General features: G+C 40.6%; 4 protein-coding genes and 1 pseudogene across 8 annotated transcripts; all 5 read left to right on the forward strand.

Moving 5' to 3' along the window:
* Positions 1-3,012: 3,012 nt before the first annotated feature.
* Positions 3,013-46,528, forward strand: LOC139368434 (homeobox protein Hox-C3a-like). Of its 5 annotated transcripts, none has more exons than XM_071107324.1 (5): positions 3,013-3,300; positions 19,700-19,748; positions 42,241-42,386; positions 42,608-42,929; positions 44,488-46,528. In XM_071107324.1, exons 3-5 carry the CDS (start codon positions 42,279-42,281, stop codon positions 45,207-45,209), a joined length of 1,152 nt encoding a protein of 383 aa, XP_070963425.1. In that variant the 5' UTR covers positions 3,013-3,300; positions 19,700-19,748; positions 42,241-42,278; the 3' UTR covers positions 45,210-46,528. The 5 variants fall into 5 exon arrangements, with proteins under 5 accessions (XP_070963425.1, XP_070963423.1, XP_070963424.1 ...); XM_071107323.1 differs by lacking the exon at positions 3,013-3,300 and adding an exon at positions 16,686-16,806; XM_071107325.1 differs by lacking the exon at positions 3,013-3,300 and adding an exon at positions 16,687-16,806 and having other exon boundaries at positions 42,565-42,929.
* LOC139367601 (homeobox protein Hox-C6a-like) lies at positions 9,483-11,558 on the forward strand. Its single transcript, XM_071105862.1, has 2 exons — positions 9,483-10,029; positions 10,526-11,558. The coding sequence occupies exons 1-2, from the start codon at positions 9,621-9,623 to the stop codon at positions 10,831-10,833; spliced, it is 717 nt and encodes a 238-aa protein (XP_070961963.1). The 5' UTR covers positions 9,483-9,620; the 3' UTR covers positions 10,834-11,558.
* On the forward strand, positions 12,634-15,575 carry LOC139368438 (homeobox protein Hox-C5a-like). The gene is made up of 2 exons (XM_071107329.1): positions 12,634-13,280; positions 14,273-15,575. Exons 1-2 carry the CDS (start codon positions 12,785-12,787, stop codon positions 14,488-14,490), a joined length of 714 nt encoding a protein of 237 aa, XP_070963430.1. The 5' UTR covers positions 12,634-12,784; the 3' UTR covers positions 14,491-15,575.
* LOC139367602 (homeobox protein Hox-C4-like) lies at positions 24,395-26,223 on the forward strand. Its single transcript, XM_071105863.1, has 2 exons — positions 24,395-24,836; positions 25,393-26,223. Exons 1-2 carry the CDS (start codon positions 24,395-24,397, stop codon positions 25,758-25,760), a joined length of 810 nt encoding a protein of 269 aa, XP_070961964.1. The 3' UTR covers positions 25,761-26,223.
* A 6,689-nt stretch (positions 46,529-53,217) lies between the features above and the next one.
* Positions 53,218-57,415, forward strand: LOC139367309 (homeobox protein Hox-C1a-like; annotated as a pseudogene).
* The last annotated feature ends 2,855 nt before the right edge of the window (positions 57,416-60,270 follow it).

Genomic DNA, 60,270 nt, shown 5'->3' on the forward strand with positions numbered 1-60,270 from the left:
GGGTGAATGGAAAATGAATGACAGTCATCCAAAATGCTGTAATATAAATAAGGCCTTGCTCATAAAAAAATCATCCTTCCTAACCTTTAACGGCACGAGCTGTCACTGACACACACACACACACACACACACACACACACACACACACACACACACACACACACACACACACACACACACACACACACACACACAGGGGTTAGTTTGGAGTTTGAGGTTTTGGCCCTTTGCTTTTGTCACTTCCGTATTCCCTATTCTGCACATCCTATTGGCACACAGCTCTGCCTATGACTGTTCCACTGCAGCTTTGGTACTGTCTGCGAGGAATAGGAACCGCCCCTCTCACCAAAGTGTGTTTAAGGCTTACTTTTCACAACAGAAGTACTATTATAAGAGGTATTTGGGCATATCCTGTGAACGAGAAACCTGCCTATCTTGAACTATATGTTACATGTGGTATTTAGTTAGTCACTGTGAAGTCAGCTTTTATTGTGACTGGAACGCTTGGTATTGGAGCAGAATACAGCCCATGAAGTCGGCATTTCCCATTGATGTAAACAAACCCCTTACACACTACACCACAGTAAATATGCAATGTGAGTCATTGGATCTATAAAATGATACAAGGTATAACTTGTTTGACATGGTTTAGAGACAATGAATTGCTTAATCCAATTAGCCATACATTCAAAATATTAGGCTCAGATTTTTCGTTAGGAGTCAAGAAACAGGCCACATTTCTCAAAATCTATGACAGGATTTTGTCAATTTGAACTGGGGAAGTAAACCACAACCTCGATGATAGCTATTGAATCACATAAGATTACATTTTGTTTACCTTAGTTAATCGCATGTATGTATATGCGTCAGCTCAATAAATATTGGGTCTGAAACAGAAAAGAAACAACTGCCCAAAACTCAAATTTTGTTCTAAAAGTTATTCAGTCATTCATTTTGAAACGTTCTAAACGGATACTTTACGATGTATTTGCTGTGTTGAGATGTTTCTGTAAATCGAAATCAACTGAAGAAGGAGGATTATATTTTAAAGTGGGCCTTTAGAGTAGACTACTCTTTTTAAAGAGGATCTTTACAAAGCTGTTGCATTTCTTTCTAGGATCAAATAAAATTCTCGAATGAAACAGCTATTGATTAAACTTACCCACATTTGAATTTTGAATCTATTCTCTCAAATCAGTGTCAAATCTTCTGGATTGTCCATTCCAAAAATATCACGAAAATTATAGGCCTATTGGTGTCTGCATTTTTCGTATCCTACTGCCAAAATATCTAGTCCTTAAGTGAAGTTATTTTAAAACAATTTTTGCCTCCTTGTAGCTTATTAAAAATACAGAAAGTTTCCGTACAATTAACAATTATCTGAAAGCGTTGACTGACCGTGCGGCTTTTGTGTATACTTTTAACAGAGGGTTGACATTCTCGTTTAGGTTTAGTGTACCTGCTGTAAACTTTATTGGTGGTATAAACGGAGCTAGCCGTTTCCGGAAACAGTGTTTCTCTTTTTATAGTGTGCAATGTCGACTCGTCCTGCTACACGGGTACACCCAGCCCAAACTGCTACACCCAGTATGCATGTACAAGATGCAACTTGCCTCAGTGTATGTATATAATTTATTTATATCTTAATCATAGCTGTGGAATTCAAAATATGATATATATTTATCATATATCATAGAGAGACTAAATGATTGCCTACTTTGTCTATGCTCAAAGACAGGATTCGACCGATTTGGGCATGAACTAGGCTATTACAACAGAAACATGGAAAATGTCGTAGGGCTAAAACATAGAATCAAATATTCAAACGGAATAGGCTAGTAGACCTACAAAACAAACATGTTTTTCTCCGATATCAAGGCGTATTATTTTGAATAGCGCTAGTAATTTAATTGAAGTGTCACAACATCTGGGCTTGATCTTCCCTCGTCGCTCATCTTAATTCTAACCTTTTTTAAATGACAGTATCCTAATAAAAGAGGTTTGGCGACACTGCTTTTGCTGAAATATATCTAGCCCTGTCGGATTTGCAGTTGTGCGATTTATTGCAACGTTCTGTCTAACTTTTTCTGTCTAACTTTTTAAATTCATCTTTAAAGCTTTCCACGCATATATTATGTGTGTTGTTGGTGGATGAAAGGCTTAAATCAAACTCTTGGTGAGGGAAATCTGTAACATTTAGACTGTTTTCAGTATTCCTGAGAATATAAAAAAAACGATAGGCTATTGTTTTCACACTACATAGGTCGTTGTCAAATAGCGTGGTTCCTTTCGAGGTATGAGGCCTATTGTTTCTCAACGTTGCTGACAATAACTGAAGGTGAACTGTTTCTATAACCACATATTTTCTCTACGTTTTTTTTTCAACCATATTATAATAGAAATGTCTGCATGACATGAATTATAGTGTCGTCACAGTGTCGTTTCTGTAAATATGAAGTATTGTAGGCCTGCTCATATCTTTGAAAACATAGAGGAATCGAAAGAATTGAACCTGAGCATACACATTCATTCTAGTAGGCCTATGTTCTTATTATATTGAAGATGATGATGATTGAGGGGAAAATGGACTCAAATGATCTCTATTCACCCAATGGGTGTGTGTGTGTGTGTGTGTGTGTGTGTGTGTGTGTGTGTGTGTGTGTGTGTGTGTGTGTGTGTGTGTGTGTGTGTGTGTGTGTGTGTGTGTGTTATTCATGGCCAACAGTCATATTGGTGGATCAATTGAGATATTGATAGATAAAGTAACATATGGGGGAAGGCTGTCATATCATTGCTTTCGTTTTGTTCTTTATAAAAACCTATATTTAGGCCTAGAGAATTGTATCCTCAAGAAGGAGAGAGACAAATTCTAGGGTGTGCAACACATTCCTAGTTGTTTAGGGGAGAAATTTACAGCTGAGTAATAAAAGTTTACGACTCAATCCATTCAGGGATTGGTTGCAGCGAGCCACGTGGCACACCCGCTCTGTGAACATGAACTTTATGCCTTTGTCTATTCCTCGGACCTCACGTAATATCAGCAGCTCTCTCAGCAGGGGCATAGAAATTACTTCGCCAATAGCGTATTTTCCTAGAGTATAGATTATACAATAGTTTAGCTTTTTGATATGGAACGCGTTTCGTCTAGGCTCCATCCCCTTCCCGACGTGCTCCTGCATGCTTCGCGGTCAGAAATGGCTTCACCACAGTCACCGTCTCTACCAGCCCCTGTCTAGAGCAACCCAACAGTTGCAGAAAGAGAGATAGAGAAAGATAAAGCAGCGGACTGTAAATTACGCGGTGTTTACCTAATTGTTAAATTCAGCTTTTTGCTCTTCCATCAATTGGCAGATTTGGGGACGTTTGCTACGCCCGGTGTAGCGGTGTAGAGGTCTATTCGTCAGCATACCTTTCCGATGGGCCAGCGAGTTTGCGTCACCGTCACTATAGACAACCGGGAGAACTCAGACGCGGGTAAGAAAGCGGTTCCTTCCGTGATCCTTCCTCACTGGCTTGACTGTTAATGAACTAAACCGTATCTATGAGAAGGGGGATTTGAGACGTTATGCCATACATGTTATATGGGGTCAGATATCCTAAGTGAGGGCAAATACATTGAATATGAATGCTATTGATCAAATCAAAGTTTATTTGTCTCGTGCGCCGAACACAACAGGTGTAGGTAGACCTTACAGTGAAAAGTTTGATTTTGTGTAGTTTGGGTGTTCGTGACCTGACCTGTAGGCTATTGTAACCTCCGTTATTTCTATAGGCCTATAGTAGGCTACCTCCAAACTTTGACAGTGCGCTGTTCAGAAAATCACTGACACACCATCGAGAATTAGATTGAATCATCAATTGTTCTAAGGTTGGGGGCGTGTTGATTTGTGCTAAACATGCTTCTACACCTGCATTGCTTGCTGTTTGGGGTTTTAGGCTGGGTTTCTGTACAGCACTTTGAGATATCAGCTGATGTACGAAGGGCTATATAAATAAATTTGATTTGATTTGATTTGATTTAATCTTTGTTTTCCATTCTTCCAGATTATTTATATATTACATTGAACCGTGTTTTGGGCCCTCCCCATTGGTCTAAATTACCTTTCTTCTATGATCTCTTCTAATTGCTGACTGCATATGTAATTATCTATAGGCAACATTAGTTGCAAAAAAAGATGGGTGAGAGTATATATATCTAATCAATGTGAAAAGTCAATGTTAGATCTTGTAGTATTATACTATGTTACACGCACGCACACACACACACAAACAAACACAATACTGTTGTTCACTGATACTAACAGTGCCCCCTTGTGCCCACCTCTTCCACAGCGGAGTTGAGAGGTTGTGTGGGGAGAGTGATGGGGTTTGGTGACCGTTGGTCGGTGGTTGGTAGTTATGCAGGCTATATGCCACATTAGTGCGGATACAGTTTAATACATAAATGACATATGCGGATAGAAAGATGTCTGAACATGTCATCGGGCTCCCGAGTGGCGCAGCATTCTAAGGCACTGCCAGAGGAGTCACTATAGACCCTGGTTCGATTCCAGGCTGTATCACAACCGGCCGTGATTGGGAGTCCCATAGGGCGGCGCACAATTGGCCCAGCGTCGTCCGGGTTAGGATACACCCTGGGGTAGGCCGTAATTGTGAACAAGAATGTGTTCTTAACTGACTTCAGTAGTTAAATAAAAATAGTCAGGTACGAAGCTTGGAACCTCGTCTGAAATATTTCAACTGTCACGTGTGGCATGGGAACCATGTTGAATGGATGTCTGTATTGTGAGATGGCTTAAACCTGTTATTTTCTCATACAATAATGAAAACAGCTGTACACAACAAATGTAAAAAAAATGAATTATATTTATTGGAGGAACACCAGCAACAGCAAACATGGTAAAAATCATAATACTAATATAACTAACTATAAATCATAATCACAATAATCATCATGATCATATTTCACAACAACAATAATTTGCACACATAGGGCAAGATCTTTAATTCAGAAATCCATGCTTAACTAGCCTAGAACTTGCGCGTCGATCGGATTGCTAAGGTTTATTTACGAGCTTTGTTACGCTTTATATACGATATTTTACGCATGAACGTCATCATTGTTGGATTCGCCAATAGTGTATACTGTGGTGAATGGGACGTAGGCCCTTTCCTGTACATGTTTTGTTAAATATGGCAGACACTTGTACATTCATTTACACAAAATGAACATTGAATGCATGTTTAGTGATGGCAAAGCTGTGAAAGTGTGTGTCTGTCTGTGGGGGGGGGGGGGGGGGGGGGTACATATTGTGTATTTAACTACATTTTTCACTATAAGTTAGGCTATAGCCTAAAGTAAAAACATTAGCTGGCAAAAATGCATATTTGATTTTTCCAAATCACTTCAGATATTGTGTGAGGCTAATTGAAATGAGACGAAGTAGATAGGCCTGTCGCAGGTGCGTTTGAGTCGTACTATCACCTTAATGAGATTTTGCTGCAGGTCATTGTGCGGGAACCTTTTTCCAATGGTTTCTTTTTGCACTTTGTCGCGTGGGGTACACCTTTTGCAGCTCTTCAGGTTATCCTTGAATGAGAGAGAAAGAGATCAGTAAAATGAAACACAGAAGTCATGTGCTGCCAATATGCGAAACATGTTTCCCCAATCCATCGTAACTAACGTTGCACTTCAAAACCTTCGTACAATAACGAGTGACCCAACTCAATCGTAAAAATCCTACAAATTTAGAATTTTCCAGATGTAAGTTTGCAGATACATAGGCCTCCACAAACACGCAAATTAAGAAGGAAATAAATGATGATTTTATGCTTTATTGATACACATGAAAATAATGGGCATACCAAATGCCTGCAGTGTATTTTTTCCTGGGGTTTTGAAACTTGCAATAGGACCAAGCGCTGTTCATTCAAACTTTTTAATGACTAATAAACATTGCTATTGAATCATAAATCAATTTTACAAGAAGATATTTGCTTATTAACATGATTTACGATGTGTTGTTTTTTTGTTGGTCTCCTTAAAACAGCCTAGTCTCTGATTAGCGTAGTGCGTAACAGGAATGCAGCATAGCGCCTAGACCTAATTTGTAAATTGGCCGGAAAAGGTGAACATCATATTATAAAAGTTTGTTCAGAGCCAGCAATACGTATGAATTCCTCATGGTCAAGTAAGAGAAAGCTGATAACAGAAAACATTGCTTCCCGGCCCACATGATCGACACATGTTCATCTCTGCTTCAAATTGTTAAACGTGGCAAACTGAACAGTGTAGGCTAATGTAGCCTAGATATTATGTGTTAGCCTATGTTGTTACAGCTTCAGATGTACACTAATTATAATTCAACCCAGTGCAGTGATAGGCTACCATTATTAGGCCTAATTTGATTGTTCTGGAATTTCTACAACTCCTGATAATAATAATAATAATAATATATCGTGTTTGGTCAAAAATAGTATTATTGGTAGTAGTAGTAGCAGTAGTAGTAGTAGTCGTAGTAGTAGTATTATAGTTAGCTACACGCATAGGGGTAGTCATAAAGTGCAACAGTGCAGATGTTCTTCTTCAAAGAAATAAAAGAATTACGGGCCAAACGGCCTCTTTCCTCTCTGCTTCAAAAGCTGAGATGAGTCCACGTCATTTGTCTTGAGGGCTGCCAAAACACTTAATGCCTACAGCTCTTTCTCCCAGCTCACATCACTATACCGCATACCAACAGCTCTTGTGAATTATGCAATGGAACTACCACAAACTCCATGATATGAAAGTACAAATAATCATAGTGGCTTTATAAACAACCATGTCGAATAAGGGATAAAACTAAGATGTTGTAGCCTACAGAGAGGTATAAAACGTGAAATACCAAAGAGAGCACATAGCGTACAGTCAAATAGTCACTGTGGTTCGCTCTCAGTCATCCCATCCGTCACAGTTGACAACACGTTGAAGTACGTGATGGTGATACGTTATGAATATTGCTGATTTCAGAAGCGCGCTCGGCTATATGGTTCTCATCAAGTGCTAGAAACCCATACTTATTTTTGGCTTAGTTGAGTGTCGGAGGAGAATCGTAATTCTATTCGCAGAATGGGGATACAATTTCTGTAGGCTGGTGAAATGCAATGTTGTGAGCATAAGGAAAGCATCTTCACTACATAGAACATTTCAAGTGAAGGATATAGGCACGGGCCTATATACCTAGTTTCTGAGAGTTATGACGCACTTTCTACTGACTTAAATGTTGTCAAATGGTTAACACCATAACACACATGTAATAATGTTTACAATGAGGCCTACAGATTTTTGGAGGGTTTTCCTATTTGGTTTTCCTATTTGCGTCATTTTTGTCAGTCTGCGGATGTAAACATATGGCGGTTAATCCAGTGGGAAGCCTTTATTGCACAACAGACCTCGTCTTTCTTTCCGTTCTAGCTTTTATTGCCTGTTTTAGAACCGACAACAGAAGCAAAGCAAAATAGACCTACTATGTGCAAGTTAAAGATTAGTTTTATTGTAGACTGCATAGGCCTACGCGTAGACATCCCCTTGTCAAATACATACGTATGTCCTACATTTGTGGTTTCAATAATGTGAATTATGTCATTGTTTTCAATACTAGACGTCGTTACTATAGATTATTGAGAAAGAAAAAATCAGATCTTTAGCTAATATCGTTCTCTAACCAACGTGTTGTTATCGAATAGCTTGACGGTTGTTTGAACAATCAAATGAATCAATCTGAATGGATTTACATGCAGCTGTGTGTTAAAGCTGAAGATAGTGGTAAAAGGGTTTGCAGTAGGCTATTGTTGACTGAGTTTTTCCACGCATGGAGAACAAAATAATTCAATGTGGAATATTCATTTTTGGAATAACAGTTTTGTCGGGTTTGTACCTCAAATTGAGTAGCCTACCTTATAGAAAGGAGCCCACTTTTTTTATCCAGGTTGCCATTCATTGATAAATTACTCTTGTCAGTCATTTTAGACAATAGGATTCCTTATCGTTTCCACAGCTGACTCACGCACGAGCATATGTCCCAGGCCCCCATAACACACAATTATAGATCTATAGCTAAAGCACTGGGCTATTTCAAAATATCCACCTCTGTGTACGATGTACAGCATACCGTCGACACTAAAATTCCATTACTACCATTAATCGATGTAATCATTTTGTGAAGCCAACTCACATAACTTATATTTAACACAATTTGGCACTAAACAAATACCTAACTCTACATTTCTAAGATGTGATTGTATCCGTAAAGATATCGCCTACCATCTCAATAACAGTGCTTTGTGGATACATATCCTCTGACGTAGCCTGATCAATTCTCTACTCACGGTTGATTGCTGGGTTTTCAGGAAAAGTGTTCTGAACGGTTACCACTTAGGCTAGTAACTTCAAATACAATTAAACACTATTCTCTTTTTTTTTACATTGTTATTCTTCTTGCGTTTACAATCCAACGCATTCGTTTCAGAGGCTCAGGATGTATCGTTATGTAGGCTATACACAGAGTTATTTGTTGGTGAGCTGAGAAACTTCACTTGGTTTTATTGCCCTTCACAGAAGAGACCCTAAACGCATTCTTATCACCACCGCCCTTCCCCCTAGCAATCGGAATTACCCGTTAAGAGCCGAGGCACGATAATTACCTTCAAGTCATGTAATGCTAATTCATACACGATGTAAAACATGGAAAGAATGTGAAAAATTCTTGCCCAGCAAAAACACAAGAACCAACAGAGCACGCGAGCTTTATGAGAGCGCTACCACTACATAAACATCTGATTTGGATACAACCTACACTGAATATGTACACAGCGGCGAGGACAAACGATACATTATCTTACATATTACATTGTACTCTTTATTGGCTTTCACAATTTTCAAATATGTGCGTGCGAACTACATTGTCCTTGTGTGTAAGTGTGTTACACACACACACGTGCACTCACACGCACACACACACACGCCATGCCACATAAGCAGGTAAAACATATGTAGAGGTATCAATTTATTTATCCCATTTATAAACTTACATTAAAAAAAACTAAAATGCCAATTCAGTGACGGGATTATTCTGTTTCTGGACAGCAGTTTGATATTGCAGACATATACACGTCGCTTATATATTTATATTGTCTTGTTTTCTTGCTCAGTGTGGAATGTCCAACTAACTTAATGCATGCGTTGCTATGCCCCACTAACTTAATGCATTCGTTTTCTGGTTGCATTTTTAGAGCTATAGCTGGTTAGCTAAAAGCTACAGTTTCCTTGCTCTCAATTGGTGGAGAATGGTCAGCTGACATTGTCATATTGCCTCTCTCTGGAGCTAAGCGATCAGCTATAACACTCGGGTTTGTGAGTCTTACCGGAGATTGGAAATTAATAATATTGAAACCTCAAGCAACCGTCTATTTATACAAGCAGCGAAAGGGTGAAAGGAAGGTTTTGCAAAGGTGTGTGAGCAGCCAGCAACATATCCAGAATAAGGGAAAGGGAAAGGGGGAGCTACTGAGAGGGGAAAGTGGAGAAAAAAAGACTGATTAAGAAGTGCGGAGAGTTGAAGAAGAAGGGTTGCAGGCAAGGTATGAATTCGTATTTCGCAAACCCGTCACTCTCCTGCCATTTATCCGGTGGTCAAGATGTTTTGCCAAGCGTGCCACTAAATTCCACCACTTATGACACAGTGAGACATTTTTCGTCGTATGGGGCTGCTGTGACCCAGAATCGGATATACGCAAATCCTTTCTATTCTCCCCAAGACAATGTTGTTTTTGGGCCGAGCCGAGCATCCTATGAGTATCATGGATCTAATGTGTTTCTTCAAGACAAGGATGGAGGTCTTGCCAGTTGCAGACAAACAACAAGCATGGGACTGAATGCACAAAACCACATTGCTCAGGAGTACAGTTTGGATCAAGCCAGAGGTGGATCGCAGGAGCAGAAAGCTAACGTCCAGATTTACCCGTGGATGCAGCGAATGAACTCTCACAGCGGTGAGTTTTACTACAACAAATAAATTAAGTAAATGAGCCAGTTTCACGATATATCTTAGCAACAGAGCATCTTCGTTTTTATGGCCCTATAAAACATCATTGTATCGTCTCGCCCTGTAGAAGGCCTATTTTCTGAGTGTGCGTAACTATTCCAACAGTTTCCCAAAATAACGATGATATATTTAACTATTATACATTTAGTTTAAACAATTTGCATAGGCTACGTATATTTTACAAACAGATATTGGACATGCAGATTAAGTCTCATGCATGGTTTGGAGAATCGTGTTTATTTTACTGCATGCCATATGCGTTTCTACCCTGACCAGAGATAGGCTATTTTCTACATGAATTGCTCCCATCACATTGTCAGTACCTTTGTCATGATGTCTAATCTAGATTATGGTAATTGCATCAATTTATGTCAGAACAATTCACAGAATGGCTTGACATGGAAATGTAATCCAGTACATTATGATTTATTTTCTCTGCACAGGAGTTGGGTATGGGTCAGACAGACGCAGAGGACGCCAGATATACTCCCGTTACCAAACACTGGAACTAGAGAAGGAGTTCCATTTCAACCGCTATCTAACCAGACGTAGACGTATCGAAATAGCAAACGCCCTTTGTTTGACAGAACGTCAGATCAAAATTTGGTTCCAGAATCGTCGCATGAAATGGAAGAAAGAGAGCAGCCTGACGTCGACGGTGACGGGAAGTGAATCGACAGGGGCCACGGCGGAGAAGGAACGAGACGGCGTGGAAGAGGAGAAAGAGGAGGAAAAGAAAGAGAAAGAATGAAAGACATTTTAAAACGAAATCATGAAACTCCACTAAACTACCTAGCCATTCAAAGACCACAAACTCCCCTGCATGATATTATTCTGCTATTTGTCCCTCTCTCTCACAAACTCGTAGCCTTCGCGCGCGTAAAAACATGCAATATTCTGCCTTTCGGATCATTTTAGGCTGGAAAAAGCATATAGTTAACTGATAGCTGTTTACTTCTGGTGGCATAATGTCCTTTGTCATAGTCATGCTATTTGTGTTGTGAAATGTGAAACATTCATCATTTCCCTCCAGAATTGCCCCATTTACACTGTAAAATATATCGTTCGGATTACTTCAGTCAATTCACATAGGTCAGTGTTGGGGATGGTTTACAAACACAATAGGGCATAAGCATTCCAAATGTGAAGGAAATGCTCAGGCATACTTATTTCGTTTGTGTTAATGTACTTGAATCTTTACATTCCCATGAATCCCATCGCAATATGACTCCTGCAAAATATCCTGAAAGCTCTCACGGGGTGAACTACACTACCTAAATTGTAGATATGCCTGTATATATTCTATGTATTCCCATATATACTCTGTGAGGGCTTTGTGTGCATTATGCTGCTTAAACGGATGTTCTCTTAACGTTGCACTTACCACTTTTTGGCATAATAACCGTTTATGGTTACCCAAGACTACCTAATAAAAAGGGAGAAATGATACAAGAGGAATCAATCACGTTGTTTAAGGTTGTGAATTTATGTTTTGTGTATCATTGAATAAAATGTTTTCAAAACAGTTCCGTCCGTGTGGTATGTAAATCCACAATAGACTAAGTGGACACCTGAGTGACTTTACGTCATATCAATATAATCCAGAGAAGACATACGGTCTTTTGCACAAGTTGTGTGTTTGATTGGTCATTCGTCAAGGTATCTCATGTATGAATAACCTGTTACTTGACATATTACGGTTTAAGAAAGCACCCGTATTGTTTTTAGTCATATAGCCTATCCAATTTCCAAATGAAGTTGCAACTGAAACCAATTTGGCATACCAAAATAACCGTGACCATAAGCCAGGAAAATATGATATTGTGCTATAAAAGCTGATAGCTGGTAAAACATTTAGGCTATCGGCTTTGGTGACTGTTTATTCTGCGCAATACATTTTCATATAGACACTTTGGGCACGTGGGCCTATATGGACTCCTGGGATGACTATAAAACTACATTTAAACCAAATTAAGACAAACCTAAATATAATAATGTCTCCTCGAATAGCAAACAGTTAATTTATTGTTATTATTATTATTACTATTACTATTATAGCCTACTATAGAGCATGTTACGTTTTTATTGCTTAACAATCACGTCATTGCTCGATCAGTGTTGCTCTTCATAGTGCCTCTATGGGGCACCCCGCACCCACCCTCAACAGAGGCTGGTATGCTATATGATGCAGCAAGGCATGGGCATTATGGAGGGGGCATAGATGAGATGACCGCCCTGGCCTGCCCTATATCAGACACCAGATGACGCTCTTGTCTTAGAGTCTCGCCCTTTTCCTCACAAAGACCCCACAAGGTCCCCAACAGCCCACAGCGCAAAGTTTACCGGACACGTTCCTCCTATTCATCAATATACCCCCGGGGTATCAAGCCAATGTATGACTGGCCAACATCAGCACGTGATCCTATTCAGATGCCCCATATTTGGGCAGTGCGCGTCGAATCAAGAAAAAAATACCATTCCCCCACCTATAAATCGTGCTTATTTTTTTTTTTAGGAAAGATACCCCTTGAACTTCCAAAGAGCTTCATAGGAAAAGCAATAACCAATAAAAACAACAATACAAGAGCCAAATATCTAGCCCAGGCTACTCCCAGATAAAATATTTAGGCTATAGGCTATTGCAGTTTTTACTTCATGTATCTCTTCTGCACCGTTTTTGTGTGTTTGTTTTTTCGTATAAGATGAGTTCCTATGTAGCAAATTCAATTTTTAAGCAGCAAACGCACGAGGCATCCTCCTGTAGCGCCATGAATAGTTTAGGCAGTTATGGCTCTCTCTCTGACTTCGATCAAGCTAATTATGCCTATAACGGAGGTCTTCGTGATTTCAACGGAACATTCACCTCCTCTGATGCCACTGTAAACTCTCTAAAACGAGAAGAGATGAACTCTAGCCTGCGAGGCAAAACGGACACTCAATCTCCAACACGACCACAGTCATACTCAGCCTTGAGCTCCCGGAACTCCGTGCAGAACTGCCTCAGTGACGGTATACTGAGCAAAGGGAATGAAATGCAAATGGAGGTGGTCGAAAACCCTAGAACTACGACCGAAGAAAGCGCGATCAAAGTCGAAACTATGCAACCTGTAAAACATCAAATCCATTCGAAGAAGCACCAAGACAATCAACAGCAACCGCAGATTTTTCCCTGGATGACAAAACTACACATGATCCACGGTAAACTTATTTGTAAAATGTATATAGCCTACTACTTCCCTCACTCACTCTCTCGCCTGCTATCCTGCTTTTGTCCATTCACAGTTTTTCCTCTTGAGTTTTATTGGCCAAACGCAGGAAATAATAAAACTGGCGGTCATAAATTTTGACAAAGGCATCTATTGCTCGTAAACCTGTTCTGTTACTGTGAAGAGATGATCTGCGGTTAGATTGATTGCTGCATAATTGGATAAGAGAAACAAACAATTGAAGAAAACGATGAACGAGTATTAATGTGAGTTCTGTTGGGCTGAAAGTACTTTTCGTTTCCAAACAGGTTATTTTAGTCTAAAATGAGAGTATAGGCTAGTTGAACTCTCGGGGGGAAACCAGTGTCCTGACCTCCGTGTGAACTTTTCACCCTGGAAAGCTCCAGATATAACTGCGGAAAGGCATTCATATTGCCATGTCCAACATCCACTAGCTGTCCATTGGGATTTAGCCACTAAATATTAGCACTGCATTTAGTGTGGTGTTAAAGACTTAAAGTATAGTTCTGCAAGTGTTCTTGTAACAATGATCTGTTTTTCCCTCAACTAGGGCAACAATTTATTTTGCCAAGAGGTATTTGAAATGAACAAGTGCCAGAATATAAAAGTTTTTGCTTTCAATGAAAAATAATTAGAATAAAATTGGTTGTCATCCCATAGATGTTATCCCTTGATTTCAATTCCATTATTTAGTAAAAAAAACAAACAACGAATTTAACCTGAATTTAAATCGTTTCACTTTTGGGGATTTAGTCACAAGGCCATTTTACCATTTGTTCATTATTTGAATGGTTTTGCATTCTGTAACTCACAGGAGTCTTCATTCTCAGGTCATCCAAACCGTTTGACCTCGAGCCATATTATTTTTTTTAAGTATAAGATGTATATCATGTTCGACAGCTCTGGATTTTTTACTTCAAATGTAGGCTAACACCTATTTGTTTTTCTCTAATGCCACTTCAGAATCATCTGACGGTAAACGCTCTCGAACCAGTTACACCCGCTACCAGACTCTGGAGTTGGAGAAAGAGTTCCATTTCAACCGTTACCTCGCCCGTCGCAGGCGTATTGAGATCGCCAATACCCTCTGTCTGAACGAGAGGCAAATTAAAATTTGGTTCCAGAATCGACGTATGAAGTGGAAGAAGGATTCGAAACTGAAATCAAAGGATTCAATATAAACATGGAGTTTATGACTGATCTGGAGACGAACAGCTAAAAGAAGTAGGGCCTAAGCCTACCCTAAATAGAGAGAGAGAGACCATGATTTGAAACGTGAAGGCCGTGTTCAGAATCAGACCCTATTATGTGTTATGGACTATTACATTATTTGCATATTTCGTGTTTGGCACTTTATATGTGGACTTGTATTCTTTGCTTAATGGTTGTACAACATTTAAGATTAAACATATATATATAATAATAAAGTAATGTGTTGTCTTAATGTAAAGATTGTGTCAGGACCTTTGGAAGAATTAGGGAGAGCTGTGGACTATAAGGCCACTCCCTCTTTCATGTTACATTCAAAAATGGAATAGACACCAAAAAACATTCTATAGCCTTAGCATTGAGATAATACTTATGATCATGTAAATGACTGATAAGCCTACTGAGGGGTACCAATGAGAACGAGGAGACTTTATCACGAAAATATTTGATTTTTCTAAATGTTTTAAAATTCATATTTGGCCAGAGTCTTACACACGAGTAAGAAAAACAGACGTTATAAACAGACGGTTGACTTTTTCAATAGCAAATAGATTGTCTACACGCATAGACCAGCAGGGTCAGGGATCTGCTTGTATTATGTCCAACCAAATATTTAAGAGTTTCGTGATGGTATTTGAGGACATCACCCATACCAATAGGCCTGAGATGTCCATGTCCATACCCTTCAACTGAAGAACCATCGACATGCGTTTCTCCAATTTCAGATTCTTACTGATTTTGTATCTTATTGTTCACTGTAATCAATGTCCAGAGTTGTCAACAGACATGGAAATGTGTTGTACATGTCGTCTCTTTATAGTCCCTATGTAATATCAAGACTTTGGATGATTCTTTAGAACTATAGAAGTACAAATATACCCTAACACTAACATTTTCCAAAACTGAGATATCAACAGTGTAGGCTACACTTTGGATTATCTAAATAGCTACAAGACCTATTGTATAATTCATGGTATGTTAAAGCTTGTGATTCAATCAAAACGCTTACAGGTGTTGAGAGACCTTTTGAATAAACTTCCCAAACCATATACCAGCACATTCGTGTCGCTTTTTTTTTTATCATTACATGTGTAGGCACACTTGGTATTGAAAAACAGATTCGAGTCCCCGCACCGTCTATTTCAATAATTTACAGTATCCCTGTCAGACAAACGCATGCACATAAAAGTTTAAGGTCCCAATAAAACGTTATTACTAGGTTTCCACCTTTCCACCACAGATAGGGAAATGGTCCCTGTTTTAACAGGATATAGAGGCACATAGCCAGCTGCTACTAAATTATCATGGGTTGAAATGCAGACTAACTTTCTTCTCTATAGAGGCTGACGACCTACATATGTTGATGTTTCTAGGGCATTCTGGATCAAATGTAAAAGCTATGGTTATGAAATGTAGGATCTTAATTTGAGCCTAGTTTGCTACCGCATGAAAATAGTCCTGCAGCAACAGGAAATGTGAATTATTATGTGGACTATAATGAATGGACATTTTTGTTCAAAGTGGAAAAATAATAAACGGTTGACTTAATGTCTTTATCTCTTGTGCTTTGAGTAGATATTCATTTAATCACGTGGGTCAAGATTGTAAACTATATTGGAGCTGCAGGCTGTGTATATAGACAAAACCATAAATTGAAACAAAACTATGCATTGACCTGAATTTGACCCACTGCTGGCCTAGTGACACGTGGAACTATAATTTTAACAATAGCTTAATTAAATGGCTTAACCAAAACAATCAGGTTAACAGGGACAACAATTGTTCAGATGCCATGTCCTGTCGCAAATATCGTCTCAAATGAAAAAAATATAATTTTCACTCACCTCGCAGACAGGTAGCCTTTTTACTACTAGGTCTATAAATGCAACAGAGCATGGGCTGCTTTCTCAATGGCACTGTCGGGCCTAACCGTGCTACGTTAGCCTATGTAGGGCTATCAAATACCCCTTTATGGTATCTCTTTCTTTTAGTATTTTAAAGTTTGGAAGGTTATTTATGCCAATTGCCTCTAGCGGGGCCTGTGAATGGTGCATACGGAGCACGTGGTGCCATTAAAGTGGGTTTTATGGCCTGGAAGAGCTGACAAACCCTCGATATATACACATCATATATAATCTTAACTGTCCGGAATCGCAGCTGCTGGCTCCTCTTATCCGAGGAAGAAAGGGCTGTGTGGCAGTTAGTGTGGATTACCTTGGCCCGGACTAGTCTGCCTGTAATGGTGGTGCTGTGCTCTCTCAGTCACAAATGGATCCTTAAACGCTCCAGTAAGTTTACAATATTTGTACTTTCCAGCATGTTGTGTCAAACTATAGCGTTTCGTTTGTATTTGGTGCTGTGGTTGGGTTTGCTTGATGTTTCCCGACGCAACGGGATTTGTTTTAAAATGGTTGTGATATTCATCCCTTGTAATTTGTACACTCAATCGTTATTTTATATATCTGACTCTGTTTGCTGTTTGTTGGTCCTTAGAGGCTAAATGTATTCCAATATATTACAAACGTGTGTCATCCATGCATGTTCCCCTTACCACTGGCAAAATGAAGCTATGGGAGTAGAGTTTGAAAGAGAGATCTGTTCCAGCTTCACTTGAGTGTGTTCTACTTATGCTACTCTTATTCATTAGGCATGCACCTTTATACAGAACGGAGTATATACTTCTTTAGATAAAGGCCAACTCCACTTTGCTGCACAATGGTCAGATGCTTTATGCTATAATATGTTACATAGTTGTCAGACTCTGTAGGTGTGTGTGTGTGTGTGTGTGTGCGTGTGTGCGCGCGTGCGTGCGTGCGTGCGTGTGTGTGTGTGTGTTGATGTCAAAAGCCTATACATAGGCAACAGCTGCTATCCAAACCATTGCAGTCAGGTTCCAGAGCTTGGTCATGTGCATAAATAACTCGTTGCTACTTGAATAAATATAACAACCCGCCTTGCAGGTTTGGCTTGGTTGGGATAGGGAAGGAGGTACTGCTGAAGCAATCATACTGATGACTCAGAGACTGAAGAGTGTGTCATCATCGTCCCTGCTCAATGCTTCATCTGTCTTTAATATCTTTGCAGGGCAGCCCAGTTGATGCCTGTGACGTTAGAAGTTCAGTGGATAAACATCATCCATCCCTTAATCAATGCATGTTTGTGATTTTATGTTTGTTTTTGTAGTTGATGAATGGATTAGGTAGTGAAAGGTGTTGGAAACGTTTCTGAAGCCAAACTGGATGTAGCAGAGCAACAAGTTTAGTCCCAATTGTAATATTGTGTCCATCACTATTTACTTGGGAAAGTTGTGTGGTTGATATTGGTAAGATCCTCTGCTGCCTTGAGTTTTTCATGTTCGTGTGACCTGCCAATGAACTCTGGGCCCCATGTTGTAGCTTGTAATTATGGCCCAGAGTATTTCCTGGTCAGTTCACAGATAGGTCAAGGAGGAACTCTGGGCCCTGATGATGCAGTGAGTTGATGGGTTCATGTTGAGTATTTTCCCAATAATTCCTGTTAGATGAAGAGAGGGGAAGTCAATAGGGGGTGCTATTTAACATGCTCCACCTCCATATTAAAGAGGGGATTCACCTGCATTATATTCATTGGAATGGAGTTAAGTTCTTCACTGTTCTTAAACTCAGTTATTCTTTACTGTTCCGGTTCCGGTTGACTGTATTCCATCTATGGTATCACAGTGATTGGCAACTACTCATCCAATAAGAAAACCACTGTCAAGTTGAGATAATATAAGAGTTGTGAGGCATTGAGAACGTGCCTCATTTTTTTTTTCGAGGAACCCACCTCCAGAAAACAACAAATATGTCTCGATGAACAGAAAACTATATTATGATTTTGTATTTGTTTGCGTACTTAACTTAATGGTTTGTTATATTGTAATATTTTCACATTACATGAGTCTCACTTTATGAAATTAATTTGTTTCATTATGAGATTGAATTAAACACAATTGAGCATGCAGGCCTATGCCATTAATTGGATTTCTTAGTGTGTTCATTTCAGTGCCAAAAACTGCCCAATGTAAGACAGATGCGAAACAGAAAAAAAACGGACCCTTTTTCAACAAAGGGTCCGAATTCCAGTTGTAGAGATTGCAAGTTTTATGATGTACAGTCAAATTCGTTTCTGCTTCAGGCTTGAATATACCCAATACGGTGACAAAATCTTCATTTTGACAATTTAACATTAATCAGCATGGTCTGAATCGAAGTCGAGGGATTTCTATAAATATAACTTTTGCCCAAGGAAATGCCAAATGTATAAATCCAGTTTAACGACCCCAAACCGACCTGTCCTTAATGTCTCTCCTCGGCCCCAATTCTAGAAGATCACACACTTGTTATAGCTTTTTCTGGGACACCTCACCTCAATTAGAAATTAACTGGAAGGAGGGGGATGTGAGAGAAGGGGTTGGGAGGATAAAGTGGCAATGGAGAGAAAAGGATACAACAAGCAATGCAAAGTCAAGAACACTAACATTGTTGTTATTAATGGGGAAAGTTGTAGCCTAAGCCTATGTGGCTTAGGCCACATATATATTGGACATTTCAGGGAGATTTCAGAGAGAAGAGAAATTGTCGTTAGAAAAAGGGGACATATGACTTCATTGGTATCGATTGCTTTTCTATGACATAAAAATATTGTAATTCACAGTATTTTAGCCTTTTCAAACCTGCTAATTTATTAGATAAGTCCCTCTTTTTTTATTGCGACAAAAGATCATTTCTAAACGAAAATGTCCATTGTGTTTTTTAGTTATGAAATTTGAAAATACAATACAAAATACTATCTTGACCGTCCGTGTTGTTTTTCAGGACATCATACACTTTTTTTGGGCAGTTATTAAAACCATTCCGAATAATTTGGGATGAAATAATATCTATACTTTTACAGGTTTTTTATTTAGCTAGGCAAGCCAGTTAAGACCAAATTCTTACTTACAATGACGGCCTACCCCGGTCAAACACTAACGACGCTGGGCCAATTGTGCGCTACCCAATGGGACTCATCACGGCCGGTTGTGGAATCGAACCAGGGTCTGTAGTGACGCCTCTAGCGCTGAAATGCAGTGCCTTAGACCACCGCGCCAATCGGGAGTTTGAACTCTAGTATCTCATCCCGCTCATTATCTTGTTTTTTTATATATATTTTATTTTGCAGACAACGAAATGAGGACCGATACAGAATGAAGGGGATATGTACAGTATCGGTAAGTTGTTTATTATTTTTGCACAAACAATAGGCTACCTGCCCCATTCGGTCCCTTCCTGCAGAGCTAACAGAGAGGGCAGTGTTCCCTGATAATAGCAAAGCCAGTGAAATGCACTGGGCGAGATGATTTTAGGAAAAAGATGCTATTTGCTTTCATGCTAAGAAATTCGTTTTAACTAGGCCTATGTACACAAATTCCATTCTACAACAATTACTCGTTATTACACTATATAAACATCACAAAGATTATTTCACACATGTTGGGTTCTAATTTTCTGAAAGATATCTATTTATAACACTCATTCAGTGAAATAACAACGAATCTCATGTTATCCTACTATCAATGTTGTAGCCTACAGAATTTGTGTTGCATGCATATCGTGTGTTACAGATATACACTATAAAAAGGGTTATTATGAATTTGACAGTAGTTTACAGGCATCTAGGTGGAAAGTACAATGCTGTATGTAATATTACAGCACACCTACTGTAATATAAACAAAGTATCAAAGCAAGTACTGTGTAAGGACACACAGTACATTACCGTAAATGTACCGTAGTATACTGTAAAAAAGAAAATGCTACCGTAATCGAAATGAATGACTGAAAGAATGAGTGAATGGATGAATTAAATTAATTGAGGGGAGGAGATCGTATTTCACAGTATTTTACTGTAATTACAAGGGATTGGTACAAGCAGGTTGGCTGCTAAGTAAAGTGTTTACACGTTATAGTAAGACTAATTCATATTTGGGTTTTTATATTACGTACACTTCTAGAGGCCTTAACAACGGTTTCTAAACTGGCAGCAACTGCATGGAAAACCGGATCAAAATGACATGGCAAAATGCTCAACCATTTGAGGTTTAAGACTGACTGCCTCTGGGGCCCTATAACCACATTGGAGTTCAATTGGTACCGCATTCTCACTCATGGGTGCAACCAATATGGCCTCTTACAATGCACGCCTCAAAATATGTAAATGAGACAGAAACTACATTACCATGCAACCACACTAGTGGTCAAAGGGTTTTTAGTGCTCCAAAGATACGGTATGGCATACTGTATTCTGTGGTGTGGAATTAGAGTGCTATTCGAAATACAGCAATTCTTTCCCCACCTACAACATTTTCCCACAATGCACCATAATTGACAGTATGCTGCAGTAAAACGTTTCAGAATATATTACTGTTGATAATAGCCACAATTACAGTATCATTTACAGTTTTCTGTTACAGTGTGCGGCCTATGTTTGTGAAAGAGAACATGCTGCAAGGTGTTCATGTGACGGAAAAGAAAGGTTCACCATTTTTCCCATGAACAAATGAAACATCAAATGAGTTTGCCTTAGGGCCTCATTTTTCTGTAGTTCTACATTATAACTAGTTATTGAACTAGGGGAGAGATCTGAAATCCATTTGTGGGGAGAAAGAATTCATTGCTTTTCGCCCATCAATAATCCTTGGCAGTGAACTATTGGAAGTCAAACGTGAGGGGTGAAACGCAGGTCAGGCTGTCTAACGAATATTAAAAAGCGTCCACAACACTGGAGCTGGGGTGAGATGGGACCTGGGGGCGTGCACGGGCCTGTGAAGGCGGGGGCGGGTGGTAGGGGTAGTGCGAAAACTCTAATTATAAACTGAGTGGGTCGAACCCTAAATGCTGATTGGCTGAAAGCTGGTAAATCAGACCGTATACCATGGGTATGGCAAAACATGTATTTTTACTGCTCTAATTGTGTTGGTAAGCAGTTTATAATAGCAATAAGGCTCTTCGGGGGTTTGTGATATGTGTCAAAGCACTCTGCGTTGCGTCGTACATTATAATGATTATATTATTGCTGTTAGATGAGCAAGAAAGTGTGTATGTTTTCTTCTTCTCTTGTCTATCATAAATGGTTACCTATTCTATTCCATTCCATTCAATGTATGATATTATATTATATCTATAACATGATCTTGTTCACAAGTCATCTGAACATGTTCATCTTTTAATTGTGCATCAATAAAAACGTGAAGATTAAATTGGCGTTTTCCAGGCTATTCGGTTGAATATACCTTTTCACCATTTTAGTAGACTATTAGATTCTTGAAACAGGTCACACTCACACCATGCACGATACATTTTTCATCTCCGTCTTCTCATTAACTTCTAGGATGGCAGCCAGAGAGGTTACCGAGCGGTCAGTATGGTAATAGCGAGGCAGGCGAGCACAAGAAATCGTTGGGGACAATAGAAACTTATTTTTCATCTGTGCTGTCACGCCGGCGCTTTGCAGGCTACCCACCGTGCACCGTGTTTGTGGCTGAATATTCATAGTTTAGAGGAGCGACTAACCTCAAAGGCAGACTACTCTTTTCGCGCGCGCGCGCGTGTGTGTGTGTGTGTGTGTGTGTGTGTGTGTGTGGGAGAGAGAGAGAGAGAGAGAGAGAGAGAGAGAGAGAGAGAGAGAGAGAGAGAGAGAGAGAGAGAGAGAGAGAGAGAGAGAGAGAGAGAGAGAGAGAGAGAGAGAGAAAAAAAATAGCTACTGCAGATATTTTATTGACAGATTTTCACCTAACAGAATTCTGGCAGTTCGATTTTTTCTTTTCATGCTACAATGGAAAATACTCATTAGTTGTCTATATGTACCCTGTAGAACCGAATTTGTGTTAATATATTACAATCGCAAGTACGTCTCTACAGGAATACATGGGCTACTGAAATCCCACGTCTGTCAAGATAATCGTCTGCTTCAACTGTCGCTTCTATTCAGTAGGTTATGGCTGCGTTGTATCACGTGTTAGCATGAATAATAGGGCACGAATAGCCATAAATCTCAGAAGAAGTCTGTGCAAAACATGTGTCTAACTTACTTTCTAACAATCTAAGATTGTCTAGAAGAAGCCCAGGCCCAGGCATTGTAATGACGTTCAAAGGCATATATTTGTACAGTAGGCTATCTGGAAGCAAAGGTATACTACTACAAGTCTGCCTGTATTAGTAAAACATGTAAGCAACCAGCGATCGTTTAAAGCGGACTGATTTAGGCCTACGGCGTTCTATAGCCCCATAAAACGCCTCAAACATCGCTGCCGAAAGTAATAAAAATGGCGGGCGCGCTCTACACATAAACAAACCATAAACATCTGCCCTGCTATGTTATTTTCACCAGATCATGTTGACAAATGACTAAAAGAAGACCACTACCTCGAATTTAGACGCTGATTAGCAAGCAGGTGATTGACCTCGTGTTCTGATCCTTCTCATGTTCTTAGTAGGCTAGAATTATTCTAGATGTTTTTTTAAATTATTATTATTATTCGTTTTTATTATTAGTCTATTGAGCCATAAAGTTCACAGACTGATTATGTGTAGGCCTACTGTCCTGTGATAATGTGGTCTCGTGCATAATTTAAAGGATGGAATACAAAACACGAATACATTTGGCCAACAGTTAATTACAGTATAATTGCGCCTGTAACGCATCTGTGGCAAGTGATACCACTCAAAATGGACAGCTTTATCTGCAATGATTTACTTTTCTGAACACAACAGTGTATGGGGGGGTTGTAATGGATGGTGTTATTTGCTCCGCATGCTAGGGCTGATGTCAAATGAATAACCTATACACGTGCACTTAGACAGCCACTTGTGTTGAAGAAGATGGGACAAAACACCTCCCTGAGACTCATTTCAGAGTAACGTAACACTGATTTGTTTACTAGTTGGATCACCATGTCATACTTATGTAGAGTCTTATTCAAATGTGCATATCCAGAGAGAGAAAGAGAACGCGACGGAGAACGGTATAAATTCATACTGCAATAATTCAACCATAATGTCAGTGATATTGCATTATCATTAGCATCTACGTAATACTATTTTAAAGCAGTGAGATGTGTTTGACCGTGTTTGAAAGTAATTCAAATGCAAAGTATTACATGTGTACTTGTACTTCAGTATACTTCGTGATGTTGTTGTTACCTAAAAAGCTCATGTATACTGGTATACTAATTTGGTGTACCTCTGGTGTCCTCTTTCTCCTGATTTAGGCCCAATTCTAATTTCAAAAACTCTCGCTTAGTTGGAACTGGAATGTCTGCATAACATGTACGATTTACGCGAACGTTCATGGACTGTTTGAAGGAAGCAGCCGGATATTCTTAGACAGGGTTGCCTTTATTTTTGTGAATGAGGTAATCCTGCCGCTGTTACTTGCAGTAAGCAACCCAATCGTTATTGAGATTTTGCGTGCGATTATCCATTCACATATATCACTCTACCTCCATTTCTATTTCTGGATAATAATGATACTGATGATAACAATAATAATAATATAACTGTAATGACAGGGTTCACTTCACATAAGAGGTGTTTGTTTTGATCATTTGCATTGGTGACACAAATGGCGTGAGGAGAGAGAGCGAGAGAGAGAGAGACAGCGAGAGAAAGAGAGAGAGAGAGAGAGATGATGCCCACAATGGCGACCGAAGGTACGTTCGAAAACCTTTGGTTCCTTATCCGGGGACTACCTCTCACTCTGCTATTGGGCCGTGGGGTCACGTGGTAAAAGTAACTTTACAGGGCTGCTCGCAAGTAGGAGGGCTTTATGGAGCAGAAAAACGACAAAGCTAGAAAAATTATTTTCCACTCCAGAAATTAATGATCATGAGCTCGTATTTGATGGACTCTACCTACATTGATCCGAAATTTCCTCCATGCGAGGAATATTCACAAAACAGCTACATCCCCGACCACAGCCCCGAATATTACAGCCGCGCAAGGGACCCTGGCTCTGGTTACCAGCATCACCATCAGGAGTTATACCCTCCGCGGGCGAGCTACCAAGAGCGCCAATATAACTGTGCAAGCATCCCTGAACCTGACACGCAAAGTGGACATGGACTACCCCATACTGCGCACCTGCTTGCAGGGAAAGGGCAGCCAGCCTCATGTGAGACCCCACAGCTACCCATGTCCCCCACCACCCCACCGGCTGCATCCTCCGCCTGCAACCAAGCTACACCGGAGCATCCAAACAGCTCAGCCTCCTCCAAGCAGCCCGTGGTATACCCATGGATGAAGAAAATTCACATCAGCACTGGTAGGCAACTTGTCTCTGTGTTTGTCTTTTCTCTCTCTCTCTCTCTCCACTCTCTACTCCTCTCTCCTCCTTTCCTTCCCTTTATCGGTGCCTCTAACTCCCATCTCCTTCCCAGCCCCTGCTACGATAGGGGAGAAGCTTTTGAAATGGCACAATTGAGGCGGATTTACGACTCAGCGTCGGTAATTACACCCACCATAAATTTTATAGCCGAGGTATACTCTTGGCAGCCGTATCACCATGTGGCTTCTGCTGTTATGTAGCCTATGTGCGCGATGGAGAGAAGAGGGGGAGAGATTAAACGAAAGAAAAAAGACTGCGCTTTGTAATCTTGCATTAATAATTTAGCGCATACTTGGATGTGAGTGTCCCCTAATTACAGAGAGATGGACAAGTTCTTAACTTCCCATTTAGATTCTTTCTCACACCAGAACTACCATATCTAGCCATTTATTCTGCCCATTCCCATCATATATCCCAGTTGAGGACACTCTTGTTTACTCCCTCCTTCCCTGCTTTTCTTTCTTTCTTTCTATTTACTTCTCCCCTTTTCCAGCGAACCCGAATTACAATGGAGCGGATTCCAAGCGGTCTAGGACAGCCTACACTCGACAGCAGGTCTTAGAATTGGAGAAGGAGTTCCACTATAACCGCTATTTAACTCGGCGGAGGCGCATTGAGATAGCTCATACATTGGTTCTCTCCGAACGACAAATAAAAATTTGGTTTCAGAACCGCAGGATGAAGTGGAAAAAAGACCATAGGCTTCCTAACACCAAAGTGAGATCCTCCACCACGGGCGTATCCTCCGGGTCCAACACAACCTCATCAACCGGCGCTGTCGCCACTTCCTCGGCCACTGGTGCCATTATTCCAAATGAACTTTCCGGAGGAGAGGATGGCGAGGATATTACAACGTTATAAGGCGAACAAAACAAAACACAAAAACACTTCAAGAAGGGAGATAGAGAAATGACTGATTATTTATAGAATAAAAGAATCAGTCATATAGAATATATTTTGTTTTCGTAGCTATTTGTGTGGTTTCATTTAAGTCCAAAGTTATATAAAATGCATGTTATATAGCATGGATTTATGCGAATACCGATGGATTATTTTTACGCGACACAGGGTTTAAGTTATTTCATGCTGAATCAAAATGATGTTTTTATGAGAAAATGTTTTGAATGAAGGAAAAAAAATGTAGGCCTACATTTGATCTAAATGTTATGGTGGGCCATTCGTTTGCCCTGCTGCCCAAGGTGAAATGCACAATTTATTTATTTCAAGCGGAACACTGGAAGAATATCATTATTATCATAGGTATTTTTGGTAAAAATGCTGGAACATACCGATGGGAACATCGATCTTGCAAGGTGAATTACCTCGCGTATTTCAAAAACAGGATTTTGAATTACAATTTAGTTTGTGGTGTTTACGTTGTGTTTAGCAGGTTATTGTAAAATGCAATAAACAGAGTTTAGTGTATTTGTGATAATCATATTGGTCAATAAAACAGTGAATGTCTACTAGTTTTTGTTTCATGTTTGGATGGATTTTATTCATGACCAATCGAGGTCAAGTGTAACTTCTTTTGATAACAGATGCTCATCCTATGATGTGGTGAACGTTATTTCAAAATGTTATGAAAGTCACAATTGACCAAGTACTGTATTTCCTTTATAGTTCAGCCTAACAAAGCATTAAACATTTGTTTGGCAAAGTTGTCCGTTTGCAACGTTCTCGTGGTTGGCATGTGTATCAGATTCACCATTCATATTCCCCCTTAATTTCTAATACTCCACAATAGACCTAATCCTTAATCCAATAATAATCAATGATTCTATTCCAAATAAAGGGTTATAGACTGGCTGCATGCGTCCTACCCTACATGCTAGCTCATTAGTCTCAAGGACATTCAATTAACATGGCAAGCCATTCAACCAGGCCCTCAACCAGACTCCCTCTGTAGAATAGGCCAGTGCCTGACTTTCTGGAGCCCTGTTTCCTGCTCATTACTGAACCTGCATATAACTCTGCAAATCAGTATCATATTGTCAAAATATGACCAAATAATAATTTGTGTTGGTGGTATGGGTTGCTATTAATTCCCCCTTTGCCCCAATTACAGGTTGTTTTTCTTGTCTTCTAATAAAGTCAATAACTTGAAGTCAGATTATGGGCCCTTATCGTGGACAATAAAGTATACTATAGTTTACACAAATCTTACTAGGATCATATCCACGAGCAGTGCCTCAGATTTTCATAGAATATCTTGTAAAAAACAAACAATCATTTGATAATAGTTTTTTATATGCATGCACACAGGCCTTCTCAATATGCAATCATTTCTACAGATATAAAATGGAATGTTAGTTTTCTGAGATTGTCATTCTAAAAGTAGCCTATGTCTGTTGGGCCCTGAGACCTCCCCGGTCAAAGTGAAGAGTATGCTTTTAAAAAGTGGCGCTCGAGCAACGTCATCGTCACCTCTGCGCTTGGTAAGTAGCCGACACTGCAAAAGTATCGTGGCGGGATTTTCCATAGGCCTATATGGCAGTGTTGTGGATTTATTGTCACCATGCAACTCTAATAATACATAGGCTACTCATATTGTGCAATTTCTCTCCTGTAACCATGTCTTGCATGATGAAAAAGACCGTTCAGTTAACAGTTTTCCCAAAAATTATTTCATTTGTGGAATAACTTTTTCTTATCCTGCTCAAAATGTGGTGTAAAACATGCCACGTTTGAAAAGAACGCAAGCATTTGATAGATTATTAAAATGTGTGACTTGAATAGAAATTATAAAACGGCTTGCTAGATGGGGGGGCAGACGATCACAAAGGGGAGATGTAGTCTATTCTGAACCATCAATCTTAACGCCACAGAGTAAAATTATTTGGGACTGAATATATTAATTTGGCAACAGCCTCCCTCACAAAGAAATAAACCCAACTCACTAACTAGCAACTTTACGAAATAAAACTACCAGGGACAAAAATTAAACTTAACACCTTGCCGAATTCCAGGAGCCTTTATGTAGTTGCCAGGGCCCGTTATCCCAAAAGCATTTTAAGGATAATTATGAACTTAGCCTTAAAATGCTTTGGGAAACCGGGCCCTTGACAGTTGAGAGAATGTGTAGCTACTCCACAGTCTCAGCATCCCTCCAATCTCTTTCTAAAACCTGTCGCCTCCATGTCGTGAGGCTGAAAAGGTACTTTATTGAAGTTGGGGACGAACCGCGAGAAGGCCGAGTTCAGTCGGAGGGCACATTTTCTGTCCCATTAGGTCCGTTTCAGCCGGGATGGCCGACCTTTGCAACCCCTGTGACCTGACTGGCTCTCTATACGTGTACCTTCTGTGTGTGCCCTCGTAGGTGGTACCCCGTCCTTACGTGGCTTCGTCAGTGCGCTGGCCTTTGTGGGTTTTTCTGCTCGGGGCCTATTGAGGGGCCGGTGGAAGGGCACCTCTGAATGTGTTGCTCTTTTGTTGCTCTCAGTGGTGACCCGAGAGTGCGGTGAACTGTCGGCCACTTCTCTTCCATTGTGTAGGACCTAGCCCCCTTGGACATCTTACACATTTGAGGGACTTCCAAGTGGTGACTTTGGAGCTTCTGATCCGTATGCATGTGAGTGTTAGGCCTGCTCATGTCGAATGCATTATTACAATTGATAGGATTCTGCATGGGAAAACGTTGTATATTTGTGAAAATGCATCCATCTTGGTGCATACCAGCTTCAATATCATTACGGGTAAACGTTACTTTTGGAATAGATATTATATAGACAAATATATAGGCTACGTTTATGTGGACATTTGCTCTTGTAGGCCTAAATTAACAATTGAATGTATTTCAATCCAAGTCATGTATTTGATTCATGCTCCCAAAAATAAAATAAAACGTTCTTAAGTTCTTAAGTCAGTTCATCACAAAATTAAGTACATGTGTTAACAGTGTGAGGCTATGAACAACCACGAACGAAAGCATTGATTTACAAAACTGATTCTGCAAGAGATTAGTCCAGGCATCTAGCCTAATTTGAGCCTACAATATTTAATCTACATTTTAACACCTACCTTGATAAAGCTCAAATAATGACAATGTTATACAAGAAATGCCCGTCTTCAACTTGTGGGCATTCATGGAGACAATGATAGGATGCTCCACCAGGACAGGACTGAATCCCCCAATATATACGATGGACGACGTTCTGAAGTGAATGGTCTCGCAGTGCACTGTGCAGGTGTGTGAAGTTATACAGCCACATGGTGTATTTTATTAGAAGCTTTTGTACCTCGTGTACCTCTCTTTGCAGTTCACTGATTTACTACGTACTAGTCTGTTACGATCTGTCGTCGAAGTGGGGCCTATACGAATACATGAATTAAACCACACCACGGCAGCATGCATCACGCTCAGTATAGATTATTCAACCTGTGCTGGTTAGATGTTATATGTGTGTGAATGGGTTAGGTGTAGATGTGTACATATGAACGAGAGTGGTCACTTAATTGCACCATTTGTAACTATATTTAGATCATTGACGTTCAGTCGGACCTCTTAGAATTATTCGACATTGAAACCGTTTTAAAATGACTTGTGATCATAACATGTAATTCACGATTTTAGATATAGGCCTATGCCTTGATTTGCCTCTAAAACATATATCAAACCTATGCAGTTACTGTGGTCCATGGCACAAATATGTTATAGCAAACAGGAAGCTTACACACAACAGTTCTGTAAGCGATGAACAGCTTTCACGTGCTATAGAACAGTAATTGTACCATTTATCAGCATCTCCATAAAGCCACCTCACCTGACATTTTGTGCCCTGAAGATATTTGAGAGTAGGGGTTGCACAGAGGTTATGTGTGACAATACGTTTATTTTCACATTGTTCAATATTATTTGAGTAAACACAAGCAGCAACACAAACAGAACAGAAATTATGGGGGAAATGAACTTTTTCAAGTTATTTTCTTGTGACTTAAACAATCGAAGAGGTCCATTCACAGACCTTAGCCGCAACCGAATGTATTTTCAACTTGATTTAAAAGCTTACTTTACGAGTTGCAGCTTTCAATCAAATCTACATGTTTATGTCATTACGAAGAATGCTAGTTTGAAAGTAGATTATATAGCCAGATACTGGTAATATAAATACATCTGAAAGTAGATTATACACTATGGGTTTAAATGTAAAGCAATTACGCACTAGTTCAGATGTAATGTTTTATTTGTAGCTACAGGCTAAGACCTGTCTTTTCAGAATTATTTTGTATTTGTTTAATTGTTTAGCTTCGTGTATTTCAATTGGTGTGATGAATTCCCCAAAAGTAAATAAAGAATATGCTGCATTTTGTACAAATGTCGCCTATATTTTTGGAGTGTAGGCCTAATTATTTGATAACATTCCTGCAAAAGCTAAGCCATTGTGAATCTTGTCTCTTCAAAGTCTTTAGAGAATATTGAGAATGTTTCTCTCCATATGATTCCGGGGAATGCAGGCGAACATTCCACTTTGCAACGTTGATTTATGGCAGGCCTCTGGCAAGGCATCTTTCTCTCTCACACTCTCTTGGCGGACGGAACCACGAAAATAAACTTGTTAAAAGAAGTGGAAATCATATATCCGAAATCCCCACCCCAAAAAACTGTTATGATGATCTTTGTGGTAATATGTGTAGATTTATATTAGTACATTACTATGACTACAAAAACATCTCTCCCTTGATCAAGATGAGTCTCTTCTTCAACCAATTTATTTTTTAACGAAAGGTCTGACTCCAGACTATTGTGATGGGGATGGTGTAGTCTGCAGAGGCGTAAAGTATTTAAGTAAAACATACTTTAAAGTACTACTTAAGTAATTTTTTTTAGTATCTGTACTTTACTATTTATATTTTTTGACAACTTTTACTTTCACTTCACTACATGCCTAAAGAAAATATTGTTCTTTTTACGCCATATATTCTCCCTGACACCCACAAGTACTCGTTACATTTTGAATGCTTAGCAGGACAGAAAATGGTCCAATTCGCACACTTATCAAGAGAACATCCCTGGTCATCCCTACTGCCTCTGATCTGGAGGACTCGCTAATAACAAATGCTTTGTTTTTAAATTATGTCTTAGTGTTGGAGTGTGAAAATTATGCATCTGGTTTGCTTAATATAATGCATTTCTACTTATTCCTACTTTTACTTTTACTTTTGATACTTAAGTATATTTTAGCAACTACATTTACTTTCGATACTTAAGTATATTTAAAACCAAATACTTTTAGACTTTTACTCAAGTAGTATTTTACTGTGTGACTTTCACTTCTACTTGAGTCATTTTCTATTAAGGTTTCTTTACTTTTACTCAAGTATGAAAACGGAGTACTTTTTCCACCACTGGTAGTCTGTTTATATAGCAGTCATGGCAGCTGCATGAAGGCGCTGAGTTGAAACAGGGGTCAAATCTCATGTTCCAGGGATAGGGGAAATAAGGCTGCTCACTCTCACATTGACCAGACTTAATTAAGGAGGGTGTGTCATAAATCCGTAAATCTAGTCGGTCCGTTCACCCCCAGAGGGGCAGATGCACCATGTCTGGCCTGTGTGCTCATGGGCATCTGTGTGTGTGTGTGTGTGTGTGTTGGAGTGTGTGTTGGAGCGTGTGTGTGTGTGTTGGAGCATGCGTGTGTGTGTGAGTGCGTGTGTGTGTGTGAGTGCGTGTGTGTGTGTGTGTGTGTGTGTGTGTGTGTGTGTGTGTGTGTGTGTGTGTGTGTGTGTGTGTGTGTGTGTGTGTGTGTGTGTGTGTTGAATTGATTCTCAAATCTATTATTCATTAATTATTTACAAGTAGAAAAGTTGCCATCCAAGGCTCAATATTTAAAAAGTATATGGACTTAAAAGTTGTCAATACAATTATGGTTATTCCTTTATAAACATCATAACATAACATTTAACAGTTGTAATTAGGCCTACTGCAGTTACTTATAAAGCATTTATAGATATTAGTGTAACGTAATATAGCATTTTACCTAAGTTTCAGTCCCTGGTAGACAAGTGTCCAAGTATTGGTCTATATGAGACATGGATCAATGTCAGAGCTGGACTGAATGCACTGGACTGCTGCCTAAATGATAAAGGGAGAGTGATTAGTTGCAATAGCAAGTGAGCTACTAATAACGTCTTGTCTTCACTAGTATACCCAACAGACGTTTAATGTGAATTTGATTAAATGTATTTCTCTGGACAAGTAACATACATTTCCAAGGTATTGTATAATTCTCAGCAGCCATCTGTTCCTGTCAGCTCTCCAAGTCTATGCAGGTCCATTAAATCAGGTGAGAGGTTGAGGCTTTGGATTGGGTTAAACCATTCAATTCAGGCGTTCCTTCCGAATGGTTCAGTTAAGGGTTAAGGTTTGATATAGGGTTAAAATAAATATAAAATAAAATGATTGTCTACCACTGGGATTGGACACACGACCATCTGATCCGAAGTCATGGGATTATGCCCATCCACCACGCCTGTCCATAACACCAAGCCTATGGTAATAGCGCTCCGTGTTGCCCCTAGTGGCCGGTTTAGAAGGCATTTGCCGACGTCTTCGGGACAAGTCCATCTTGAACAATCTGCCTGGTTGGACTACAAGGTTGCGTTTGCTGAGTGTAGGTGAAAATGTATTTCTGTAGGATCAAAACTATGGCATTATTGCAGAACTCGATGGGTCCAATTGCATTGTAGCAGATACAGGAATCATGAACATATTCCATAACAAATGTAGTCATTATTGATGCACAGTATATCGCCCCACCTGGACATTTTAGGGAATAATGAGATTGTGATGCTCAGATGCAAACTGGTAACAGTTCACTGCAGTATACTGTGTAGGTATCATGTGTTTTCAGAAATGGAACATAACAGTTTTAGAAGTGATATTAGCCTACTGTTGGAACGTATTGACAGAGAATCAATCCAAAAATACTATGTAAAATAGAACTTCCATCCGTGCTAGAGATTGGAGGTCCTTTGGCCGTGGACGATATCCAAGTGCAGGGGGTTGTTGTAACAATATTTTACTCCCAGAAGCACTCTTCTGAAAGAAATGGTTTTTCAGTTTATGGTATAGGCCCTAGAGAGGGAGATACAACTGAAAAGTAGTGTTTTATGTCTATATTGGACACAAACCAACATGTTAATTTACTCAAATGTTCATGGAATTGTATGTCCAGAAACTAAGGATATATGTTGGCCAAGAAAGACAAAATAGCTAGTTTCACTTTTAATTTGTCGTTTTAATGGGTTATTATTGATAGGAGTCTACAGTCTTAGAAAAAGCCTAATTTGGGGTACCTTTTGGTTCTTAGGACAAGATAAAATAACCTTTTACAAAAAAAGGTTCTACAGTGCCTTACGGTAAAAGGTTCTACAGTGCCTTACAGTAAAAGGTTCTACAGTGCCTTACAGTAAAAGGTTCTACAGTGCCTTACAGTAAAAGGTTCTACAGTGCCTTACAGTAAAAGGTTCTACAGTGCCTTCAGAAAGTATTCAAACCCCTTGAGTTATTCTACATTTTGTTGTGTTACACACTGAATAAAACATTTATTCAATTTATTTTTTCCTCCCCACTCTACAAACAATACCCCATAATGAGAAAGTGAAAATGTAAAAAAAAGAAAACATGTATTCATTTACATAAGTATTCACACCCCTGAGTCAGTGCATGTTAGAATCACCTTAGGCAGGAATTACAGCTGTAGGTCTTTCTGGGTAAGTCTATAAGATCTTTGCACATTATTCTTTTTATAATTCTTCAAACTCTCCCTCGCCCTCCATTTGACAAATCTGACCATAATTCTATCCTCCTGAATCCTGCATTACAAGCAAAATTGAAAGGAGGAAGCACCAGTGACTCGTCAATAAAAAAGTGGTCAGATGAAGCAGATGCTAAACTACAGGACTGTTTTGCTAGCACAGACTGGAATATGTTCTGGGATTCTTCCAATGGTATTGAGGAGTACACCACATCAGTCACTGGCTTCATCAATAAGTGCATTGATGACATCGTCCCCACAGTGACATACCCCAACCTGAAGCCATGGATTACAGGCAACATCCGCGCTGAGCTAAAGGGTAGAGCTGCCGCTTTCAAGGAGCGGGACTCTAACCCGGAAGCTTATAAGAAATCCCGCTATTCCCTCCGACGAACCATCAAACAGCAAAGTGTCAATACAGGACTAAGATTGAATCGTACTACACTGGCTCTGACGCTTGTCGGATGTGGCAGGGCTTACAAACTAATACAGACTACAAAGGGAAGTGCAGCCAAGAGCTTCCCAGTGACATGAGCCTACCAGACAAGCTAAATTACTTCTATGCTCGCTTTGAGTCAAGAAACACTGAAACATGCATGAGAGCATCAGCTGTTCCGGACGACTGTGTGATCACACTCTCCGCAGTCGATGTGAGTAAGACCTTTAAACAGGTCAACATTCAAAAGGCCGATGGGCCAGACAGATTAGCAGGACGTGTACTCTGAGCATATGCTGACCAACTGGCAAGTGTCTTCACCGACATTTTCAACCTCTCCCTGTCTGAGTCTGTAATACAAACATGTCTCAAGCAGACCACCATAGTCCCTGTGCCCAATAACACTAAGGTACAGTGGCTTACGAAAGTATTCACCCCCCTTGGCATTTTTCCTATTTTGTTGCCTTACAACCTGGAATTAAAATAGATTTTTGGAGGGTTTGTATCATTTGATTTACACACTCACATGCCTACCACTTTGAAGATGCACATTTTTTTAAATTGTGAAACAAACAAGAAATAAGACACAAAAAAACTGAAAACTTGAGCGTGCATAACTATTTACCCCCCACCAAAATCAATTACTTTGTAGAGCTATCTTTCTTAGCAATTACATCTGCAAGTCTCTTGGGGTATGTCTCTATAAGCTTAGCACATCTAGCCACTGTGATTTTTTTCCCATTCTTCAAGGCAAAACTGCTCCAGCTCCTTCAAGTTGGATGGGTTCTGCTGGTGTTCAGCAATCTTTAAGTCATACCACAGATTCTCAATTTGATTGAGGTCTGGGCTTTGACTAGGCCATTCCAAGACATTTAAATGTTTCCCCTTAAACCACTCAAGTGTTGCTTTAGCAGTATGCTTAGGGTCATTGTCTTGCTGGAAGGTGAACCTCCTTCCCAGTCTCAAATCTCTGGGAGACTGAAACAGGTTCCCTTCGTGGATTTCCCTGTATTTAGCGCCATCCATCATTGCTTCAATTCTGCCTCTCTGATTAATGCCCTCCTTGCCTGAGTTTTGGTGGGAGGCCTTCTCTTGGCAGGTTTGTTGTGGTGCCAGATTCTTTCAATTTTTTAATAATGGATTTAATGGTGCTCCATGGGATGTTTAAAGTTTCGGATATTTTCCCCGGCCTGTTTGGAGAGCTCCTTGGTCTTCATGGTGTCGCTTGCTTGGTGTTGCCCCTTGCATAATGGTGTTGCAGACTCTGGGGCCCTTCAGAACAGGTATATACTGAGATCATGTGACACTTAGATTGCACACAGATGGACTTTACTAATTTTGTGACTTACGAAGGTAATTGGTTGCAACAGATCTTATTTAGGGGCTTCATAGCAAAGGAGGTGAATACATATGCACGCACCACAATTCCGTTTTTAATTTTTTTAAATTTCACTTTACCAATTTGGAATATTTTGTGTTTGTCCAATACATGAACTCCAAATAAAAATACATTTAAAAGACAGGTTGTAATGCAACAAAATAGGAAAAATAGCCAAGGGGGATGAATACTTTCGCAAGGCACTGTAATCTGCCTAAATGACTACTGATACATACACTCACGTCTGTAGGCATGAAGAGCTTTGAAAGGCTGGTCATGGCTCACATCAACACCATTATCCCAGAATCCCGAGACCCACTCCAATTTGCATACCGCCCCAACAGATTCACAGATGATGCAAACTCTAGTGCACTCCACACTACCCTTTCACACCTGGACAAAATTAACATCTATGTGAGAATGCTATACCATTGACGACAGCTCAGCATTCAACACCATAGTGCCCTCAAAGTTCATTACTAAGCTAAGGACCCTAGGACTAAGCACCTCCCTCTGCAACTGGGTCCTGGAATCCTGATGGGCCGCCCCCAGTTGGTAAGGTTAGGTAACAACACATCCGCCACGCTGATCCTCAACACGTGGGCCCCTCAGGAGTGTGTGCTCAGTCCCCTCCTGTACTCCCTGTTCACTCATGATTGCACGACCAGGCATGACTCCAACACCATCATTAAGTTTGCCGATGACACAACAGTGGTAGGCCTGGTCATCAATAACAACGAGACAGCATATAGGGAGGAGGACAGAGACCTGACCGTGTGGTGCAAGGACAAAAACCTCTCCCTCAACATGATTAAGACTAAGGCGATGATTGTGGACTACATGAAAAGGAGGACCGAGCACGCCCCCATTCTCATCGACAGGGCTGTAGTGGAGCAGGTTGAGAGCTTCAAGTTCTTTGGTGTCCACATCACCAGGACAGTCGTGAAGAGGCAACGACAAACCCCCTCAGGAGACTGAAAAAATTTGGCATGGGTCCTTAGATCCTCAAAAGGTTCTACAGCTGCACCATCGAGGCCATCTAGACTGGTTGCATCACTGCCTGGTATGGCAACTGCTCGGCATCCGACTGCAAGGCACTACAGAGGGTAGTGCGTACAGTCCAGTACATCACTGGGGCCAAGCTTCCTGCCATCCAGGACCTCTATACCAGGCGGTGTCAGAGGAAGGCCCTAAAACTTGTCAAAGACTCCAGCCACCCTAGTCATAGACTGTTCTCTCTGGTACCACATGGCAAGTGGTACCGGAGCGTCAAGTCTAGGTCCAAGAGGCTTCTAAGCAGCTTCTACCCCCAAGCCGTAAGACTACTGAACGTCTAATAAAATGGCTATCCAGGCTATGCCCCCCACCCTCTTTTACTCTGCTCCCCTCTGTTATTATCTATGCATAAGTCACTTTAATAACTCTACCTACATGTACAGTATATACAGATAAACTCGGAAGTTTACATGCACCTTAGCCAAATACATTTAAACTCAGTTTGTCACAATTCCTGACATTTAAAAAATTCCCTGTCTTAGGTCAGTTAGCATCGCCATTTTATTGTAAGAATGTGAAATGTCAGAATAACAGTAGAGAGAATGATTTATTTCAGCTTTTATTTCTTTCATCACATTCCCAATGGGTCAGAAGTTTCATACACGCAAATAGTAGGTGGTAGCATTACCTTTAAATTGCTTAACCTGGGTCAAACATTTCAGGTAGCCTTCCACAAGCTTCCCACAATAAGTTGGGTGAATTTTTGCCCATTCTTCCTGACAGAGCTGGTGTAACTGAGTCAGGTTTGTAGGCCTATTTGCTCACGCATGCTTTTTCAGTTCTGCCCACAAATTTCCTATAGGATTGAGGTCAGGGCTTTGTGATGGCTGCTTCAATACCTTGACTTTGTTGTCCTTAAGCCATTTTGCCACAACTTTGGATATATGCTTGGGGTCATTGTCCATTTGGAAGACCCATTTGCGACCAAGCTTTAACTTCCTGACTGATGTCTTAGGATGTTGCTTCAATATATCCACGTAATTTTCCTTCTCATGATGCCATTTATTTTGTGAAGTGCACTAGTCCCTCCTACAGCAAAGCACCCCCATAACATGATGCTGCCACCCCTGTGCTTCACAGTTGGGGGGGTGTTCTTCGGCTTGCAGGCCTCCCCCTTTTTCCTCCAAACATAACAATGGTCATTATGGCCAAACAGTTCTATTTTTGTTTCATGAGACCAGAGGAAATTTCTCCAAAAACTGCATTTGCAAACCGTAGTCTGGATTTTGTCTGGCGGATTTGGAGCAGTGGCTTCTTCCTTGCTGAGTGGCATTTCAGGTTATGTTGATTTGGACTCGTTTTACTGTGCATATAGATACTTTCATACCTGTTTCCTCCAGCATCTTCACAAGGTCCTTTGCTGTTGTTCTGGGATTGATTTGCACTCTTCGCCCCATAATATGTTCATCTCTAGGAGACAGAATGCGTCTCCTTCCTCAGCGGTATGACAGCTGCATGGTCCCATGGTGTTTATACTTGCATGCTATTGTTTGTACAGATGAATGTGGTACCTTCAGGCATTTTGAAATTGCTCCCAAGGATGAACCAGACTTGAGGAGGTCTAAAAAAAAAACAATCTGAGGTCTTGGCTGATTTCTTTTGATTTTCCCATGATGTCAAGCAAAGAGGCACTGAGTTTGAAGGTAGGCCTTGCAATACATCCACAGGTACACCTCCAATTGACTCAAATGATGTCAATTAGCCTATCAGAAGCTTCTAAAGCCTTGGCATCATTTTCTGGATTTTTCCAAGCAGTTTAAAGGCACAGTCAACTTAGTGTATGTAAACCTCTGACCCACTGGAATTGTGATACAGTGAATTATAAGTGAAATAATCTGTCTGTAAACAATTGTTGGAAAAATTACTTGTGTCATGCACAAAGTAGATGTCCTAACCGACTTGCCAAAACTATAGTTTGTTAACAAGAAATTTGTGGAGTGGTTGAAAAACAAGTTTTAATGACTCCAACCTAAGTGTATGTTAACTTCCGACTTCAACTGTATGTGTGAGGTTTGGGGGGTTGAGAAGGGAGCAGACAAAACATTTTTCATGTTTTATTGTATTGTTATTGTAAAGAAGTCAGCCAGAGTTGACTTAGGCCATCATTCAAACAAGGAGATACCTGCCTGGCCACCAATGCATATTTCCAAACTATGTTTGCAAATAATGACAATGCATTCTAAAAAACTATGCTGGTATACATTTGTGCTTTCATTAATTGTTTATTAAAGCTCAAAACATTGTTGGTTAATGGTAGTAGCCATAATTCATAAATGGCACCATGCAGGGTTCCATATGGTACCATTTTGTTTTAGTGAAGAAGAACCTCTAGGGTTCTGATAAAAGAACCCCATAAAATGGTTCTACATAGAACATTTAGGGGTTCCATACATAAAGCACGCAATATAACCTTTTTGGTTCTATAAGGAACCGTTTTTTCTAAGTGTATTGCATGTACATGTCCTATTTATATAGGTCAAGACATTAACACGTGTTCTGGGAAGAAAGGAAATTGACAATGTGTGTCTTTTACTTTTCCTCGTGTATGAAGTGTGCAGTGCTCAGCAAAGTCTCCAGTCCTTTCATTTCACTCTGAATTGTTTACAGCAATGTAGGGCACCGGGCCAATAAATCTCCCGCGTGCTCTGCCGAGACAGGTCCATTTGTATGCACCGTTTTAACCGACAACATCCTCTGCCCATTAACGTCCTTCCACGAGCTCTCTGTCTCCTCTTCTCTGCCCGACTCGAGCTCTGTCCGCCGAAAATACATTATGGGCATGGATGCTTTTTGTTGAGAAGAGCAGTGTGGAGAACAGTGTTTTTGGAACAAAGGGGTTCGGCATTTTGCTGCTAGTGCTAAGGCCTACATGGTAGCCATGTCAACACGAAAAAGCCCACATTAGTGGAAATGCTATATGCTGTGAGTTATGATATATTGTATGTTAAAATCCTCAATCGTTACGAAACTTTTTCAATGTTTCCTCGGCTGTTTGTGTCAGCCACCAAGCAGTGAAAAAGGGGTTGACACCCAGAGGGACTGGCGCGCGCTTTGTGCAGACAGAGAAAAATGATTTATTGCCACTTGGGCGGTTCAACCAGAGTTCACGGAGAATCGTGGTGTAGGCGCACGGATGAGCTAAATTATGTTCTTGCTGAGCTAGTATATCACAGATTATATTCTATATCCAACACAGCCGAGTGTTCAACGATTTGAAACAAAGAAAACAAACCGAATTGAATTCCTTTCCTCTCATTTCTCATTTCCAGCTAAAATTAGTTACAGGTTCACAATATGATGATGGTAATAATAATAATAATAATGTTATCCTTATAATTATCCTAATCATAATACTGTACTGAGTATGTGTAGTCTATATATCGAAATTGATCATGGGTGAGGAAAATGAAAAAGTGGATTAAATGCACATCAAGCTCAAATAGGCCTATTGAGTTCCCTTATCGGCATTTGTATCTCAGGTTGGAATGAATCGTCTCGCATTCACCGCACACTCCGAACCAAGTCATATTTCATGTCGCCTAAATGGCACCAATGCGAACCCTGCTATGTGCACACTGAATGCCTCTCTCTGAAGAGCTCTGTGACAGCAATTCACTGTACTCTAAATAACAAATCGTTCTTAAAACAAGAATGATTTTGGGAAGAACAATTGGAAAAGTTAAGGGCATGAGGAGGAGTGTCTTCTGATAAACTCCCTCTAATAGACGCAGTATAACCTGCCTGTTTAGTTGTGCACAGTATACTAGGCATACCAGTTTCAAATGAAATGGCCAGAGGTAGCCTATTTGAATGTAGGCCTAATATGGTAAATAAATGCGAATATTTGTCATTTTTGTATGTGCACACGTCTTATTGTTAACGTTTAATAAGAAATGGTCTGCTTATTTGTCCCAATCTCCTATATGATTCTGAAAAGGCTAAGTTCTCTCTCATTACTATGAGGCTGTGAACATGACTAGGATATGACTATGACCCATAACTCGATTTAGCTGAAATTCAAGTGGAGTATTTTGTTTATTCTGATGATCAACTGCATGCTCTCCGTGAACATTTGATGTTGCCGGAAATCCTATCTCTACCTGCGTGCTATTCTTGTTGTTCTATTCTTCTAAATGATCCCGTCAAAAAATGTCCTTTAATCGTTTTAGCCTACAATATTGAGAACATGATATGCTCCTTCTTTATGTTCAAATAACGTATTGGCGTGAGTGTGTGACGTGTGAATGGAGGATATGAATCAGGGAGTGAGGTTACCCTTGTGGCGGGGCTAGAAGGAGGGTAAACGGAAGAGGGATTAAATCAGAGTGGTGCTGTGAAGATGCTGGGTCATCCCGGCTAGGCGATCCAGAGTGCATCATCCATCACGGTGCTGCTGGAAGACATCTATTGAGGATTCTCCTCAACAGATTTGTTATATTATATTATAGAAATACTAGTGAAAATATAATATTGTAGGCCTAGAATCTAATCAACATTTTCTGATAATATCATCCTTAGTCCACGTACACTTTAAAGCCACCAGAGCCCTAATCTCTACATGGCTCTGCTGTAGACTATGCTCGTTTGGGTAGGGTATTTATAGCTAGCTATATAGTCTATTTTTTTAATTGTAATATTTACATTGGCCTAAACATTATTGCAACAGCACACCTCCAAGTTAAATTACTAGCAAGTTCCTGAAGTCCATCGGCTATTGCTTTGGTGTTAGCGTTGGGTTCGTATAACCCAGCCAGCCAGTCATTTTCCTCCCTCTTTGTCTGTCCGTCCATACACACGGGTTTTATATCAATCGAAAAATACCCTGTAATATGAATGTTGTTGGGCAGAGCAAAACACATCCACGTGGATATTGATTAGTAATCGCAGGTAGCCAGACATTTGAGGTAAAAAATACTATTATTTTCGATATTCTTTTGTGGTCTTCTCATTCTCTTTGTGTTTGGCAATGATTGTCAAAAGCCTTTGTTTGACCACTCCCATTGACTCTATTCGAATCTATTCTGTCCTTTAATCTAAGTAGATAAGTGCACTGCTCACTTTGATGGTTCCCTCACTGAGTGTATTAGCATACAACCACTATGAACTGAATGCATATTCACAAGCAAATAGAATAAAGTAAATAGACAAAAGTAGAGTTTTAAGCCCAAGCTTTGTATATCCAGAGGAATACCACTCACAATGGTTGGTCCTCGTTTTTAATATAGTAATAACACTTCAACAAACAGCACACTCATATTACAATAACACATTCACGAAAATTACACATTTAGTCAAATGTCTTTTTTTATTTGTATATCTCGCGATAGCATTGATATTATCCAAGTAGGCTAACATACCACTTATTCGATAGTTTCCAACAAGGAGCATTGATATAACCTACCGGGGAAGTTTTAAAAAACGATGCAACTTTCATTGCGCTGGATTTCCATTCGAATTCTTCCCACCATCTGGTACTCTGTAAATAAAAAACGAATAGATATTTAGTTCCAAATGATGCGTTCAGTTGCTTGCCTCTTTTTCTGTCTATCTCTTACTCACTCTCTTACTCACTCTCTTACTCTCTCTCTCTCTCTCTCTCTCTCTCTCTCTAGCTCTCTCCCTCCATCTTCCCCTCTCTCGCGTTCTAAAACTGCCTACATACACTGCTAGTCCTCTCTTACTTTTCATACACTAATTAGTTGTTTTCATCCATAGGTGAAGAAACCCGTGCTTATTGCAATGCTGCCTGAAGAATGGGAGCGGGTTCCTCCAGCGCGATTAAGTTCCTTTCGGACGGTTTGCAACTCCAGCGCGCGACTATTGGAGGACGGCCCCACGTGACTTCACGGTTTACCCCTCTGGTAATATTATTCAATACAGTCTTAAAGCTTATTTAAAGTCTTCTGCATAAAGCTTTTACATTTACGTTCGTTGTAAAAGCTATATATTTAACATGCAAAAGTACACACCTTCCCAACATTCAGGGCGTACCCATAGTTATATTTATCAGAGTGAATTTGATGAAGTGCACCCTGCTAGGTCTATGGACCAGCACCAGTCCCTTCTCCCATGTCATCTACAGGGCGAACACAACACTGCAACCGAACCTGCTGGATGCGTCACCGGACACAGTGAGGGAGGCCACGCGCCACAATTCCGAGAGATTCCACTCTTCCAGCGTTCAGTCACCTCTTCTGCTTGTATCAGCTGTACGCCGTACCCGACTGACCCGTTATGGGGCACCCCGGACCCGGTGGATACCCGCCATGCCAAGGGCAAAGCAGTCGTCAGAGACAAGAGGTGCAGTGCATCCACTTACTTCCTCTCACCGAGGCATCTCTTCCCCTGGATGAGAGAAACTCGGCATGACCTACACCAGAGTGCATCGGACTCCAACGAATTAGGTAAATATAATATCATATTTGAATATAGTACAGTGTCATAATGATGAATGTGCATATGACTGTCCATATTACCCTAGCCTAGCCTCACATTTGTGAGTTATGACTTGCTCACATATTAACATAGAAAGAATAAGTATTAGGCAATAATTCTTGTTTTAACCTTTATTGACATAATATAGAGTTTAGATGTTGTCTATAATTCTCTTTTTAATTATTAAGAATTATGCTATGCCTACACTTTTAGAAAACAAGGGTGCTATTTAGAACCTAAAGGGGTTCTTCAGCTGTCACCACAGGAGAACCCTTTGAAGAACTCTGTTTGGTTCCAGGTAGAACCCTTTTTGGTTCCAGGTAGAACTCTTTTTCACAGAGAGTTCCATGTAGAACCCTTTTTTCACAGAGGGTTTTACATGGAACCCAAAAGAGTTCTACCTGTAACCAAAACGGGTTCTACCTGGAACCAAAAATGGTTCTCCCACCCTCCTTTTCTAAGAGTGTATATACACATACATATGTTTGTGTTACATTTGAAGAAATTTGAATAATACGTTTGAACAACTCCTTATGTTAGTTCTCAATTCTATCACACACGATCATTTCCTCCTAAATAGGTCAGATATCCAGGTGTAAACTGGGACTTTAAACCCTGAATGCAATAGTCACTGACAGGATTGTTGTGGCACATCTGACACTCTGACGGTGGTTGTTTCCAGTGGTGGTCCCAAGGCACTCTTTAAGTGATTGAGTTGACAGGTACACTACTGCCGTGTGTAGATGTGATTAATGCATATGTAAGACGATTCCCTGAAAAACAACTTTCTCAAAACACTATCATCTGAGACAAGCTGTAACTGGTGTTATGTCCCAGACACTTGCAGTGCATTATCAGCAAGGTATAGATGTGTTTCTCTCTTAGGCCCATGGGACAGGTCTCTCTTGGGCTAGTCATGAACACAAAGCAATTGATGCAATTAAGGAGAGATGGAAGCTTTGACGGAAACACATGTAGCCCTTTCCTGCAGTCAATGACCAAAAGTGCCCTCTTTGGCGTCATGAGTGGAAAGTTATTCATATTCATCATAATTTAATCATTAATAAAACACTTTTTTTTTTTTAAACAACGGAAATCTAGTGGTTTCTATGTCCAATAGTTTTGTTATATTTCAGGCTTCTGTGATGTATATGAAGTGTAATATTAGGATGCAACGTCACAATGTAATACATTTCAACTCTATATCTGACATGGTACAGGTGTCTTCTTTTCTTAAGTCCATCGCCATGTGTGTGAGGTGTGTACCTTTGTTCCAAAGTAGATTTGGTTAAGACTACCAAGAAACACTGTGTGACCCTGATTTAGCCCACTGCAGTAAAAAGTTAATTGACTCCAGAAAAAAACACTTTATCCCAGGACACTTTACAAGATGCCTATTAGGATTGCTAAGTCCCTCAGTTAAGATTTTCCCTTTTTACGCAAGCTAGGCTAAAGCTCGCCTGGGTGCCCGCTAGCTGACTTTTAATTGACTGCTCTTTCACATGTTCCTTTTGTCATTCCCCCCAGGTGATTCAGTGTGCAGTCGTAACGAGGCTGGTGGTCTCCCAAGTAGAGGAAGAGACGGAGGGCGAGACGGAGGGCGAGACGGAGGGCGAGACGGAGAGAGGCGAGCGAGGACGGCGTTCACCAGTACTCAGCTAGTGGAGCTGGAGAAGGAGTTTCACTTCAGCCCCTACCTATGTCGACCACGCAGGCTGGAGATGGCTGCGGGCCTGAGGCTCACAGACCGGCAGATCAAGATCTGGTTCCAGAACCGACGCATGAAATACAAGAAGGATCATAAGGAGGACAGAGGGACAGCGACTGAGACACCGTCACCGTGCCTCTCTACCACCACACACATGCCATCCCTCAGCCCAAGGTCCTCTGTTGGAGTTGGGTACTCGGGATTCAGAAGTGCTGGTCTGGTGAGAGGGACTTTGTCTCCAAACCTTCTCCTCGTTAATTGTGATCGTACCGCTGCGTCGGGTTCTCACAGTAAGGCCAACACCAGTGACTGTTTACGTGTTACTCCCATGGACCTTCCCCAGCTCACCACCGGAACTGTGCCTGACTCTGATAGTCTGCAGTCGGCCCTTACGGTTGTAGACAGCGGATGTTTGTGCACGGGTCTCTCCAAACTCGCCCCAGGGCACCTATCCTCTTATGTTGACAGTGACATCAGTGCATATTTCAGATGTAGAGGATGTCTCTTAGACCTAGAACCCCCTACACTTACTCACCTGTAAGAGCAGGCCTATGCCACAAACCTAAACACCTAGACCTTCAGTAATATGTGTGTGTGTAGGTGGTCAATTCAATAAAACCAGCATTCTGGAGGCTAGCTTTCTTTCAACTTTCTGATAGTGGCTCATTGAAGAATGCAGATTTATTACCTATAGGGTTTCCAGTATCCTTATAGGTTTCTAGTCCAAAAGCGACCACTACTGCCTCCTCTGTTCCTGTTACACCTTGTGGCAAAATGTTATCTTTTTTGAATCAAAATTGACATGATTTACATTAGCAATAAAATCCTCAAAGACATCCTGCTACTGTTTTGCATGTCAAATGCATGTTTTGAACACATTATCAATCCATTTTTGTATTTTCATGTGTCATGGCTTGTGCTTGTCGTCTATTTAAATCAGAGAGAAAGGAGTTTTACTTTGCAGTATAGGTATCACGTGTTATGTTATGATCTCGCAATGATCCTGATGAAGACAGTTTGTCTGTCGAAACGTCACTTATTCAATTATTGCACCTGAGCTCCTAGAGTGTGAGGCTCTCCTTTTCTTGTTCAAGTGTTCCACTCCGCTAGCCAGCGCCTCGCCGAAACAGGTGTGCGTTTCTTTCGCCTCCAGAATGATCCTGCAAGTAGAGTAACGTACTAGCGATCAGTTTTGTTTTTTCAAGAGCTCCTAATGTGTCAAATAATTGTGGCGGCCATATCTGTAAATCAGAGAGAAAGGAATTTGACTTGGGCTGTAGGTGTCATGCGTTAGGCCATGTTTTGTGTTCTTATCATTAAATAGCTGTTCGTTCGTGTGAGTTTGTGTAAGTGTGAAAACACAGAAGCATATGCTCATATTGAATGAAGTTCTATTTTTGTTATACATGTGTTTGTGTTGAAGCTAGAATCCTTTGTTAAAACAATATCAACATGTCTCCCTGTCCCTGTTTCGCTAAAAAAGCTAAGGGATGGGTCTGGAGAAACGTAACTACTCTCAAATTCATAGACAGCGCTATGGATGCAAGGACTGACCATCCATGATTTCAAATGTATCGTTTTAACCATGTTTCGAGGCTATACAGTGTTTGTTTACATTTACATGGTTGACAAACATTGGGGTAAAACAAGCTTATGTTTGTGTTCTGATAGGGTACGACTGTTGAACTAAGCTCATGCGGCATTTATAAGTTATATCCTTCAAGAGTCAATGGGTATATGCCATTCATCTATAAATTAAAACTGGATGCAGAAACTAAGGATCATAGCTTTGAAAAAAAACGTCTTTGATACTGTTCTTGATTAATGAGATGTTTAATAAAGGCATTTGTGGAAAATCAATCTCAGTGGAATCATTATCTTTATTCATTTCTTATTAGAATGACTTCATTCTCCAGCAGCATTTTATTGAGATTAAAGAGTGCATTCTACTTCTGGAAAACAAGTTTTGTAATGAAATTAGCCCATACTGTGGAATAGATTCAATAAAAACTCTGGGATATTATGTTTTCATGTTACACAATCTCTGGGCACCACTTTCCCTGGCTCCTGCCTCCTGTTTACCCTACATTAATCATGGAGACAAGGCAGTGTTTCCAGCAGTCCAACCACAGGCTCTCAACCCACTAGACATCTTGACAAGAGCTGATGCCGCCTCCCTTTCATTCTAAACCCTCTCCTTTTCAATTGCTTATTTGAAGCAGGGTTGGAGTCCCTTCATTCTCAGAGGATGTGTTTGTTGCATGGCTCAGCAACCTAGTTTACAGCATCCAGTAGGACTATATGCCAAGCTTTCTACTTGTTATTATAGAGAGAGAGAGAGAGAGAGAGAGAGAGAGAGAGAGAGAGAGAGAGAGAGAGAGAGAGAGACGGAGAGAGAGAGAGAGACGGAGAGAGAGAGAGAGAGACACGGAGAGAGAGAGAGAGACAGACGGACAGACAGACAGACAGACAGACAGACAGAGAGAGAGACAGACACAGAGAGATAGACAGAGACAGAGATTATACAGTAAATGCCAGCAGTGTTATCATCAGATATTTATGACCTGGAACCCTATGGCCTCGACAATGCAGTCTGTCTAAGATCAAAGGTACAGTATGAAAACGATTGAATCAGGACACAAAACAGAAGATGCATACTCAATATAAATCAGAGAGAGAGAGAGAGAGAGAGAGAGAGAGAGAGAGAGAGAGAAAGAAAGAAAGAGACAGAGACAGAGGGACAGACAGAGAATAGATTAGAGAGAGAGAAAACCAACCGGCGAGAGACTGAGAGAGAGAGCGAGAGAGAGAGAGAGAGACTAAATTGCAGACAGCAGTGTTGGATTCTTTGCATTCTTGTGTGTGCTGTGTGAGCAGACGTGATTTATGGTCGTAATACAGAGCATTAAATGAGGCCTGGCCCGGCATCTGAGGAGCTCTGCTTGTTCTGCTCTGCTCCATCCTAAACAGTCGGCTTTTAGACATTAAAAACCAGACACACCACACTAAACCATGCCACTACAAACACTCTCAGTGTCATTGCAGAATATGAAACAGAATCCAGGATTGAGAATGCATTACATTATACATTCCGGAACATGAGGTCAGATCCCAGCAGACTTGCAATCCAAACCAGATCATAGATGATGTTTTTTGACAATTGGTGGTCACATAAACAAAGACAGACTGCCCATAAAACTTTCAATGTGAGATCATTCTTGGTGACCCTTTCTTGTCTGTGTTGTTATATTGTCATTTGGCTTATTTTAGGCCAACGAGTAGGTATTATACATGCATTATACTCTCTTCCTCTGAAGATAAACAAGACACTGAACTTCACAGGTGGCCTTTAGCCAATCAAGTACAATTTACAACCGTTAACCTTATCATCCGCCTTTACACTCTCTCTTTCGCTCCCCCCCCCCCCCCCCCCTTCCCTCTCTCCCTTCAATCCCTCCACCCTCAGCAGTACGTCACACCGCTCATGCCCTTTTCCAGCAGCTTTTTTTTTTTTTTTTTTTGTTAAGTATCAATTTCCTGTGTCAGCTTTATGGGTTGTATTTATATGTCCGCGCCGTGGTGCGGAACGGAGCGAGGGAGAGCATCACTCAGGTAGACGGATGACAACTCACCTGGTACTGCTCATCCATCTCAGGAATTTGACTTCCTGGTTAGCTAGACAACTGTTAGCGTCATATTAAAGCATGCCGCCGTAAAGATCCATGACGTTTTAAATACATCCCAGTTAAGGGTGATCGGTGACAATGAAAAGGTGAGGCCACCGATAAAAGTGTGGCAGTCGAGGGAAGGACAGAGCAAACTGAGAGAGAGAGTCACTTACTGTACCTCGGCTGTGGTCCTGTGTGGCTCAGTTGGCACTACAGCAATGTTCAAGTCCTAGAGGGATCGCATGCTGTACCAATTGCCTTTGGTTAAGAACGTATTCTAACTGACATTGACAGTGTATCTGCCACTACAACAAATCTGACCGATTAAAGGAAATTGTAATCACACCAATCATCAAGGCTAAATGTCAACGCGTTGATCGTCATTGATCGTTCAGAGAGGACAGGAGATACGATGGACAGACCAAATGGCTTTATTATCCAGCTTCAATTGCATTCCACGGTAACAACCTCAAATTAAAAGCACAGCCCTTTGTGTCACAAAAATTCTTTACCCTTATTCATGTCCACGATAGACGTTTTCAGCTCTAAAAACGTCTCAATGCCATGTGCTGTCTTCTCCTTCTCATTCTATTTCCCTGCATTCGTTGCGGTGTGAGACTGGAGACGGAGGCATATGGCAATGTGCTGCTGCGATGAACACACACACGACGCACTCACACTTCATGTTGAACCCTGCTCATTTCCCGCCAGTAAGAACTCCGGAAGGAAACCGAGAAGTGTGCACAGCAGCTGGCGAGGAACGGTGATGACGGATGCTTTGTTGTCATGGTGTTTGGGGGACTGCCTGCTGAGCGCCTCGCTGGGCTCCTAGGATTTGTGAAGCATCATACACACATATTCTGGTGGCGCACCAGTATCTATATGTTCTTGGGAAGTCTGAGTATGCCAAGCTAGCGCTGTTGTCTGTGTATCGCTCTATTATCCTCTCTGTGGGAATGTGGTTACATGCATCTTAGATGAGCCCCTCCCCTCTCCCCCCAATCCCTCCCTCACTATAACGTGCCTCTGTCCCTTGACCTGGTAAAGTCCACAACTGAGGTTATGACTGCTGAGTGATCCCCACTGTACAGGTTGCTGAGGGCCTCACCACGTATATATCGCCGAGCTGGCTTTTACTGCTCCTGTTTGTCATCTTGTGGACCCCACAGAGATCCCCGCCACTGTATAGGTCGCCCAGCTTTTACAGCTCAGCCCCACACCGCATTAACGGCCGACTGTGACCTCAGGTTGGTGGTGACAGTCATCTGTCATCGCACGGTTAATTCCCAGCGCTCCCAGGGTCGACAGATGACAAATAATGAGTCTGTGACGGTGTTCCTGGGTTAGACCAGGGCCTCATCGTGTCAGTGTCAGCACCGTCACCACGCTTCAGCCTGTAGCATCATTACCGCCACTGTCAGCAAGGTGTGTGTGTGTGTGTGTATGACCACTGTTAGTGTGTGTGTGTGTGTGTGTGTGTGTGTGTGTGTGTGTGTGTGTGTGTGTGTGTGTGTGTGTGTGTGTGTGTGTGTGTGTGTGTGTGTGTGTGTGTGTGTGTGTGTGTGTGTGTGTGTGTGTGTGCGTGTATGTCCGTGTCAACAGGGTGAGGGGTCCATACAAACCCATAGGAGATAATCCCATCCATCCAGGCATGGCCACCATGATCACTGGGCCTCTGCAGCTCAGCTCCTCTATTGGCGACAGATCAGAGAGATCAGAGAATGGAGCAGAAAACAAATGAGCAGCATCAGTCAATCAATATTCTTTCTCCCTGCTGTCTGAGATAGACAACCTCACCAATAGCGTTGTTTACCTCACCTCCAATGACAACTATAGAGACAATGGGGCCATCAACAAGAGGATGGAGGGATGTGAAAATGTAATATGCATGTTATAAGGGAACATGGAATGGATTGTACAGGGTACAACAAGGTATGTTAGGTTACCCATCCAGAACAACACGTGGTGTTTGACTTTATCACCAAATAGCATCTGAGAAGGGTTTTGTAAGAGTGCATAATTTTAATGAGGCATGTGAAGGCAAAGTACAAACCTGACATCCATGCAGGATGTTAAATAATGCAGTGAGTTGGTTCATTTATTTTGCAGAGGGAGAGGAGGTTTAGGATGGTGGTATTGGCTGCTGGTTGGTTTCATTCCAGCTGTAAAAAAAAAAGAAGGAAATGTTCTTTCTCCATTCTTAACATCATCCCAGATTGTTTAGCATCATCTGCCCTGGTAAATGTGTCTGTTTTGGGGATACAAGCTGTTGAGAGGGAGACGAGCCAACTCAAGGTCCAGAGGACTTGTTTTACTTCCTAAGGTCAGCGTGATAATATCACTCCTGTTGCCAGAATGTTTACAACCAGGAGTGTGTTTAACACACTTATTTAAAATATATGCTAATCAAACATATGCCACTGACTGAATATATGCATGGTTGCATAGTTATTTATTTATTTTCAGATTTTTTATTCGTTGGTAACTGGGTTTATTAACTTTTTTTAATTAAAGAAGTACGTGTATTTCCAGAAAGGGAGAGGAAATATTCTCATGCCAGTTGTTTTTTTATTTTTTATATATTTTTTTATCATACTGCATACCCCCCCCCCCCCCCCCTCCCCCTCTGCTGAAAGCCATTAGAGAAATACCATTTCTAATACCTCCACACAGGTCTTCGATCGACTGCAAACAAATTTATATTCAGGCGGTAAACAGAACGCTGCGGAGATTTATTTATTGAGTGTAGAGGAGAGAAACAAGCTAGCGCGTGAACCCTGGGTAACCTCGCAAGATGACAACAAGATGGATAAGTGTAGCATGCAAATGCACGGAGGGAAGGGATATATCGCACTCACTCATTCAGCACATCGGTGCCTGTAGAATTCCATTACCTCCCCCAGCTGCGACCGGGTTTCTGGGCTGTTGCCTATAGAATGTTGTATGCTTTTATGAGGCCTAAATGGTTGATTATATATCATTGTTTTGTAATTACTATTGTGGAGTTGTGTGGATAAATATTGTGATCAGGTTAGTGATATGGTCTTTGATGGAAAATTATGTTAAGGCGATGATAATAATTCAAACAAAACTTCAGACGCAAATAGAGGTTAGTTATGAACAATAAAACATTATTCATAGCAATTTCTCTCCCCTACAATAATAATAATAGCAAAAATGATATGCCTAATAAAACGAAGTCATATAATAATAATAATAATAATAACAATAACAATAATAAATGCACGATATTTACTACAAATAATAATTACACCATTTTAAACGGATACATTTACGCTTGTGAAAGTAAAATACGTTGTCTATTGTGAAGTTGGTGTCCCGGTATATGTAATATTACACTCTAATCGCATAGCAGTCAATACTACAAAACCAAAGGTCTTTGGATTCTCCACCCACTTGTCTCACCCACCTCAATATCTGGACTCAACAGACATGCTACTGAATTAATAACGTTGTAATTACCTGTATCTCTAAACACGTGTAATTCCTTCAAATAATTCCTAATAAAACTGCACGCCTACCTGTAAACCAACAGTTTTTTCTCACGTTGTGTTATTTTGTTTCTTAACATGTAGCCTCATCTGAATAGAATCAACTTTAATATAGGCAATTAAACAGGTTTAGCTCTCCTTAAAGTGTAATAAAATGAGGATGAGCGTATAGGCCTATGCACGTAACTGGGAATTATAGCGGCCGAACAAAATGTAATTTAAAGGTTGTTGTTCAATTTGCACTGTCAACATTTCCTATGCCATCTAATTAAAAATGTAAATACAGTTTAATGGCAAGAAGAAGGCCGGCTGTATATATAATATACATGAAGATGGAAATATGTATCTGAAATAACATCGCTGAGCCTGCATTTGAAATATTGACATAGTTTGATCATTCATAGTTCTATTAGTTTATCTTCCCATTTCATAAAGCTAACTAAGGCTATATAATTGTCGATAAAGTGGGTCCCTAAACGTGAACGTCCATCTGTCTCTCAAATGCAAAACTTTTGGGTTTTGTCCTCGGAGCTATTTTCCTAGTTGTTCGGAGACTAATTACAGATATGCTGCCAGTGAACAGCTCAACAGCCACTGTCACGACCTTTGAACCCATTAAGTGTGCCTTTCACATGACCCTTAGCCCTGCACTGAACGCGGCCACTGCTGCTGAAAAAACCGTCATCGCAGGATAGTTGCGTAAGACCCTAACGCCAATGAATAGACTGTATCCACTTAAGCTTATAGTCGACCTTCCTACTAGTTTGTTTAGGCATTTTACATTATGTAGGCCTATACTAATGAACGTCTTAGGCCAATATTGGCAAACATTTCAATCCAGGACCTGCAAACAAGTGTTGTTATGGTATTGGCTTGTACCTTAAAAGCAGTTATTAAATAACAGCTATAGGCCTAATCGTTTACCTAAATGATAACATCAAATCTGGCGTGATGTATAAAGAGTCACAAAGTTGGTAGATGGAGAAAGCCTGCAGCACTGTGCACGTAAAGAGGAACACACCAATCTGCCGTCATTTTGCCTGTGCCTGTTTGAAATATGAGCGCGGACACTGTGATGAATGCAATACTTCAGAAACGTTGGTCTATTGTCTCAGGGAACTTTCCTTCATTTAGGCCTACTTGCTCCTCCATATTCCAGTCCTCCATATCCCAGTACTCCATATCCCAGTCACAAAGTGCCACTTTATGTGTCCATCTTACGCGTAAATATTTAAACGGCCCTGTTTGAGAAAAGAAAGTTACCACGAATGGTCTACACTGGCATTGCCTGCTGTACTGGAGTCCATTCATTTGGCCACCCCAAATTAGTCTACAACTTGCTTGGCTTGGCTAATCAGCGTCGTCCCGGATGGATGACAGAGATGTCCAGCTATTGGCCAAGACCAAGAGGGCACGTCATCTCCATCAATCAGAGATCGACTTTCTCCAGGGCATGCCCATCTGACTGCCCATGCATGGTCGCTGTCTTGGTCCATCCATGCGTTGTTGGGTGTTAGCTACAGCTACTTGTCCATGCGTTCTACGACCGTTTGCCCGGTCCAACGATTATGGTAGGTGAATTCATATCAAGAGTTAGCGTGTAATGGGGAGGGTAGCAGGGGGGTACCGACCTGGGGAGGTCATGATACGGGACTTGGACCAGATAACTTCTCCTGAAGTTAGCGCTGGCAACTAAGGAAAAACTTCAGCAGAGATTGGCAGGGAATATTAATTGCAACACAGTTACCCATCTCTTTTCGAAACCAGTTCTGAAACAGACTGCACGGTAAGTCAGCTCCGGGTCTGCTCAGGCTCGAGCAGCCCTTCCCTTAACACAGAGTCAGGGCTTTTCCACCACGCCAGCGGCTTGCCTCCGCTACTCTTGTCTCCCCTCCTATCTCCTGGCTCACGAGCACGACTTCCCGGACTTGGATACTCCTCTTCCACACACAACACCGCGACTGAGGCGCTGGCGCACTCCGAATTCGGGTGTGTAAATGCACACTTTCAAATCTACACTCATGATGGGCCTAAGATTCACGTTGCTGTTGTGGACAGTGGCTCTCACTCGGACCCCAAGTGTAAGGTACCTGAACTAAGTCACAGGAGCAAAACTTTTGAGTGGGTGAAAGTGAAGAGAACTCGACCTCGGACGGGTAAGTTTTGGACACGTCGTTCACGTTCCCATTTGGAAAGACGACAGCTATCTTATTGACCAAATCATTTGTAAAAACGTTTTATTTGTTCTTGATACGAAAACCAATAGCAAGTCTTAAACGATGTATGAGTATTGTATCATTAGTTATCAATTCGTTTCTACATCTACATGTAACGTTTGGTAAACCGTTATTCATTACTCATCATATGTTGAAAAGTAGTCTGCAACAGATGTGCCATATTCTCAAATCGGCTACTGTAGGTAGGACAGTGCTGTGCTGTGCGAAAGTATAAGCTAGGCTACTGTAGGCTACTGTACAACAGGCAAAACAAGTTTGACGTGTTTTTGTGCATAGCTGAAATATCGCAAAAGTCGGTCAAAATGATCAACTACAAGACACGTATTTATTTGGATTCATGTAGCCTATTGCACCAAATGGCTTCAGAAATAAATACATAATTGTGAATGAACTTTTAACAAAAGGTAATAAATAGGCTATAAAATATGAATAGTATAACTGAGCACTTGTAATTCCTGAATCAGTCAACCACAATTACCATACAGTAACATTTTACCTACGTAATCATCAATTCAACCCAGATTGGAAAAATTAGGATGTACTGGGGAAAAGGCAGGGGACGCTGGGCCAGGTGTAGTGGGTCTATACACAGGCATACACACATATGCCTGCCTCTCTGTACCTATTGGGGCACAGAAAATGATGGAGATATTTCTAGAAAAGAATAGAATAGTTTTATTCTATCCACTTGCGCCTTTCTTTAATTTGCATCACTGTGCTCTGGAAAGGCAGTAGGACCTGAGGGTTCAGTGTGCACAGGTAAGTTTAGCCAAGCTCACTCCCAGAAACGTTAGAGCTCTCTGCCTATTGATTATCTGTCGGTATAGTAATGAGAGCCTTGTGTATTGATCTCAATGCCAAGCACCTTTACGTGTTCACCTTTTGACCATAATCATAGTCACATATCATCAGTCCACCAACAACACATCGGTCTTTACTGTGCATTCAGCGTATACTTTCTGATTTCGTAGAAATGAGATCGTACTTACTAAAAACTCCCGTAGAATACCTGCAGTTTCTTGACTTTGCCCATTGAAAGTAATTGATCATGTTTAAAACGACCAATAATCTTTCTGTGTGACCCCGATTTAGCCCACTGCAGTAAATGGTTAATCAAAGATGGCATGCCTTCATTGTTACTTGTCTCAGAGACATCTACAATTACAACAATTTCTCATTCAAAATGTCTTGATTTAAATTGATTGTTTTTGTTGCTTGCCAGGACTAGTATCCATGTCCTCTAGCCAGCGTTTGTATATTACTGCCTGATGGCTTTAAGCTATCATACAAACAGCTGGGTAGATTTAAAGGATAGACGTAGTATCATAAGAATGATTCTCGGGGTTGGAGTATGTCTCATTAGTGCTACATTCTTACCAGTAGTATGATTAGTGAAAGCAGCAGCAACGTTTTTTTTCTGTAGGTTGTATTGTCTTGGCACGAAAACAAAGCATCCCTATATTCTCTCATGCATAAAGGCCTTCATACAACCCGTCTGCAAGTTGATCTGCTGGTACAGTGTATATACTCCCAGTGCCTCATTCTTCAATTATGCTCTGACAGCACCTGAATTACTGTGGGCAGGATGCCCAGATGGCTGAGGCAATGTGTATTGATCCTCTCTCTCTCTCTCTCTCTCTCTCTCTCTCTCTCTTCTCTCTCTCTCTCTCTCTCTCTCTCTCTCTCTCTCTCTTGCTCTCTCTCTCTCTCTCTCTCTCTCTCTCTCTCTCTCTCTCTCTCTCTCTCTCTCTCTCTCTCTCTCTCTCTCTCTCTCACTTTCTCTTTCTGTCTCTCCTTGGCTGGGAATACTTTCCCTCAGCGGCTTGCCCTGGCTTTGCTGGCTGGCTATTTTTAAAGCATGCGAGTCGTTAATATTCCCAGCCAAGGAGAATATTTTCAGTTTGATTCTTCATTCCTCCTGGCCAGCATCAGTTATATTATCTTAGAAGTCATTCATCAGAATGTACATGAAATGAAGCCCAGGTGCTTAATTACTTACTGTGTTGTTTGGCCTGTGTTGGCCTCTTCATAGTCACCAAAGGCTCTTAGTTTAGGTTATAGGTTAGGTAAACCTCTCCTTGACATTCTCCTTTGTCTAAAACATGGATTTCAAGACGTCTCCTATGAGCTGACGTGTCTAAGAGGCCTCTTCTTCATAGCCTCTTTCTTCATAGCCTCTTCATTCCTATACCTTTCTTATGAATTATGATAGAAGTTATTACATCCAATACCTGGCCTTATTGAATCCATGGTACAGTACGGATACAGTACCAGTCAATTGACCCACCTATAATCACCATAGACAGACACCATGATGGGGTTGGTGTCTCCATCACAAACAATCCAACACCTATAATCAGTGTTTCCAAATACTGGTCCCGGAGACCCAAAGCGGGGGCAAAATGATCAAGTCATCATTCATATGTTATGATGAAAATAAATAATTGTGCTCTGCTTTAGGTCTCCAGTGCCAGGATTAAGAAACACTCCAGACTAGGGATTTCATCACACCTACTCTAGTCCCGAGGATTTAGTGAGTCAGCTGTTTAAGTCTGGTTTAAGTCCAGTGTCCAGTGTGTGACTAGGGCAAAAACCACGACGGCTACTTATCTATCCATGTCTCAGAACCATAGCCGAATCTTGGGCACAGAAACAAAAATGTGACTCTTTTAGTGCCACATTTTTTATTCCTCATTGCCATCCAGTGTATTGATCTCAACACAGATACACATAACCAATTAACTTAATGAATATATTGAATATATGTTTTATAAGTCATTCTGTAATCACTTTAATCCCCCTGAAACCTTCATTCATCTCTTTCATTGGATAAGATGACTTTATGTTGCAGCCAGTGTGGTCTCCATGGTCAGTTTCAGAAACACTTTTATGCTCCTTATAATAATGATATACTTGTGTTTTAACTGTCTTTTCAGCCAAGATGCACATGGCCTGTGGATTGAGTATAGTTGCACGGGGGTCAGTATGGACAGAGGACGTGGAGGTAACCACCGATGGGCACCATCTTACTGCTAACCGGGTACCAAGGACCAACTTCACCACAAAACAGCTCACGGAGCTCGAGAAGGATTTCCACTTCAACAAGTACTCGACGCGGGCCAGAAGAGTGGACATCTCGAGCGCCCTGCAGCTGAGCGAGACGCAGGTGAAGATTTGGTTCCAGAACCGGCTCATGAAACACAAGACATTAACGCGCGAGGGCCTTCTTCTCCCGGTGACCCCTTTGGCGTCCTCGAGATGCTCAGAACGCTCACGCTCCAACAACTTGGACACCTGACCCGACCTCGTGCTCTCCCAAACACCAACTAGCAGAGGACCTGTCTCGTGCGTTACAAAACAAGGTGTGTAGGCCTAAAAATTGTGATAGTGTCACCAACCTGCAGCTGGTTTAATTCTCCGTTTGGGGGAATTTTAGTTAGCCTAATTGGTTAAATCAGGATCATGTTGTTTTGCACGAAAACCACGAAAGCAGGGTAAGTTTTGTGAACGCGAATAATTGAATGTAAAATGTTTGACTCTGTGATTCTTAGTTTTAGAGGCTCACATATTTATTTTCTGTATTTATTGAACCATTATTTTACGAGGCAATATAAGCCTACCTGAGACTTTCGATTGGAGTAGGCTATTTGACTTGTTCTCCGGTGTCAGCTGTAGTAACATTAAGGCACTTTATGAGTTTATACCAAATAACATGAGTTTAATCAGACATAACTATTATTATAATATGTATTATATGTATTTGTTTATTTATTTATTGAGTTGTTAATTATTATAAGTTAGCCTACATGTCATTAAAGCAGCATTACAATCATTTTGTGGCCAGCTCTTTCTTCGGGAACAGCCTACCTGAAATGTTCTTGACCGAAAAAGCATGTATATTTCTGTCAGGGTTTTCTCTTCGTTTAAAAGGTGAAAGAACATCTAATTCATTTTTTAAAAAGCACCATGGCTGAAATCTATTTCCAAAATAATTTACAATATTTTTGTCAATAGCCTATCTACAGTAATACATCTTCTGGTCACACATTTGGAATAAATTAACAGTTATTTGAGTTATATTTATTATTCCGTTTAGATTTTTCATGTCCTTGAATATGAATCATTCTTGATTTTATATTTCCACCTCTACTCAACATTGTTGTGCTCTTCTCTTCATCTTTCTGTATCTCCTGTTTCACTCTTTTTGTTTCTATCCGTTAATAGTTTGAATTATACCGCGAGCGCCGAGGGATTCATTTGGCAATTGACTGATAGATTTATTGACTAACAGGTTTAGTGTATTGATCAACGTTAATCCGACCATTTGAATCAAACATTTGAACGCGTTTCAACGGTACTGTAAATGCTAATTAATTGTAGAATCCTCTTTCCTTAACGAGTATGCTAATAGCCTCGCCATAAACATACATCAAAAAATAAAAATCCACTTCTTGAACACTTCAGTTTCAACATGTGTTCAACAATAAAACGCTATCTAAACTGTGGTGTTCCCCTGTAAATCAACCAATAGATTGACTGGGCACGACGCCACTATTCCACTGAAATGCGTTCGTTAACTGTTTGTTCACATGCCTCATAAAAACGTTATTGACGGAGTGACAGGTTATCCGTGGTGTTAATATAGGGTCTATAGTTTGTCACGTTTAAAGTTAAAACCATGGAAGGGATGAATCCATATTATTTTCGGAAATATCGAATCGCCTAGTTTAGTTGAATAGCTTTTTGCATGCGTGTGTTAGGCCTATATATCACCAATAAATATGTCGTAGGGCTGAAAATTACAAAACATTTGGAAGCACGGAATTACTTCAGTTACTTATGCTCGGAATTAATGCAATTATTTATTGCAAACTATTGGCCTACTACTGACCGATGCTTTCCTTTGAATTAATTACAGTGTAGAACATTTTACATATTTTGGGAATTTCAATGCATAGTTTTACATGAATGAATATAGCACTATTGTATAGGGTTATGGAAACATGCACTTAAGCTTGTGCAAGTCGTGCTAATGTATGCAGTTACTCCAGAGTTCAACTCTGACCCCGTGACCTTTCTCTTGCCTCCTGACGACGGTGACCGTTCATCTGTGTGACCTTAGACTCACAAGGGGCTCTTTGGCTTTTTCAAGCAACTCCGTAACACTTTTGTTCAAAACAATATTTCATCCCGCATTGAAATTGGACGGAGGAGAATAGAATGCTATAGCCTGATTGAGTAGGCCTACTCATAATTGTAGTCTTATTATTGACCTGCTAACAATGCTTATTATAAAATAGAATGTTTAGGCCTGTATTGCATTTTATTTTGTTGTTACATTGTATGGTCCAATTTCACATGGACATTGTCTTTACTCGGTCTGCTCTTTCATTAAATGTCAACACTTAATCGACAAAATCATGTTGCCTGTGTCTAAAACGTTTGCGAAATTGCTTCCTACAGCCATATCTTTATTTATTTTTTATTTTTTTCATTAGTTCATTCGTTTTCACCTACAGGAACTTAAATAAGCTATAAAACGCATACAGACTTAATCCATACAAAATGAAGTACCAATGCCCTTCATGGCTTATGGCCCTGAAAAAGATGAGCTTGATTGAATCAAAGGGAGGATCATTGTAAAAAGGCAGTGCACTGTACCCAACTCATTTTTAGATTTAGCGCTGTCATTTAAAGTCATTTAAATACACACCATTAGTTCTGCTTCCTGCAATAAAACACGATGACCATATTAGGGACGCTTTAACAGCATCTATAAGTGATTTGGTTCTTAGCAAACAATATAGCAGGATGTACCCACTACAGTGTGATGATGATGCTTCTGATGTACATGGTCGTGATTATGATTGTGATGGACTGATATTTGACTTGAATTAGTTGAGTTTAATCTGGTTAAATAATGCACCATTATCTCGCGGAGACAGAGGCTCGGCTAGCCATATCTGTTACTGAGCACCTGTACTAACATTTGTTCTGGTTGTTCTCTGACAGGTTCAGTATTGGGCTGGCTGCCTGTCAATTGACGAGAACACCTTTGCGTTTCTGTCCACGCTGACATTTCCAGAGTTTGAAACCATTCTTGTCTAATGGATCTGTACTCCCCTTTCCCCTCGTTTCCCAACGCTGCACAGCCCCCTCATCACAGTGACAGCTCTGTCACGCAC

This window comes from Oncorhynchus clarkii, chromosome 16 (assembly GCF_045791955.1).
Source record: "Oncorhynchus clarkii lewisi isolate Uvic-CL-2024 chromosome 16, UVic_Ocla_1.0, whole genome shotgun sequence".
NCBI lineage: Eukaryota > Metazoa > Chordata > Actinopteri > Salmoniformes > Salmonidae > Oncorhynchus > Oncorhynchus clarkii.

Bases quoted from the DNA above. Each gene is read 5' to 3' on its own strand.
- LOC139368438 (XM_071107329.1), top strand. From the start codon at position 12,785: ATGAGTTCCTATGTAGCAAATTCAATTTTTAAGCAGCAAACGCACGAG. The intron at 13,281-14,272 runs GTAAACTTATTT...ATGCCACTTCAG, and splicing joins AAAACTACACATGATCCACG to AATCATCTGACGGTAAACGC.
- LOC139368434 (XM_071107321.1), top strand. From the start codon at position 42,479: ATGCAAAAGTACACACCTTCCCAACATTCAGGGCGTACCCATAGTTAT. The intron at 42,930-44,487 runs GTAAATATAATA...CATTCCCCCCAG, and splicing joins ATCGGACTCCAACGAATTAG to GTGATTCAGTGTGCAGTCGT.
- LOC139367602 (XM_071105863.1), top strand. From the start codon at position 24,395: ATGATCATGAGCTCGTATTTGATGGACTCTACCTACATTGATCCGAAA. The intron at 24,837-25,392 runs GTAGGCAACTTG...CCCCTTTTCCAG, and splicing joins GAAAATTCACATCAGCACTG to CGAACCCGAATTACAATGGA.
- LOC139367601 (XM_071105862.1), top strand. From the start codon at position 9,621: ATGAATTCGTATTTCGCAAACCCGTCACTCTCCTGCCATTTATCCGGT. The intron at 10,030-10,525 runs GTGAGTTTTACT...TTCTCTGCACAG, and splicing joins GCGAATGAACTCTCACAGCG to GAGTTGGGTATGGGTCAGAC.